The 72,089-nt window shown below is 38.5% G+C and overlaps 2 protein-coding genes across 2 annotated transcripts in view; both read left to right on the top strand.

The window, feature by feature from the left end:
- Positions 1 to 9,590, top strand: part of AQP1 (aquaporin 1 (Colton blood group)) — a 20,583-nt gene extending 10,993 nt beyond the window's left edge. Inside the window, exons 2-4 of the mRNA XM_062568750.1 lie at positions 5,569 to 5,733; positions 6,155 to 6,235; positions 7,735 to 9,590. Of these exons, the coding sequence (XP_062424734.1) occupies positions 5,569 to 5,733; positions 6,155 to 6,235; positions 7,735 to 7,914 (426 nt within the window). The 3' untranslated portion in view covers positions 7,915 to 9,590. The remainder of the gene's footprint in view (positions 1 to 5,568; positions 5,734 to 6,154; positions 6,236 to 7,734) is intronic.
- Positions 9,591 to 35,117: 25,527 nt separating this feature from the next.
- On the top strand, positions 35,118 to 59,228 carry GHRHR (growth hormone releasing hormone receptor). Its single transcript, XM_062567641.1, has 13 exons — positions 35,118 to 35,174; positions 41,453 to 41,555; positions 43,256 to 43,363; positions 44,589 to 44,689; positions 48,350 to 48,447; positions 50,196 to 50,328; positions 51,237 to 51,390; positions 52,423 to 52,483; positions 53,352 to 53,421; positions 54,993 to 55,084; positions 55,817 to 55,946; positions 56,892 to 56,933; positions 59,106 to 59,228. Exons 1-13 carry the CDS (start codon positions 35,118 to 35,120, stop codon positions 59,226 to 59,228), a joined length of 1,272 nt encoding a protein of 423 aa, XP_062423625.1.
- The last annotated feature ends 12,861 nt before the right edge of the window (positions 59,229 to 72,089 follow it).

Here is a 72,089-nt window from a genome sequence, read left to right as displayed (position 1 = left end):
TCATCCAGCACAACTTTCAGTGAAGTGTTTCATAAGATTGGAGAAAATTGACATTCCCCTACTGAATTTCCAGAGGCTGATCATTTTTCAGGAATAATGAGAAATTAATCCTTGCTTTATGAAAGTGAGCTGGACCCTAGAAGAGACAATCTATGGTTAAAAGTTTGCTGGATGACGTGGGGCATAGTATCATGTGATGAAACAATCTTGCATAACAAAGTGCCTTATCCATATAACGGGAAACAGGTTGGAACTTCATATGCTTTTATTCCTAATGGGAAAAAAATGAAGCCACTGGAGAAGTACGCAGTCGGGTTTACCTTGGGCCAGTTTAATTTCCTGTCCCCCTGTTTCTCTTTTGAAGGCAGACAGCTAATAAATATCTTGCTCTGAAAAAACAAGAGGAAAGAAAACATGCCATTATTTTGCCCACATTATTGCTTTAAGCTGTGGAAGTCAGTCAGCTAAGCATGGCAGTTAAGGGCACTTCAGAGAAAGAAGCTTTTGTAGTTTTATTCTCAGCTAAAGCAAAACTGTCTGATCTTGTAGAAAGATGGAAGCTATATGACCGCTATTCACTTCCTAAGGTGACAAAGTAGGTGCCCATCTCCGCTAGGTATTCTTGTGGTCATGACTGAGTAATGAATTTAAATTGAATTTTGCACTCAGAGTTAATGAGCTCCACCGTATGGGTCATATGGGGCATATGTCACCCATCTATGTAGAGCCTTCACAGTGGGTGATCCACCAACTGTGGATCCTCAATCTGAGAAAGCCAGTAGCTATTTCTGGACATCACTCAGCCAAGTCAGCAGTAGGGCTGAGGCAATTCTGTCTCAATCCTGCCCGCAAGGACCAAAGAACCAAAACCTCTCATGTGATCATTCAGGTTGTAAGGGACCTCAGGAGATCTCTAGTTCAACCTTCTGTTCAAAGCAGGGTCAATACTGAGTTCATCTGTGCTTCATCCCTAGCTCCAGAAATGCAGAACAGAGAGATTCAGAATGCCCCCAGTTACCACTTTCTCAGCTTCCAAACAGCTGTAGCGCAAGAGCTTTCTGAATGAGACACAATTTCTACGCATTTAGTGAGTTCCAGTGGCTTTTTTTGCCCCCTTAATTTGTCCAGAATCCCACTGAGCTCAATTAAAATATTATTGGTGGGATTCAGCTCACAGAATCAAATGTTTCCCTTGTGGTGTTTACACGTAAGCTTCTTCATGATGTCTGGGTGCTATTACAGTCAAAGCAGAATTAGTCAGTACATATAGTTCAGGCAAGAGAGTGATTCAACCAATCAAATATGTGTCTACATATAACTCTCAGATCTTGCCATTATTGAAGTGATGTAACTTATTTCTTGGGTACATTTCTGGTGTTGAGGGAGGCAAGCATGTCTTGCCAAAACCCTTGTCAACACAAAGGTGGGGAAGACTGAATTGTTTCTTATGGTAGGGGAAACTATGTTGGAGATGATTATAAGCCTGCATCTTTCATCTTAGTTCCTTAATGCAGATCTGGTTCTTTAAAGCATTGAATTTACTCTTGGGCCTCAAAAGTCTGAAGCATGAAAAGATCAGGGAGTGACTGTGCCATTCTCTGCCCTCTGAGACTTTTCTTGTTAACAAGCATCTTCAAAATGTAGCGTGTACGAGAGCTTTCGTACTGCGATGCAAAGAGGCCAGAGATTTCCCAATAGATAGATCAAGGAAAAAGGCAGTGCCAACCCTTGCCCCTGCCCACACACCTTACCATGACTGCTGTGAGCAGCCTGCGAATGCAGGGGAGATGGGCATCGCAATGTAGATACGGGTCAGTAGAGAAGGATTCGCTCACTCCAGCGCTACAGTAGACATGATTGTGTCTTATGTTTCAAGACAGTATTCTATCTATTTAAGGACCAGTGATACGGTCACTTACATTCTGAATATTCTCAACATAGGATGCTAGATTTGAAGACCATATTTATCTTTGTGCATATTCTGATAGCCTTGTGAAGTCTCTGCAGTGTCTAGTACTTTCTGCTACTGGATTCAGATTAAACTTTAGAGAACCTGAGTTATATCTAAGGCTCAAGATTCTGGAGTCAGCTATTACACAAAAATTCAAACTTTCCCTTAAAAAAGTAAATAAAACATGAAAATACCAGCTCCTGTTGGTTATGCCTACCTGGTTCTCTAAAGAGCTTAAAACAATAGTTTTGAAAGGTGCTAAGTGTTTTATGTAATATTAAAGATTAGCTGGGTAGTCCTTGCAACTCCATAGAGACCAAGGATTATACACAACTAAATATATACATTTTAACTTGATACCTCTCCTTGGTTATTGCAAATCCTGTGATATGCACCTTTCTGCTACCCATGTTCTGCTTTGGTTGGGACATGGTTAGTGTGGTGAAAAGTCATACTTTTCTGTGATCTTGAATGGGCCAGGCTGCTACCTACAGCTGTGACAAATAGGTAAGTAACCAGAGTCTGTGATAATATACTTACACATTGCAGATCAGCAGACCACAGTAAACCAGGTCATCCAATGTTTGCCTTGGTTTGCAGTGTTTTGGAACATGGCCCAGAGTTCTTGCTCTCTCAGTGGAATCTGATGTCCCTGGCAGGCTGTGTAGAATTACACGTTAGAGGAAAGCAAAAGGTTTCCTATGATATTTCCAGGCTTTCTTTGATTCTGCAGAGGCCATCAATAACAGTGTTGATTATCAGGGAGTATGACCTCAAGTCACGTCAAACATACAATGTCTTTTCCTGGAGGGAAAGGAAGAATACGATTTCCCTCTTTCAAAGATAAGGATCATCACAGTTTTTGAAAGTGTCATTTTGTTTTTATTATCTTTTTTTTTTCTTTTGTAGAAATCCCTCAAAGTGAAGGGAAAGACTAAAGGTAGCTCTGTGTTTAACGATTTCATGTGTCAAGGCCTTTTCAAATAACTAACATGAAAACGTCAGACTTTGGAGCTAGTTTCTCTGGGGATTATCAATCACATTATGATAGAAGAAAATTTGTTTCTGTACTCATGTTCAGATATCTATATATTGCTCATATATTTAGAAATACATCTGCCTTTTAGGTTTGATCATTTGGCCTTCCAAACATGAGACAAAACTTTCTAGAGCATCAATAGCCCACACTCCTAAAGTGTGATAATATTGCTTTTAATATCAGTGGGATGCATTTGATGCATATGTTATTAATTCATGAATCCTTCTGTCTCTGCAGGAAATAAAATGATTGCTTTTAAAAGGGAGTGGAAAAAGTAATAAAATCCTAATTTAATGGTATCTCAAGTGTTCAATATGGATTTTCAGAACATGTCATTTCCACTGACAGCTCTGACAGTGTATATTTATGTCAAGCTGGTAGTCCTCACATATAATTCTTACTCAGACTGGAGGTTTCAGTGGCTAACTTCAGTGTCTACTACCTGGATGCTGAAGGAACCAAAATGCTCATCATTTCAACTGGAATTACCTTCTATGGATAACTTGCTTTCAGCTCAAGGGTTGTCAATCCTGCGTTTTAAAGAGCAAGATATAAAAATGTTATTAATGCTTCAGACTGGTAGATCTTTGAAATCAATATATTTTCACTGTTTTTAATTAAGCTAAACAGATTTTTTTCCAGCAGAAGACTCAGTCCACTTATTTCAGTGTTTCTCTGGACAGAAGCTTAGTAATTTAATAGTATGATGCTTTGTAACAGAGGTGAAACAAGAAAAGTGAGTTGCAAAGGTGGAAAGTGAAAAAAATCAGCTAAACATCCTTAAGTTATTCAAAGATTAATTTTAGAGGAAATAGGCTTCAAAACTGTCAGAACAGATTTCAAGCTTTATTTCCTGTAGTTTCCTTGGTCCGGATAGGTCGCAGTAACATCTAACTATTTTTTTGTCATGTATGACCTTGCAATTTTTAGTGCAGCAGCTATGACAGATGAGATAACTCACTAATAACACCATCCTTGAATGTAATTTTTGTAAAATTTGCCTTCTTCTCACTTACTCTGAGTCAGCCTCAATTCTCAGTAATTTTGGCTTGTGTTCAATCTCATGTTTTATCCAACCCTGAATATAATGAAGTTGCTTCTCCTTGCACTGAGTTTTCCACTCAGATATATATCTGCTCCTTTTCACTCAGACACCAGTGAATATAGCACTTAGAAGCAGAATTCAAGTCCTGTTATAACACTGAAATGGTCGAGTTGCTTGGTAAGCACAAGTTAGTAACAGTGTTCCTGAGACACAGCAGAATTTCTGTTGTATAACGTTCATATAGTAGAATAAATGCCATTTCAATATGTTCTATAGTACTTACGTATATAAGAAACTCCACTTTTTAGTCATTAATAACAAAACCAGAATATCTACATCTGCCAGTGCAAGTCCTTCTGCAGAACCTGCTTTATTTCATTAAGAAATAGAAATACTTCCCTCATTAATGCTTTAGGATTCCTGTCTTGTGGATGTTTTTTTCTTGTTCAGTTCAGTTCATTTCCCAAGGAAATTGGGTCATATCCAGCTCAAATCTGAGACACCTAAAATTTGTGGTCTAGATATGAACTAAATGCCCTTCTTATGGCCACATGAGATCTAGTCAATCTCCACTGAAAGGCAAAGAGCTAATCAGTTCACTCTCAAATGATCGCCTACATTTGATTACCTGAATGGCTCTCTTAGCTCCAGTTACTGTATTGTTTAGATCTCCAAATTTAGAGAAATACTCCCTAAACATTGGCATCTAGAGTTATTTTAGACATGGTTTCTGGTCTTCTCTAGGTCTTGTGTCACATGTAGCAGCCTCATATGAGTGCCTCAATACATCATGACATCTCAAATGGTGCTAGATGCATGATTTCAGGTAATTGAATCATATTGTAGGTGTCTTAATATTTAAGACAAAATCTACTCATGGGGCCTGCACGTTGCAGGACATTTCCCAAATGTAATCCTTACTTTGAAGAACCTGTGTTTAATTAAAGGAAAAAAAAAAAGAAAAAAAGATGATGGTGGGAGAAGAGAAGATTAATGTGATTTGCACATAGCAGAGGCACATTCAAGCTGCCCAGTGCTATGCTCCTTTCCTGCTCTCTATTTATCCCTTCCTTCGTCTGCCCCTAGTTTGCTTGGCAGTTGTTAAAGTAATGTTGAGCAACGTTTAATCTGACCACAGCAGTCTTATTCTAAGAAGTAGTGAATAGACATCTTAAGGACAATTTACTTCCAGAAGGAAACTCTGCTGGAGGCAAATCTCTGGTTCTTTTGTCACTCACATGTACACTGGTTACACTCTCATTGTGCCTCATGGTTCAACATTCATGTTGGCTGGACACAGCTACCATGTTACATCAGCAAAATCTGGATCCATCAGCACTTGTGTACAACAAAGAGTGTTTCAGCTGATTTCTCATCCCTTTCTCTTTTTATTAAGTAAAAGCAACCTGAGGACACAAAATGCCTGATTGTGTATGTCAGGTGCATCTCCTATTGAGACACCAGACCCCATGCGGTGTAATCATGCTTGACTAAAGGCAGGTAGGAATATCAGGTAACATTTTTCTTCTTCAGCTTTCAGATGGAATCAATGCAGGCCAAGGATTAGGTATTGAAATCATTGCAACCCTCCAGCTGGTGTTGTGCGTCCTTGCCACCACAGATCGGAGAAGGAATGATGTCTCAGGATCAGCACCTCTGGCCATTGGACTCTCTGTTGCCTTGGGACACCTTCTTGCTGTAAGTTTTCCCTCTCACAGTTGATATCTGCAATGTTGCACCTTGGGAGGGGTCAGTGAAGGCAGCTAGATGATGGGCAGATCATAGTTTCTTTCTTCTCCCTCTCCTTTGGACACTGACCTTGTTTCTGTGACTTGCATAGCCCAGCTCCCTCGGGCCATGCAACCAGGCTATAACTGATGAGGCTGCACAGATGGGACAGGCTGTTGCTGCAGTTAAACCTCTTTATTTATTAGGAAAGGACTGGCACCTTGCAAAAAGTCTTTTATCCTTTTTCTGAGGAGAACCAGGTGGGATGAGCAAAGGTGTTCTGTCCACCCGAACTGTGCTGTAGGCTGCCATGAACGCTATGCTGTCCTGTGTAACACACATGCCACATCTGCATCGATATCTTACTACTGGTTCTCTCTCCACCTCCTAGATTGATTACACCGGGTGTGGAATTAACCCAGCAAGATCTTTTGGCTCAGCACTGATTGCCAACAATTTTGAAAATCACTGGGTAAGTTGAAGAAGCTGGTTTAGATTATTAGACAACCTGCATATATGCAATCACAAGATCAGAAATATTTAAATTCACATGCTTTATTGCAGCAATGTTTTAACGAGTTGCCGTTTGTATTATATTTAACAAAAATAATTGTCTTTCCAAAAATAAGTCTCCTTCTAGTCCTGATTAAACTCAGGAGGTCACAAAGTCTTCAGGATGATAGTGTATGTTCCAAATAGTGCAGCTGGTTTTATTTGGTTATTTTTCTTTACATTTAATTATTTTAATTATTTGAAACTTTAAAGCCTCATTGCACAGAATCCTGTTCTGGGTATTTATAATTTAAATTGAGTTTGTAAATTGCTACTGCTTAGTCTGGTAAATTATATTTTAGGAAGGCTCTTAAGCAAGTTTACAAAATGAAATGGATCATGAAATATTTGGAAGCTAATAAAATATTCATCTGCTTAAAGATAAGCATCTGCTTATGTGCTTTCATGGATAATGCACTGGACATCCTACAGATTTTAAATTTATTCTCTATGGTCAAAATGAGGAATTTCATGAAAATGTTACTTATTTCACTAAAACTCAGAAAACTAGGCTAAAGCTCGTATGAAAGTCTTAAACGAGCGCATGTTCTTCAGTATTTAAAATGTAGCTTGTTCTAACTCTCCTACTCATGATTTTTCAGCCATTTGCATAAATGTTCATGGAAATTCAGTGATAGTATAATTGGACTGTGCAAATTTTGGATACACATTTCAATCTAAAGGGTAAAATATAAAAAGAGATGTCATTTATCTCCCACTTAAAAACTCCTGTTGAGTTACTGAGATAATATAGCTAAGTTAGTATTTTCAGAAGTGTGTAGAAAAATTGGTTGGCTTTTGGGGGACAGAGAAAGAAATCAGGAGAGATAGTAATTCATATTAAAACAATAACACTGCCAGGAAAAAAAAAGAAAGTAAAAATATTTCAGACTCAGGGTCTCTTTAACCATACAGGTCCCTCAAAATCATGTTCTCTTTAATAATATCAGTCTATACATTTATTACCTCTCCCTCCAAACTTTGCTTGCCTTATGCAGTTAGGCTGGCACAGTAGCTAATAGTTAATTATGCCCCTAGTTTGTCCTCACAAAGCATTACTTTCCAACTCCCCCAAGTATCCCTGCAAGTCAGTGGGGGAAAGAAATTTAATACACTCAGTTGTTCTGAGTATGCCTAAAATTTAGCTTGAGTAACAGAGATGTTTTACCAGGAGATGCCTAATTTTAACTATCCAAACTTGACAAAGTAGTCACAACTATTCAACTCTGAGTGTGTTACCAACATTTAGTGAGAAATTCTGGCTTCTTGCCTATGCAATTAAATAAATATTCAATTAATGCCCTAATGGTTTAAAAGCTTTCACTGTACATTTTATGCAGAAAACCTTCAGAGGTTTTCAGAACAGCTTCAAATCCACTAATACCTGAAGTACTAACTGGGCTTGGCAATGTGTTTCAGATCTTCTGGGTTGGCCCAATTATTGGAGGAGCAAGTGCTGCCCTCATTTACGACTTCATCCTGGCTCCCAGAAGCAGTGACCTAACCGACCGCGTGAAGGTGTGGACCAGCGGCCAAGTAGAGGAGTATGATCTGGAAGGAGATGATATGAACTCCAGGGTTGAAATGAAGCCAAAATAAAGAAGGACAAAGAGGGGAAAAAGCACATTGATTTCTGAAGATTTTATCAGTGTTATAGACTCTCTGTAAACCATCAAGCAGTACTTTATTTTTTAATTCAATATGGTTTTCCATTTTTTTGCCCCCAATCTTTATAGCATTTTTATATCTGGGGTTTTTCCATTACAAAGTCTTCAGGCCAAGAAGTCGTCAGACACTTGTGCCTAAGCTAAATAAATGGGATTAAAATGTAACACTTCCCTTACCATCACTAAGTTTTCTGGTGTGTGTAGTGTGGGTTGTTCTTCAGCACATCACTCAGTAACGACTCAGTTCAGATGACTGGTCTGTTTGCTGAAGGAATAGATACCTAGGACAAAGAGCTACCTGTACCAATAATGGAGGTTTTATAACCTATACTGGAAGAAGAATTTTTACAAAAAGTACAAGGTGATATCAAAAGTTAGCAGCTTATGCGAAAAATTATCTCAAACTATTGCCCCAAAACATTTTTGCAAAAGAAAAGCCACTAAAAAAAAAAAAAAAAGTTATGTTGAATCAATCCTAGTTTTCAGTATTATTGATAATCTCCAAGAAAGAGACCAGAAATTTGTTAAGCAGGACAAAAATCTCCAAGATCCCAGAATCCCTTCCAATCTTTCATTGTCCTTGAACCTGCATGCAGCCCATTACGAGGATAGGGAATAAGCAACAACAGCAAAAAGATAAGTGAATTCCTGGGAAGTAATAACTAGAAGTCAATTTGGAGAACAGTGATAACAACGGCAACAAGAACAACATGCTGCCAACATGTAAACAGGATCTGATTGTTCCTGTGCCTCCTCTGCCTTTGTTCGTCTTACATAATTTAACTCAGTCTTTTAAAACACGCCAGGAAGAAAAAGGCCCCTTTCTTCCTGACCCCATTTTAATAACTAGTACTATGAAATTCAGGGACAACGACTAGATATACATGAGCATGCTTTCTAATGAGGGACAAATAAATACTTGTGTGTAAGTCCATTTGGGGGTTGTTTTTTTTTTTTTTATATATATATATATATATAATTGTTTATATGTATGTTTTCTACAGAAAGCCTAGTATACTGTTTTATAAGAAAATGAGAGCAGAAGATAAGTGGGAAGAATTACAGAAGTGCTTAGCAAAATAAATGACACTGGAAATGTAAAGAAAACTAACAATTCTAAACAACGTGGACAGCTATTTTCTGTTGTCGTTTTTGTGTGTTTGCTACTTTCGATTTCCTGAGTAACCCATAGGAGTAGCTGGTCTTTTATACTAACTATAGAATATAGCTAAAGCAGATAGGTGCTGATACACTTATTCTGCTGTAAACAGTTTTACATAAGAAATAAGTCCTGGAGAAACCTATGTGAAAAGCTATATATACACTTCCCGTTCAGACAAGGGATGGTTTGACGGATATCTCCTGTCAGGGAAACGGTGCGGACGTGGGAACCCAGAGAAGTTCAGGTGGGTTAGATCATTTCATGAAGTTGAGTGGTGTATGACGAAAACAAAGAAATTCGAAACACCAGCAAATCAAAATAGAATACGTTATTTTTTCTTACCTACATTTGGTATATTATCCCATGTATTGTTTATGTAAATATGGCATGATTGGATTTTGGAGCGATTAAAAAATAAACAAAATCAGTTGTGCTAACACATGAAATGCTCACAATGCTTGATTTTTAACCTATCTTGCAGCGTAATGCAATTTCATTTTCTGTAGCATCCTCATAGTGCCCACTCATAAAATAGGATTGAAAATATTTCTGCTTTTCATAGAATCATAGAATAGAATTTTCTACTCTTAACTGCTTCTTTCATTTGATGCTATTTTTGGGGGAAAGTAAAGGTTCTTTAATAGTTTACAGTAAACCAAATAGGGCCCTCACTTGAAGGCAAGGTCTATCTAAAATGAACTTAGAGATAGAGCAGCATACCAGGACCTGGTTCTGGCTTTACAGAATCTTCTTTCTGCTTTATTTGCTGGTATCCCAGTGCACTAAATGACTCAAAATTATCCCTTTTCCTAACCCTTTTTCACCACAGATTTTATCATCCAGAACAGCTGGACAAATCACTGAAAGTAAAAAGTTTGCTCCAGTAAGATGGAGCTAAATTAACGCTTACAGTGATGGAGAAGCTGTGAGATTCACAGGCCTACTTCCAATGCAGAGCAATATCTTCAGCTATTTTCTACCCCTCAAAGTCCAAAACTTTCTGAGACAAGCAATACAGCCTTTCTGTTTGGTGTGTGATGGGTCTGTCTCATGTTAGCTTATCTAGTTGCTGCTTATGATCATCCCAGTAATAAATGAAATAAAAGGAAAGATGTGCAACAATTGTTTCATTAGTGAAGAAAAAAAAACAGGTCAAAATAAATAATGTGCTATTTGTTGGTGTATTTATTCACAGTGATAACATTTAAACTTGCTGAAAGCTTCTGGTAATGGTCCTTAGAAATTAAACAAAAAACATCACAGCAAACTTCCAGGCTTAAATCCCTCTGCTCCTCTTTCTTTTATGAGAAGGAAAAGCTTAATGATGTGTTTAAAGTACTTAGTAGTACTTTAGTAGTGCACTTTAGTGTAGTACTTAGATCCTGAACTGAGAAAAGCAGTTCCTAAATAACATAAGGCCATAGATACTAATAGTTTCCCCGTGCTTGGCATAAATAGTTTTGCTTTGTGCAAAAACACTTAAAAGTTATCGGCGTTCCATTAAAATACTTGGAGGGTACCCAGCAAAGGAATCAAAAGCATGAAGCAGCAGGCATCAAGTCCCACTAACAAATGTCAAGTGGACAAATGAGGTTACTAAGAATCTCTGCAAACTCTCCCTGAATCGAAGAGGAAGCCTTAAACGGACTTGTTTGAAACAGCTCCCCTGATGTATGTACTAATAGTTCCTGACCTTTGGACAAATAGACCATATCTGTGCCCTGGTGTTTCCTGGGGATGAACCTGCAAATTTCTCACATGTTCTAACCGGAAAACATAATAAAGGGCTGATGCTTCCACAGACTAGCTGGGGACCACCTGCCGTGGTCCCTGGATCCACCCTGTCGGGAGGGCTGCGGCATATGAGATGGTCACGCAGAGTGGCTGCACGGATGCTGGTGGATGAAAGAGTGTGAGAGACTATTCCCCACCACGGGAACGTGGTTGTCTATTCCCTTCCCTTGGTGGAGCGCTCCCTGGAAAGCTTCTGGGCCATCCCAGTTAGCTTTCTCCCAAACATTTCCTGGGCAAAGCTGAGCAATGTGAAGGTGATTCACTCGGCACCGCTTGCTCTGAGGGCCAGCTGGGACAGAGGACATCAGCAGCACAGATATACCCATGCGGTCCTTTAGGGAACTGACAAAACACTGTCTGCTTATTCCGTGCACCAGCACAAGATAATTTAGAAGAAGTCGAAGCAAGATGCTTTGAATTATTTCCTGGAGAAACCCCTGCCTCTCCACTGAATTGATAGACAATCGAGGAAGCTAAGGGTCCCAACTTTATCTTTACTTCTATCTTTAGAAGTAAATACTTGCCCCACCTCCTTCCCCCTTCCCCCATTGTAACTGAGGCAGTTTAATTTTAGATTTTACATTGCTCAACTTCACGTGGAATTTTAACACATGCAGGGAAAGAAAAGCGATTCAAACATAACATAATGACAGCCAATAAACCAGGAAGCTTCCATTGTCCTTCTATATCCACCAGCTGCACCAGCCACAATTCACAGCTTAATGTTTTTAAAAATTAAAATAACACAATAATACTAATAAAGTGTTTCTCATAGTATTTCAGCATTTTCCTTTCTTGCACCCAGATGAAGTTGGGACGTGCCAAGAGTCACACAATAAAATCATACTAAAAGCATGGTTGTTATGGTTCAGTTGAAGTCTGGGTTCTAGTAAAAACATCTCTCAAGAACTGGTATGAGTTTCATTTTACTCAAGCCTGATATCCTTGTAAGGATATTTTTTTCTCATATATAATTTTTCTGAAATAATAGAAAAAAAATTGCCCAGAATTCCTTTTAGGCACAAATATATTATTTAATAGATTTTTCAATGTTGAACTGTAAAATCAAACCCCTGCTTTAACAAGTTCATCAATGCATAAACATTAATTGTCTTTATGATCACATCACCTCACATTCCTGAACTCATCTACCACGTTTGGCATATAGGATTTGTGAGAGGGTTTACTACAACCAATCGATAACTCCCACTGTCTTTGAAGTTTGGACTGTGGCACTACTGGGGTTCCCACTCCTTCTCTAGGAACAAAATTTCTGTTCGTCTCAGGAAATCATACCCGGAAGAGTGTAAGATGAGCATAAACAAGTGTAAATAAGTGTAAGATGTGCGTAAACAGATCCCGTACCGCTTCATGAAAATGAGGCAAAGTAATGAGTTTTTTCAGTGTTCTAGTACTTAGTAGTTAATCATCTAGTCAAAACTATATTTCTGTGTATCTTTGTTTTCACTGGTTCTGCTATCATATTATTTCCCAGAAATTGTTTATCATCCTCTCACATAGACATAAAGCAAATATTATTTTCAAAACACTTATACAATATAAGAAAATTAATAAATGTCCCTATATTTTGAAACCCCCCATGGTGATTACTGTGAAACATGGACAAATTTATGGTTAGTTTCATCTGAGACAAATTAGAATATGCTTGGAAGTGGTCTGACTAGTCCTTGGGTACGTAAACTTCCAGGTAATAATGGGAATGGACACCTCAACCAGAATATACTCTGTGGGGGGTTGTGTTCCTAGCTGGTTTGTCTTGGTACATGCCTGTGCCTGATCAGTTCTCCATTTCTGTGTCTTTGCCTTTAAAAAAATATTATTAGGGACCTATGCTCCTGACAATTCCACGTAGCCTTGGATGTCTGCCCTGTTCTCCCATCCCCTGTATAAACTATCATTTGCAGGAAGAGATGGGCAGGTAATAGAGGAATTTGTTCACTTTTCACTTTAGTTAAACTATACCCTACAGGCCTTGAGTCATGCCTCTTTGAATGAATCCTCACCTCTTCAACCATTTCAGTCTGTGTGTTATGAGGTTTAGAGATTTCAATAAAAAAAGATCTCCAGAAACTTAACGTGCTCCACTTTTTAGATCTCCTGAACTTCCTGATTTGTCATGCTCTAAAATTTGCCATGAATTGCCCTCATTGTGCCATTTCCTCTTTTCTGTTTCTATTCTCGTCTCAGGGCAGGAATTAAGAAGCTTGCGAAAAATTATCAAGGTAATGATATTGCTTGCCCATTTCTGGTAACATTCATAGGGGCCTTGTTTCCACTTTCTCTTTTCCTTAACACTTTCTTTCCAAAGTCCTGAGAAAGACCACTATCATTTAAAGGTGGTCCCGCCATTTAACTTCTCCTCCCTTTAGGTTGTGATAAGTTTCTAAAGGGTGTGTCCTTACTTCTGGACAAAAACCTGGAGGGATTGGGCATTAATCCATTTTTTTGCCATTGAAAACAAGCAAAACAATGTTCTCTGGTGCTTGGGAGCCAAACAGCAATTCTTGGCAAAGAAGTGCAATTGCTGGAAACAGTAATAATTTTTTTCCTGAAAAGTAAATGAAGCACTTGCAGGTAGCACTCTGGCCAAAAGGCGGATGTGGCTATAAAAAGGACAAGCTGCAGTACATGCTTGCCTTCCCTTGGGATCTCCAGGTTTTCCTTGTTGCACTATTTCACATTATTGCTTAATCGGGAGGAATCTGGTATGAATTAAAAGATAGAAGGGGGAAGTGACAGATCTGCCTGATTTTATATCCTATCAGTGTTATAGGGGGAAAGAGGTCACTTGTACTGTGACTGTATTTTCTGACCTGCAGTCAGAGCTGATTTTCTCCAAAAAACCCTCAGCATTGTTCTAGGAATGAAAGAAGAGCTAATTTATGTTTCTAGCTGCCCTTAGGATGTTCTGCACTGTCACAGTAGCATAAAACATCTTTTGTGATATTGGGGAACAGACACTCATGCTATCATGTCTGCTATGAAGGATCTACTCTCAACTTTGGCTGATTGTTAGCCAGTTTTGGGGATCTAATCTTAGGCACTTATTTTAATCTGGGGGACTCTGAAAGAACTATGATGTATTTGACATTTTATGTCTGTTCCAGAGCAGCACTAACATGACTGCTGAGGGTGGAGAAGGCTGGAAAGTCCTGCCAGTGTGATTGCCCAGTGGGCCTTATTCCTTATTTCTTGATAATCCATGTCAGCCCATTTCTGCTGACCTTCCAAATGTCTTCCTTTGCATAGGTTATTGATGAAGGAGGCATGAACTGACAGAAATTTATTTGCCACAGATGGGTTTTTGGCCTCTAGGGTAAATTTTGTTTTCATTCTTGCCATTGCTAAGGCTGGCAGATTTATACCTTTCTGCATTATCTTTTGTCTATTTAATATAGAGGGAATGTTTTATGAATCTGGGTTCACGCCTCCATTTACATGGTTTGTAGGTAAAAGACATGAAGGAATGTGAAAGCTGCAATTAATTCACCATTGTGAATCACTCCTTCAGGCTCTTCTAGCATACTGCGCGCTCCAATGCAATTTTAGTGGCCATCAGCAGAACTGAACATTCGTTTGCCAATATCTTTCTTGCACTGGGGAGAAAAGCTGGGGACACTATGCCAGATTGTCCCCAGATTGTTCATGACCTCATGATTGTTTCATGACCTCATGAAAGTTAGTAGAGGAGAATCATTATATCACTGCGTTTGTGTCTTCTTGAAAAGCAGATATCTTAAAATTGACCAGACAAGTCACAGCCTTAGTTCTCTTCACTAATAAAAGAAGCTGAGGGTGGCCAGCTCCACTATAGAGATTGTCACCACAGATTTCTAAAATTAGATGAAATAAACCCCGTTCTTAACTCTACGCTTCATACTGAGTGGCATCCAGTGCACAGCATTAGGTGCTTCTACTCTTCACTGGCAGAGCAGGATACACTAGTCTGAAAAAAGCCTTTCTAGGCCCAGACCGTCCTTGACACAATACCGTCGCCAGTGTATTGTTTCCCACCTCAGGACTGCCCCAAATCCTCTTTTACTGAGAGAAGTCTGCATCTGTTCTTTTAGGCAGCATTAGCTATGGGTAAACAGCAATTAGCTTTTGGGCAACTGAAATCAAGTGAGGTGAACATCAGCCTTGGCGAGAGGATTGGTCCTGCTGGTGTGGGTCAAGTATGATCTGGGAATGTTGTTTTTTCAGAGGACTTAGAGAAATAACTAGTTTCTGGCTGCTGACTGAGCTTCAGCTGGAGTAAATCTGTAGATTTGTTCAGAACTTGAACTTTAGGCTTTGAGGGACCTTAAAGACAAATTAGACTCTCTGTAGATATTTAAGTGATTTAGGCACTTCAGACATGCACGCTGAGTTATGTTTATATTCCCTTTCAAGTACTTTGGCTTGTCACATGAGGACTTTTCACATGACTTCTCAAGCACTTTGGATTTTTGTTGCATCTGACCTTCTATCAAAACATTCAGCGTGGTTAATTATTATATTAGGGTTTTCACGGTGTGAACAATAACCTCTTTCTTCCCTTAAAGGATTGTTTGTCCAGTTAGTCAGTTTTGTCCAATATTGTTAAGGAGCCTTGACTTTGGCTTCTCGACAAATAATAGCTGTTTCCTGAGCCCATTCAAACATTGAAATCATTGTTAATTTTTAATAATGGCCTTAGAAAACTATGGGGTTTCACCAATACACATTTATTCCAAATATAAATCAGGGCACTCAGGTTTAAATGGTGCCTGGTCCCATGGGTCTGGCTTTGTAAATCTGCTTGAATTTTTTTACATGCATAAAGAAAATGGAATAGAGATAGAAGAGTTGCAAGGTCTGCAAGATGTAAGTAATTGACACACTCTGGAACGAGTGATAGCTGAAGTATGGAAAACACAGTATGATTACACCCTGATGTTTACAAAGTGCACTTTGTGCCACACTGTGCCAAGCCAGATTATCAGAGTGGTGTACAACTTTCATATGACTCAGTAAAAAGCATGTATGTGTAGGTGTGTAAACTTTTGTGCATGTGGTTATACACATGGAAAAGTATGTATGTGTGCTAGAGTTATATAAAATTACTAATGAATCTGTGGGGAACACTATTTTACAACTCCTGTTCTGCTAGAGAAAAGCTAACAGTCCTTAGGTGAGTTTTGACAAAGTCTCAGAATGCAGTTGATACTATATTCATAGGGATAATTTGGACAGATCTGTTTTAGTGCCTCTTTTATTTTCACGGTGGAAGGAAACATCATCATTCATATTGTATTCTGCAAATGTTTCTTATCAGTTTGTTATTTGTTTATTTTAATATTTGAGACGTAGTGGTGTTCAGTCGTTCTAGAGAATGTATTTTGACTCCCAAACTAAGCCATCTAAATTAAGTGTATTCATGGTAGGAAGCCAAACGTAGGTAATTTTTAAGCTCCCATTAAAGCCAATGGGAGCCAATTTCACTACTTAATACAGCTAGTGAAACCTGAAGATGACAACATTAGTATTAGCTGTATAACTGTGGAATTCACTGGCAATACTGACTAGGCCTTGATTGACTAATAGGAGCTTAGACACCTGTCTCTCATGTAAGTATTCATCCCAGGACAGTTTATAGCCTGCCAGGCTATAGGAGAAACCTTGAACGTGGGTACCTAAAGTGACATTTCTAACAAGAAGATGAGGGAAATTTGGGGGTAGACAATTTTCTTGTCTGTTTCTATGGTCTTCAACACCTACCTAAAACCAAGAAATCCTTTCTTTGAAGCAGTGCAGAAGTTTCAGCTTCTAAGAATCAACATTTTTCTGCATTTCCCTTTCCCAGGTTTGGCTAGTACTTTCTTTAGTTGACCTAATTGCTGCCTATTGGACACGTATTGCAGAGTGAAGGCTCCCAGCCTCTCTGGAGTTGACAGTTCATGGGAATGGATCTTCCTAAACATCTACGTTTGTACAAGATCAGTCCTGTCTACTGTTCTGCTGAAGGTTTGTTCCTTAGGAGCCCAGTGATGTTAACAGGAGGCCTTGCTGCTTTGTGCAATTCTGTTTAAGGCAATCCCTAGAGGAGTAGCAGTTAAAGAAAACTGTCTGCAACCTGGGGTTTTTAAAATAGAAGCAGATGGCTGGAACTCTGCAGCCAGCTGGGCTGCAGTTAGTAAAAGCTCAAGAAAGATTTTGAGGTCAGCCGTGCACTGTGGGAACAGACAGGCTATGGTGTGTTTGAACTGGAGATTGAAAAATGAGCCACAGCGGGAGCCGCTCTTTGATTCCTTCAGACAGTTTTAGAAAGGTCACTCTGCTTTATTCCCTCCAGCTGAATGGCTCAGACCTGGGAATGAGTTCGCTGAGCTACAAAGAGCATCCCTGGTCAAAATGCTGTCTCCCTTTCACGTCTCTCCTTGTCTCCACACTCCAGAACATTTCCATCTTCTTTGATTTCAGACCTTCTTCGTTAGTATTCATCCCAAGATGATTTCTCTCTCTTAATTATACTAGAATATGTCACTGGGCCAGTCTCAATTTTGTTAAGTTAGCCCTGATGAGGGTGGATTTCACATCTTTGTCATTACCTTACTAGGAATCTATTCTCTCTGCTGACATTTGCTCTGCAGCATTTTTTTTCCCCATTTCCCACTGTAGCATGTGTTCTGCATCCATCACCACATGACACAACCAGGAATTGGGCTGCTCCTTACAGTGCCTCTGGCATCTCCTGTATCTCAGGACACAGTTCTCTCTCTGACACTTTCGTAACTTTTTGGACTTACTCCATCCTTCAAACACTTTCTTGGTACCAAATTCTCTTATCCTTCTTGCTCCCCCTTTTTAATTCCACTTTCTCTCAGATCATTGTTAAACACAGTAATACCTATTTGGCAAATGACACAAGTATATAGTTGGACTTAAGCCTTGATTACTGAAAAGAGACATTCGGGAGCTAGGAAAATTTAGAAGTCAAGTCTTAGGGTAAAAATAAAGGGAAGGATGAGGATGATTAGCACGTCAAGAGACTTGGGCTGAAATACAACTAGTCTCCATGGAACAGTCTGGTTAAGATAAGGCTGTTGGTCAGCAACCTGACTTTGACATACATACAGATTTTCTTTCTCCTTTTCCCCAAGTTCTTATTTTCAGTGTTTGTTGATTTGCCAGATGCAAGGCAGTTCCAGGTTCCTGACTTCAAGCTCCCACTAATCACCCCCACGAGTTACAGGAAGCAATATCAGGGCTTTAAGAGTCCTTAGGGAATGAAAAGTTGGACTTAACAGGGGAGACTGGCAGCAGATAGAAAGGGAGGAGTCTAAATTTGGATTCTGTGGAGGTGTGAAAGAGTAACATCTGGAATGAACTGGGGTGGAAGGCAGTGCAAATAGTTGTCTTGAGTCCAGTTTGGCCCTGTTAGGCTGATTTGTTCTTTGACACAAATAACATATGCCCTTCTTTAAGTCCTCTGAGGAATATCAGCTATTATGACATAAATGGAAGATGCTTTGACCTTATATTTTTCCCTTGATGATATCTCGAGACTATGGTATAACTATGTGGTATAATATGAATATTTCATTGAGAAAATGTCCTCATACTCCATGAAAAAAGGAATTATTTTGGCCTCTGAAGGGCTGTCTAGTCATTAAAGGTACAAGATATGAGAAAGAGAGTGAGAAGAAATAGCTGAAGGAGGAGGACGGGGAACAGACAGTCCTCTTTGGAGGTAGGAAATAAATTTATGAAGTTCATCTGTTGACTCTTAGTATGTTCCAGAAAACATACATGATACATATGAATATGTGTATCTGCTTACTGGGTTTTGATTTGCTGTAAACAGTTTTGAATGGTGCTGTATCACCATTTATCTTTTTTTTTTTTATACAAGATACATTTATCTTGTATCAGGTTCTCCTCTCAATTCCCTTGCTGAAGTTCCTATAGCATTCAGAGAAGGGTATCTTCGACCAGGACCATATGTGAAAAAGCCTTTAGTTTGTTTCTATTATGCTATATTACTTGATTTTCTTTATGTTTTCTTTTGTCACATAAGAAAACAGTTTTCTTTAAATATATCAGTTTTGAGAAAGGAGCTCTATAGAACTTTCTGTACCTAGTTTTCTTTCTCAGTTTTTATTTTGAGAGTTTATATAGCAGACTTTGCCTTGGATGGAGACTTGGCGCTTCCTCACAACTGGTTAAAAATATCTGGATGTTCTGTTTCATTCCTTGTGCTCACCCATGCCTCTCATTAGAAAGTGAAATGCCTTTGAAAATCAGGCTGGTAAAAAAATGGGGACACAGCACAAGCTTAACTAAGTGAGGACAGAGCTCACACCTTGCCCAGCAACTAGCAAACATTGGTGAAGTTGTAAGGACGAAGCCCACGTGAGTGATACTTTTGCCGATATATTTCTGCAGCATGTTTTTGTTGAATGAGGGCACTGAGAAAACGAAGGCCTCGGTGTGCCAGGGCTGGACCTGAAGCCTGCTGGCACTTTGTAGACTTGCTGATGCAATCTGTGAGCAGCAAAAAAGTGTAACATATGGGAGCTACATTATTCAGTATGTTGGTTGCTGGTGTTACAACATTGGGCAACTCACTGCCTCGTCTGAGCTAAAAGGGGTGCGAGAAATCTAAAACCAGTATTTACTCCAGCAAAAGCAACCTGTAACCTTTTTCTCCTTGAATTTGGTCATTTCAGGGCCTAGTAAGCCTGGTACTTAAAAACGTACAGTCTTTGATTGAACTAGGGCCAAAAGAAATGATGATGACTAGACTGCACTGCAGTTGTGTCTGAAAGGTTGACAATGGTTGAGGTGGGAGAGGGAGGCTGGAAGAATGAGACCAACAGGGAGGTATTGCTGCCTACACAGATAAGTCATTTGATTTGAACCTTCGCCAGGCAAAGGCTTACTATAGTGGAAAGTGCATTGTATTCCGACTTCACAGCTGCTGTGTGTTGGAGTCGTATGAGACAATTGTTCTCCCTCAATGTCTGTTTTTATTACATTTGATTCATTTGGAAGTTTCTTGCAAAGCATTTTTTTTTTTTTTAGGAAGGGATAGAAGAACCAAACATACTCTGACTCAAGAGAAGAGAAATACCCTTTTAAGATAACCAAAAAGCAGCCTGATGAGATTTATTTCATTTGGGAAAAGATGAGTAGGCTTTGCTAAGGTGAGGGTAAATTGCCACGTTTTAGTCCCAAGTGCATCCAACACTGTAAGGTTTCTCCCAGAAACTGTCCCATCCCTCCCCGACTTTTATTGAGGGTGAAGGATAATTCTTCATCTCCTAGTGTGACAGAGAGACTCTTGGGTTGCAGGTCTCCCTCCAGCCTCCTCCCTCTCCTAAAGCTGGCTCCAATGAGGTGCAGAGGTCCTTTGACTACTTGACAAGATGTTTTCAGTGCCATCCAAGTGCAATTCTCGGTTCAGCCCTCCTCTCTCGGAGAGGGAACGGCAGCCAACCTACCTCTTTACAAAAGTCTCTCTTTGTTGTCCCTTTGGCATCCGGAGACACATAGTGTTGCTAATCAGTCTGAAGGCCTGTGTTCTTCAAAAATTAGGTCCTGCAAACAAGCAGAATGAGGAGACAGCGAGACTCAAGCGGCTTGCCAGATTATTCAAATAGAGGCAATGTACAGTGTGCTTTATCCAGCCATACCCACAAAAAATTGGAGAACAAACTGTCTACCCTCAATAAATACACCCAGAAGAGAAGGGGGTGGAAAGGAGTTTTTCTGATATCACCAGGGCTGTGGACAAATAAAAGGGGGGAAAAAAACAATTTTTAAAATTTTATTTAAAAATTTGGAGCAACTTTTTTATGTGGACTCATTTAATGCCAGTCTCTGAAAGGCTGTCATTGCCTCACAACCACCAAGAGTAGAGACTAGTGTTTCAAACTGGACAGAGGTGTCGTCTGCCTCTCCCCAAAATTCACTGCTTCTGCACATTTTCTGGAAATTTCCTCTCTGTCATACCTTGGCGTTTGAAATGGTGTGCGGATACGTGTGTGTGTGTGAGTGTGTGTGCATGTGTACATAGGAGAGTTTGCATGTGTACATGTCTATAAATATCATTTCCTATCCAGAGACTGGAGTGCAGAGTGCCAGCTTGGTGTCAAGCCAATATTGTTGTGTTCTGGGAAAACGCGCAACGAGAAGCCGTATTTTGGTTTTGATAAGAGTTCAGTTTAATCACGACAGAAGCCAAGTCATCCCAAATTAAAGCTTAATGCAGGCTATGATACCAGTGAAGTTGCAGCACATAGTTTTCAAAGAACATGAGCTAATGTCTAGAAAACATAATGGAGGAAAGGCCCCGTGTTTTGCCTCTGGCCTCGTTCACCATCTCCATTTCTGGTCTTAGGCAAGTGGCATGAGGCAATATTTGCTATCTTGGAGAATAAAGAAGTAAAATCCAAATAAGAGCTGCTAAACAAAAACTAAGAATGTTTGCAAAGTTTCAGAGCACTCTAATGTCAAACTGTAATGTGTGCCTAAATATGGACTAACACCCAAGTTTCTTTTTCAAAGTCACCAGACTGAATTAGGAACTCAAATATCATATTATTTTTCTGGGACATCTCCTAATTCACTCAGATACTTTTGAAAACCTTGCCTGTGATATGTCACTGCTTCAGTTTCCCTCCCTTAGTTTCCCTGGCTTCACAAAGGCTCCGTGAGGTTTAAGTACCTGTGGACTTGCAAATACTCTGAGAGATAGTTGTCAGTTCTCAGTCCACCGTTTTCATTTTTAGTTTAGCAAGCGAGTTTTTATTATTATGGAGAAGTATAGCAAAGGCCAGGATGAAATCTTAGCAAGATCTATATCATATAACATAACATGCACCTCACTAAAAGGATATTCTAATGTCAAACGTAATCTGAATTTTCTTCTTTTTCTTCTGTTTTGTGAAGAACTCTTTCTTTTTTCTTTTCTTCTCTCTTTTTTTTTTTTTTTTTTTTGTACTCCAGATATCTTGTCCAGATATCTTATAAATTTTTTTCTTGTTACTCAGAAAAGTGTTCTCTGTAGTGGCTGCAACTGAAACACACCACGAGGTTGTTTGTGAGTATCAGCTCTTCTCTTGCTAGCTAGCATCTAAGAATTAAAAGAGAAGAAACAGTAAAATGTCGCTTTAAAGAAATATGAAGTTCAGATACTCTATTTTCCTTGTCCAAAACTGAAAGGAAGGCAAAGAAATAAAGGTCAATAAACATATTTTATTTTAGTATTTACAATATCTGACTTTCTCTGATAAGACTATGATCAGGTACTTACCTCCTCTTTGCATCTTCTGATTTTTTTTTTTTTTTTTTTTTTTTTTGGTAGCTCTCTAACTTTCATAATAATGATAGTGTTCCAGAGCAGGTGAAGATATTGCTTGCATTGTTTTGTTTTTTTACAGAGATAGTTTTCAACTCACTTGTGTCCTTTTACACCTAAGCTGGCAGTTCTCTGAACCCACTGAAAGTTTAAAATAAATGGTTTTGCATAAACAACTCTCTCCCATCCTTTACAGCTGTTTCTCTACACCCTTTTGGAAATTATTGCTCAATCCCTTGTCTTTGGTTGCAAGTCTTTCTATTTGCCTGAGTCAAGTGGAATGAACTTCTGACCGTTTCAAACGCCTAAGAGACAGATCTGGTAAGCGATTTAGGCACAAAGGTACATGTTCTTGTGAAAATGGCAGGGCTGCAGATTTACCACTTGACAACTAGCAATTGCCCATGCATGTACTTAGTGTGAAGAAGATGAACACATCAAGAAGTCAGTTACTCTGCATTTATAGATGGCAGGAAAACACCTACAAGGTTGTATCTTGCACAAAAGTTCATCATAGATGACAAGCAGATCTCAACTGGCCTCTGAAGTCTCCTTTACTCAATAGACCAGTGCTTAGTATGACAAACTCAAGTTTCAGTGTCATCTCTGCTTGAAAGCCATTGGACTATAGTTCATTAGTGAAAATTCACTAATTGCTAAGATGGTGGTATTCTGAGAACAGAAAGAGAAATCTCTCTCTCAGTGTAGCCTGGTGGAGCAAATCTACTTTGCCAAACTAGTTAATATACATTGAATATGTGACTTGAACTAAGGTGGAGAGCTTATGAAGGCACGCCAGGGCAGCGGGGTTTCATACTGCTTCCAGTCCAAACTGTCATCACCCGCTCAAAGAGCAGGAAATGCACTATAACAGAACAGAGGGTCAGTGATGTGGTCTAAGAGTCATTTCTATCCTTTTCTTACTGATGAGGAAATATGAAAGCACTGGAGAATGAGGAGAAACCAGGCTCCAGTAATTTGTGTAGTTTGTCAGGGCAGCAGCTGAATGCTTGGTCCTTGCTTTCTTTTTCAGTATATTAGATTCCAAAAGAGTAAAACAAATCTATTTATAGTAAGTGAAAAACAGACTTGAAGAAAAAAATCACAATATATTTTTCAAATGTTCTCTGGAAGAAGGTCCATAAACAAACAAACAAAAAATAATCCCCCAAACAAGTTCTCTTCTTCATCTAGAAATATTTCAAAGCACTTTCAAAATTTATTTTGTGCATTGTATAGTTCAGATATGACGTCCTTCTCTGCTGATACTCAGAGTTTCCATAAAACATGTGTGATCAGTGGCAAACAGAGATCCCACAACCGTGGTGAGATGCCTACTGTTAACACTGAAGTCTACACATCTGGAAGGGATCATAGCAATTCAGACATTCAAGTCTGTCATACAGGCCAAGCCAATCCTGACACTTCACCCTTTTTTACCCCATCCAAACTTCAAATTATTTAGTCACTATAGCTGTGAAAATTAAAGAATATTACACACAATTCTTGTGTAGGGACAAGGTATCAATGACATTTTCATCATTTGGAACTTCACAGGAAATGAGATACACATAGTGCTATTAACAAAAACGGATAATCAGTCAGGAAGGAAGATTTCTATTTCTTCCTTGCTATTTGCTTAAAGGGGAAATGTGTGTTTCTTTGCACACATCGTTACGAAGGAACACATCTCACTGCAGCTGGATGTTACTCCAAGTGATGTGTACTGCCACTATACAATGAATGCTGAACCTAAATTACAACTTATTAATGATCGTTGCACCTCATTACAATGTTGTCCAAGGTGCAGATAAATACCAGAGTTTTTGAGCATCCTCTCTCCTCCTTGAAGAATGTGTCAGAGGAGAATCATTACTGCCATCCCTATATCTCACAGCATCAACTTCCCAGCAACGGACTAGATTTATAATTGATTTCCTGCCTTTGACAGGAGTTCTTCAATAAGGTTACAGTTCTGCTTTGTTTGCAGTTTATTTCTTCCTGTACAAGTTTCTGCCTCCACCCTAGAATGGACTTGGTGTTTTGCTCGTACAAGGGTATCCTGACATAGCGAGGTGGGAATCGGAGAGGGAAATTACTACACTTCCCCCTTTCTGATCAGAGAACAAATGAGAATTTTTATGTCTTTTTCTATTTCAGAGGTCAGTTGGTCATATTGTCCATTCCCAGTGCCTATCTCCTCCCTCCCCTTTTGTTATTATGAGGAACACAGCAGGGAAAACCACAAAACAAGATAACGACCTCAGTCTAATTCCCCGTAGGTTGTTGATCAGATAGAAAAAAAAAAACAGTGGTACAATCCCTTTTTTTTGGATAAAGATTGAAATCCTTCTAGACACCTCATTGATCTCAAAATCCCAAAGTTCTGCAAAAACTGGACATTCCAGTGAGCAGAAGTGGTCAGGAAGCTGCAGAGAAGCTAAGCAGGCGGGCTGGAGTCAGTTGAAAGCAAGGATGCTACAGGTATGACCAGCTTGTCTGCAAATCTATTGAGCACAAACCCCGGATGTGTTAGGAAATGCAGAGAGAGAAACACTTGTAGATGGAGGACAGAAGTGTTCGCTTTTCTCCTTCCCAGTCTCTTCATCCAGGCTTTGCCTGGAGGAGCTAAGTTACATTCCAAGTCTGTGCTGGCGTTGTTACTGCAGAGTACAAGACATTAAAAGAAATTTTAAAAAATTGAAGCTCTATGTCACTTTATTTCCTCTTTTTGGAGGATATATTCTCATTGTATTTTTTGAGATACCTCAGCAACAGCAGATTCAAATTCAGTGAGTTTCTATGAATGAAGGCACCGATGTGCAGTACAGCCTGAATTCTTGTATGAACTCCTGCATTTTCCTTGGGTAGAGTTGTAGCTGCAGTTTATACTGTGGAAAAAAAAAAAAAAAAAAAGTGTTAAATGTGCTCTGTTGTGACTGACTGTCTTTAGCCAGCCTTTGAATGAAGCTTTGTGGCCATTTTGGTCATATTTGTTCTTAATGGAAGAGCTGCCTTTGACATGACATTGTTTTTGACCAGAAGTTGCTTTGCAGAGCTTTTTTCTGTCTCTGATGTAGTAAAAATGAAGGGAACATTTGTTACAATGTGATTGTAAACATTGCACGTTTGCCATTAAATAAGAGAAAGGAACCAGAGGGAGCTCAGACAAAGCTGCTAGAATAAAGAAGCTGGACAAATAAGACCTCTGAGAGAAGGCTTAAAGAACTGAGCATGTGATTCTGGAGAGATGATAATTATCTGGGAACGGCTAAAAGAGATTACAAAAAGAGACGAGCATCACTTGTTCCCTCCCGTCATTACGGGCAGAAGAAATGCATTTACAAGACAGCAGGGAGGGATTAGATCAAATATTAGGAAAAACTTCCTAATTATGAGAAAAAGTAGGCTGTGGAATTAGCTGCCAGGGGAGGATGTGAATCACTATCAGTTTAAATCTTTGTAGCTAAGCACTCGTCTATCACAGAGGAATGAAACCAGCACTGCCGTATTGTTAGGAGAGGGATTAAGTTGCCTGATTACATTAGTTACTGCTGTGGCTGGAATGAGACTTGCAGAACTGGTGGCTGTTGTGGGCAATCCAAATGAATCCTATTTTTTTATGCCCTGTGTCTACGAGGGGCTGTCTAATACAACAGCCCCTACTTATTGGTTTTCATCCTGTTTAACTGTCATGGAGAGACATCAAAACGTATAATGGAGCAGGCAGAGAATATGAATTGTGGTAAGTTCAGTAAAACTCCAAAACCTATTTTTACTGTAGTCAGCTAGGAAAGATTTATGCTCTTGTAATGAAGAGAGCTGCAAATGCACATAGTGAATCTAAGTAACAGTGGAGGGAATTGCAGTGATGAGGTGCCACTTCCCCATTTATCAGTGGTTACCACCCAATATTGTCTGAATGGGCACAGTTTGGCACGATCTCAAGAGAGGAGACGTGTAAGATGGTGAAACATCAGGATCACCTTGGCTGATGCAGTGATGTGCTGGGATATGTGGATTCAGTTGTGGGACAACTTCTTTTTGAGGAGATGTGACAATACAGTTTTATGGGAAAGACACAGGACTCAGATTTTGTCCACATGTGAACATCTTGGGCTAGTTTCACCATTATCACAAATCTGATCAATAACTCTTCCTTTCTTCTCTGTTGGAAGCATGGATGGTGTTTCCTTACTCAGAGCTTTTGTCCAGGAATGTATATACTTCTGGGAGGTACCAGAAGCTCTGTGGAATAAGCAAAAAGAACTATATTGATAAATTTGGATTTTTGAAAGGTAGTGCTAAGGAGTGGGAGAATTGGAGAGAATTTATAGAAAAAAAGGGATTTCTAACATATAAAATCCCTGAATCTGTGTAAAGTTCAAGATAAGTGAGGGAGCTATTCAGAGCTCAACCTCGCTTAGATCATAGGTTTTTTTGCACTCTCTGATCTGATGGTCCTGCATTCATGAAAAAGAAAAAAACCTAGAGTGATTAAAACAGATTTTTTGTTTACTGGGCTAATTTCATCTGTGATCTGTCTACCAAGCAATAAAGATGATTTCAGGAATCTAAACATGAATAGTCTGAGCAAAGTCAGTGACCAGGTAAAAATAGGCTGTACAGAGGCTCCGAAGAAATAATCATTTTATAAAAGAAGAAAAAGAATAATTATATTTTTAAACGTAGATTTAATTGCCAAAAATCGTGCTGGAGAAGAGGAACAACAGTCTTTAGTAGTGATTACAGGATGACAATGAAATAACTGTCCACCTGCTTAAATAAAAACAAATGTTTCTTAGTCAGTGCTTTTTGCTTACTGCTTGGCACCAGTTTATGAGTGTGGCAAGCAAAACTATAGCTCACTACTGGCCTATTCTGTACATATATGAATGCAACTAATAACTGTTTCTGTGGGGCTTTTTCATTTATTCTTAACATCCTACTGCAATAAATTATTCTCCACGTTGTTTGTGACTGTGCTAATTATTATCCTATTCTCTTTTAGCCTCTGGCATTCAGCAGCTAATAGATCATATGCTACACACTCTTCTGTCATTTTTTGGTATTAACATTAATTCAGGTAGCCTAATGCTGTTAACACATTTCCTAAAAGTATCTTGAGTCTGTAGAAAATGTTCTTATGTCATTATTTTCCACATTTTTGATGAACAATTTATATAAAGAATCAATATACCATTTACAATAACATAGGAATTTCTTTGTGCTGATGTGACACTGATATCATTGCTACATTTTTCATGATCACTGTTATTTCCACAGTAAAATTGGAAACAGAGGCACAGAGAATGGTGATAGTCACTCGAGTTCGCAGTGTGAGTCATTGCCACTGCTCAGATCAGGCTGGGGAGCAAGTTAGCTGGCATATAGACCTGAGCTTTCACAAGATGCTTCAGAATGCAGAAAAGTCACACTACCATGGCCAAAACGCAGAACTTCCCTAAAGACAGCATCATCTTCCATCTCCATCAGCACTACAGTCCCACCAAGCTTGCAAACCAAGGTTCTTTACATGCCTTCACTCCACCAAAGAAATCAGACGAATCCATATGGGATGAGAACTACTCATGAGAGGGAGCAGCTGAGAGAAGGATACCAACCTTCAGACTGTAGTGTGCGAAATTCACAGGGGTTTGCTCCTTAACTAAGAATATGAGTGACATTCTTGCTCCCCTGACTAATACTTTTTCCAGGAACTGCTCCATTAATTTAAAACGGTAGCTTCAGTTTTGTATCTCATTTTTGTTCCTCCCTTCAATGAAGACACTTTCTTCATTTGTTTTATCCTGCCTTTACTGATTTCACTGTGGGAAAGATTTTTTTCCTGACATCCCATCCAAAACTTTCCTCTGGCAGCTTTAGCCATTCTCCTAGTGACAAAATGATTCCTGTCCAAGTCCTTTTTATAATATAGGACTTGTCATGTGTCCCTTTCATATTCTCTTCTTTTGACAAAATGGTTCCTTTCTTTCCGACCTTTCTCTTTACACCACAATTTCCCGGCCTCTTATCAAACCCTCTGCTTTCTCCTAGGTTCACTCCAGTAGATCTCAATCTTTCACGAGAGACAATTCAAAAAAGCTGATCATAGCCTTCGAGCTCTGCCCGTGTGACCGTCCAGCAGTGTCAAGCATTGCTTCAGGAAGGTAATAAGTGACTCTTATTTGTACACCCCCCAAATTTACCTGTCCCCAAAACTGTGACTTGTATCCACTTGTTACCTTGACCCTCAGATGCTTTCCTGGAGAGCAGGAGGCAGATTTCTTTCTTTCTCTGATGTAAGGCACTAACTGAATACAATGCAGGGACCATCTTTAGATCTTGCAAGATCTTTATAAACAACTGATTAGACAAAAGGTGAAAGAGTCATTTTAGGCCACATAGTAATCATGTTTCTGTACAGATGGAAAAAAATAATTGATATATTTTTTGTTAGAAATTACTTTGCTTTTTTTCTGGGCCAACATTTCACTTGAAAATGAAATAAAATTTCTTCAGTTGAAAAGTTTCAAAGCCTTTATTATTGATTCAAGATGACAACTAGTTTTGGAAATGAATGTTTAATTCCACTCATCTATTGAGGTCAAGCCCAAACCACAGAAATCAAGGGAGACCAGTAAACAATTGAAGATTGAAGATATCTGATGGACTATATTTGATATATTCTGATGGACTAAACTTGAAAATGATCTTTATAGAACTGATAAGAAATAAAGAGATGTTTTAAAGAACATTTTAATTAACATTTTTTCATAAAAAAAAATTAGGTTAAATTTTAAATTTGGCTATTGGCAATTTCTGTGGTGCAAAGGGCAACAAATGCTAGACATTAGACAGTAGTTAATCAGTGGAAAAGTTAACCAAATAATATTTCAAAAACGTTTCAAAAGAGGACTTTTGTAAACTACCTGCCAGAATAATAAAAACCTTCTTGTTACTTAACTATATGAAAATTAGCAGTTGTGTCATTGAATTGCAGCCTGAACTTTTCAAAACAAGCAGATGAAAGGGAAACATTTTTACATATAAATAAAGAAATCAAGTAAAATTTAATTAGGTTAACTTTTGGCATACCAAAGACAAAAGCAATAAATCATAGAATCAGTGAAGTTGGAAGGGACCTCTGGAGATCATCTAGTCCAACAGCAGGGTCACCTAGAGCGTGTTAGACAGGGTTGCATCCAGGCGGACCTTGAAGATCTCCACAGAAGGAGACTCCACAACCTCTCTGGGCAACCTGGTCCAGTGCTCCGTCACTCTCACAGGGAAGAAATTCCCCCTCATGGTCAGGCGGAACTTCCTGTGCTTCAATTTCTGCCCATTGCCTCTTGTCCTGAGTGTATGTACATGACTCTTCCATTTTAACTCATAGTTTTTCAATAACCAAACTGTCGTTTGAAAAAGCTAAGTAGCCTATCATCGGGATCATTCATGCATGTCACGTGTATGGGTTTGTGTTTTCCTATTTCTGCCTGAAAACACCTTCATTTTCCCCTTCCTTAAGATAGGTTTTAAATACAGGACTGAAATGCCAAAATGCATGTCTGAAAACATCACCTGATATACCCTAGGTGGCCGCAAGACATGATTTTGGGTTTGTTTCAGCAGCTTTCATCTTCTCTTAAAATCTGCCGTGGGCTCTTCTACTAGGGCTGTCTTTCCTGTTACCCTGGCAGCATTTACGAGATGCAGTTAGGGGGACCAGGGAGCAGATTCGCTTATTCCTAGTCTGGATCAGCTCTGGGCTCCAGCTCCCTGTCATGCCCACAAATAGCTCTGGTGAGGAGTAGGCTGCCCAGAGAAAGTCGTAAGGGGAGAGGAAGAGGCACTGAAGCTAGCATTGTGGTCAAAAAAAAAAAAAAAAAAAAAAAAAAAAAAAAGCTGCATATGAATCCATAGCCCTATTGCCAAGCTGGAAAACTTATCCCAGTGGAAACAAAATCAAGCACATCGACTTGTACAAACCCCTAGTACAGAAGTGCTTAGACAAGTTTAACTCGATTTAACTTGATCACAAGTCAATGCTGCACACTGTGCATTTTTTAGAAACAATTTCTATTAAACAGCTTTTATATTTATCAAAATCCATCTGCTCATTTCATAAATGGTACAAGTAAAATGATCACTATTTTTCACTGTGGTGCTAAGAAAAAATAATAGTGCATAATTTTGACTTTGCATATTTTCGATCTTTAATATTTCAGTGATAATGCAAGACCCTATTTCTAAAAAATTTTGTCACTCTGGATTGTCTAAAGTTCCCTGGTTTCAAACATTCCCTTTTTCCTCAGAAACTAAACATTTAGCTGTCACGTCTGCACAACAAAATTGCCTATTCTTGGAGTTGTGGTTAAATGATTTAGGGCCAACCTTCCTCCCCCACTCCTCCCACACCTTCCCTCTGAATTTCAATAGTTTTAAAGAATTGTCATGGCAATAAGAGCCCCTGGAGACAATCTAGAGGACTGAAATTTCCCAATTATTCCACAATATATTTGCTTTCAGTATTGCAACTTCACCATGATGATGGGTGCCTGTCCTTGGTAAACCTCAAAAAAAAAAAAATCAGTCCTGCTCCATTTTCACTTAGTTTTGTCCTTTTTGATGTGACTCCATTCAGGATAAAATATTGATTGTAGCCTTTTTCTCAATGCTAAATTCTGATACTTTTTCCTGGTTATGATCCCTGGGAGATATGAAACTGTAGCAATGTCATTTCAAAAATCTTGACAACTTAGGTCACATTGTTTACTTTTGTCTTTGGAAGCTCCCTATTTTCTAAATGTCAATAAAATCAGTGGTTGTTACTGCCTTCTTTAGGTAAAATGGTAAGATCATGAAATATTTGATTGTATTATTAAGGATTCTTTCAACTTTACAATATCATGAGACAGTTTAACCTCATTAATTGCTTCATAAATACTGGGACGTATTGAACTGTTTCATTCCAGCAGTGAAATGTAGCCGCTTCTCAAACACGTTGAGCTCAGAGGCTGAACTATGTCTGGCCTTGCATGTTGGTGGAAGAGACAGTTCAGTTTCCCAAGTAAACTGCTGTAGTACCATGGTCAAGGGGTTCAGGATGCATGAGGCAAATGAGGTGTGTATTAGTGAGTACTGAGTCCTCAAGGCTAGGAAGAAACAAAGATAGCCTAAAGTAATTATACCTTTGCTCTTACTAGCTCAGGAAATTCAACTACTCTGTCCAGTGAGGTCATCTGGCTTTGGTAGATTACTTTAACTTTCTTTCACTGTCTCACAACCTCCAGCAACAAAACAGGGTGAACTGGCTCCTAACAAACCATGCACATTTCCATAGACATTTTTTCAAAAATGATTTAAATAAAATAAAGAGCCACATTTCACTTATATTGGATCAATTTCTGTGTAACTTTCCTTGTGATCATAGGAGGTCTTGCAGAAAGAGTGCAGAGAGAAAGTGGCAGAAAACAAGTGTTTTAAAGCAGTTTGGTTAGATTATTCTGTGTGTTGGGTGAAGACTGCAGAAATAGGGGTGTGAAGGATGAAACTGCCATGAAAGCAGATAAGATACTTTACAAATTAAGCAAGTTGGTAGCACAAGCTCATCTAAACCATTCTGCAAAGAGCAGCGACTGAATCCTGGAGAGAACTGCAAATGTCAGACTCTCGCCTTCGGAGAACATATGCGGAGAAGCACATTTTCTTCACTGCAGCTCTGCCATCTTAAAGGCAACCTGCCAAAACTGGAAAGAACTTGGCAGAGACGATGCATTCACTAAGGAGTACGTTGCTCACGGAGGTCAAAACAATGAGTGGAGAGAAAGTATAATAATTACTAATATGATGGTTGCCTCTACTCAGGAGAAATGTGCGAGTGGAACTGCAAGGGTTGTGATAATGAAGACTGAAGAGCTTGGATAGAGCAGATAGAAAGTGATAACTTGTCTGCGTCTGTGGTTTAGTATCTTTCAGATGCTCGTTTTGGTGAAACTAAGAAGCTCCAAGTTACGTAAGCTATAGAGGAAACTTTTTTTTTCACCGTTGATGACAAAATAGTCATTTTTAAAGAAAAAAAAAAAGATGCATAAGCCCATTATTTTCTTTCAGGCGTACCCTTTTCCTTAATCAAAAACAGCTGGAAATTTGCACTGACTAATTGCAGTAGGAAGGAACTCATTTTCCTGGAATGTCTGTGTTGCAGAAATTGATGGAATAAAACTGAAAAGACACAAAACTCAGGTTTTCCAAAATGATCAGTGATCATCAGTGTTTCAGTGTGGTAGATTTCAGCATTAAACTCCCATATACCAATGTTCACTGTTTGCCCCTGAAAATTAAAGTCTTTGAAATGTTTACATCAGACCCTCTATGTGCTCTGGTACATCGGAAAGCAGTAAGCAATGCCTCCCGTTTTTTTTTTTTTTTTTTTTTTTTTCTTTTTTTTAATTAGTCATGACTTCAACAGCAATGAATAAACATTTATAAATGATTCACATGTGGTGACTGAAATGGAAAATTCTAATATGAACACCAAAAATTTACTCTTCAGCAATCTGTTTTACTAACATATGGACCATGAAAAGTACAACCCTGTGAAATGTTGAGGTGTTACTGGTATGAAACACCACTGTTTATGATGCTTTTTCAAGCACTAGCCCAAATGGGTGTGAAGCGCGTGAGTTCTAGCTCAGTTGTGGTGTAGCCTGAGTATATTACAGAAAACGTGATGGATGCTCAGCCAAGATTTTTTCTTTATTCTAGAATCTGTGGAGAGGAAAGGAGAGATAATGTGTCGGGATGCTGCAACATTGAGTCTTCCCTGACATGGGCTTGTGATCTCAGCACCAGTCACTTCAGTTATATGGAATTTTTAAGGAATATAATGATACTCAGTATTGATAAGACAGGTTGAACTCTAGTAGTCCTACTACTAAAAATATTTTGAGTAGTGCAAACGTTCATATTGCCTAATTGAACCTTCTCAGATGGTAGTTTGAAGTAATCAGCAAAACACTCATGCAAGTACTAACAGTACTGACATTATTTTGAAACCGTGTGGCACACTGAACTAGAGCCCTGTAGATGTGGGTTCTCTTACAAGTTTTTCTTATAGCTTTGCCAGCTGAAAAAGCAAATTTAACTCTATATTCTGTAATTTTTCTGTGCTATGTCTCTGCTGGAAAATGTTTCAGCTTTCAAGATTCCCTAGCTTCTGAAATGAGACTAGGGAAAATAAGGGAGTTTGACAGAAATAATTATAAGTGTTCATTTAAGAAGTTCTGGAGTTTCATCCTCTACAGCAAGAGTTCTAGAGAACTCTTGTTGGCCAGAGCACTGATCTGATTTTGTTGAGTGAGCTCTGTGAAAATATGCCCAATTTAGGCAAGATATAAGGCTCAGCGGTTGGGGTGGGGAAGGCCACCCAGAAAAAATGACTGAAAAAGACAATCCCTATGCATACATTGAAAGGAGAGGTTGCCAGTTTCAGTCATCTAAAGACTCCTTCAGCACTGCATGTACTCAGTCCCTTCACAGCCCCAACCCAAAACCAAACTCTGAATACTTTGCCCCCCGCAGACTGTTCCAAATGGGGTCTTTCCCTGCCCTCCCTTTTGTAAATATAGCTTACCCTATAGGTGCTCCTCATGGCTGTGGTGACCCTAGGAGCTAGGAGGTCTCAGCATTCCCTCCCCAAGCCGTGTAGATAAGCAGTAAAGAGGCCACTTGATTGAACTGCAGAAAGATGAGCTGGGGAAGGCAGAGAAAATGGAGTGTCAAGGCAGGAGCAGGGATGTAGGATGGACTGTTGTGGGAATTCTGAGGAAGGACACAATATGGGGAGGGAATAGCGCAGATGAACTTTTAAAGGTATTTCATATCTTGTGTCTTTGATTTTGCAGTGTTAGCATTTGCTTGATGCTGTTATGGAACCTGGGGTTCCTCAAGGTAGTATATACTCATAGACAAAATTTTTCATATTTACAGCAGAGCTGGAATACAGCTCACCTCACGACATGTAGAAATGAGAAGTTTAACTCTGAGTGAGACTCTTGTCTGTCAGTGGGGAGAAATAGGTATTTCTGGAGTGATTGATCTGACTTATCTTAAACCTTATATTAGGATGAAATTAATCAGCTAAGTTTACCTTTTTCTTTCCTTTCACTGCAGAGGTATTTAACTGGCTCAGATTTAGATACCAAACTTTCAGAAGCCTGAAGTAAAGTGAGGCAAGTCCACCTTAAATTTGACCTTTAAATTGATGTGCAAAATGTACCAAACTATATTCGTGTTCACGTGCCTGTGTGCAGATTTGTTTTTTATTTCAAGACGTGTTAACATGGTCATTGTATTATGTATAAACACACTAACACAGAGGCAGATGGAAGCCAAAATAAGAAGTACATTTTATTAGAAGATAATCAATATTAAAAACACCTGCTAGGAGGGGGTTTGCTTCATGTCTACCATATTTTTTTAATGCAGTATAACCAACATTTAGAGCTGTTCATCCCTCCTAAAATTGTTTTGTGTCACAGAAATAAAAAAAAAAACAGGTGTCTCTCCAGAATGCCAAGAATTCCCATAATCTTGGGTACATCGCTCAACTCATCCATTCCCATCTTTGAGCATGCAGCAAGGTCAAAAGGATGTAAAGCAACAGCTTAGAGAGTTGTTAATATTTAGTTCCCACTTAACTGTACTGTTACGTCACTTCTGTGCAAAAAGATAAATGCTTCGGATCAGCAACTGAATAGAAGCAGAAGCTGAAAAGGAGGTGAAAGATGCTAAGAAAGGCTGAAGAGGCGAAGTCTGATACTTGCTTTGGAACATGAACTGTAGTGTCTTACACCACTGTGCCTTGTACATCCTGAGTCTTGCGGTGCTTGTAAGTAACTGTATGAAATAAATGTTTAATTTAGTGTTTTTCAATAATTGCACAATTTCTTCTTGGAGCAGATGGTCCGATAGAGCTCTGCTTCTTTGCATGACTATCTTTTCTCTTTATTTGCTTTGGATTCTTGTTAAACAAAGCAAGATGCTGTGTAAAGTGTGATCAGCAGCATAAGGGACACATGATGCAGGATCTGTGTACCACTGCATTTCATTGCTTTCATACCACACACTCACTAAGGAGAAACAAAATTATTGGCAGCAGACTATTTTTATGTAGGCTTTAAAAGACAATGACAAAGAAGAGCTGTTACAACAGAGCAATTGAGCTCAGAAAGAGTTTTCTTAAATTTTAGCAAATGAAGTCTTATTAGTTATCATTTCATCTGCCTTTTTGTTAACAATAATGTTACTTAGTATGTGAGCAGCCGAGATGCTACAGATGACAAATGAGTTGAGCCAGCAGAGATTTGTAAGCTAGAATTAGAAAAGTCTAGTAAGATTAAAGAAAAAAAAATCCCTAAAGGTCTTGCTGATATTTTACTTCAGGCAATGATGAGTGAACTAGAATTCAGGATCATATCAATGTCAGGAAAGGTGTGAGAAAAGTGAGGGAAGGGTAATTTCTTTGCCTTTGACAGCAATGACATTTTCAGCATCTTCCTTTTATGATCCTTGTGCTGTATCATTTCCTCTTCCCTGGGGATTATAACTCAGAGAATCTCTTCTCTGAAGGATCATTTTTGTGAGGGGCTGCACAGCAGCCAGTTCTTTGTGGTTCGAGAGAAACACAGAATTGTGAAATGACTGAAAATACTTTTTACTGGTGTGAGGCTATGGTTTCCTTTGCATTATCTCTGCAACAAACTCTGCTCCCCTGTAGCGTGATCACAGGAGTACCATTGCTTATGAGCAGAGCATCAGGATGCTGTGCGACTAGTTAATAGTATTACCGAAAATTTCTGTAACAGCCTGTCCCATTTACCACAGAGAGGTATTACGTTCTTCTGCAAAATCACACTGGTTGCAATGGGATCAAAACCCACATATTTATGTGTAATTGGATGATATATATCTCCTAGTGTGCATTTACATATTTTATTATGACAGAGGACAGGCAAACAACTGTTATTTTGACTAGAAAATGATGGAAAAAGCCATTTGTTTTCATTATTGGTATAACTTAATAGTATGCTTTCCCTGGAAGAGTTGAAGTCAACTTTTGGAAAGTTTTTAAGTGTTTAAGAGGTTGGCTTTCAGCTTGTATAAACTGAGCTTATTTGTTTATTTGTTGCTTTCATTGCTATTGTAGTTCCTACTGTAGTGTGAAAGGTGTGGAGATGTTGAGCTATTCTGATGTACATGAGAGAAAACAGAAGTAAAGCAACATTCAAGTAACAAGTTTTGCATGATGCTATGAAAACACCCATAATACTTAATTTGTTTTCTATCCAATGTGTGGTTTCCATGTTCATCTTAAGAGCATGATCTGACAGGGTCATTTTTATTTTTTATTTTTTTTTTTAATGACACGGGAAAGACTTTCAGCTGGGACCCTCTGACAAGATGAGAGATCTGTTTGATTTTCAGTGGTTATGCTAACCCACAACTCCATTTAATACAGTAATTAGTGGAGGCAGCAACCACAAATTTCTATTTGGAACGTTTCACTGCTTACTTCTTTTGCAGTTTCGGTCTTTCACATCAGCAAGAAGGTTTTCATATAACATAATTTTGGAAGATAGCCCCGAAGGAGTGGGGCAGCAGGGGCAACCCTGGGTGTCAGGTACTGCCATGGGCTCAGGGGGGCTGGTCAGGGCCATGCAGGCATATTAGTGCCTTCAGGGCCCTGACAGCAGCTCAGCTTGAGTGATCCTTCCTTCATTACATCAATTCCCCTTTCAGTTCTTTAATCTAGAAAAAGCTCTAATACTCACAGGATATTTTTAGCTTCCACGTTTTCCACTTGCTCCTTACTCTTTGTATCCATTAACTGAGGATGTTGGTTAAAGTGGACATGGATGAAAGGCTATCAGTGCTCTGCCTTGCCAGTGGGAACATCGTGAATATGTAGTTGACATTTCTACAGGCCAAAATCCTTAAAAGGGTGCCTAGTGTCCAGTGAGTTTGTTGCCCAGTTTGATGTGACCTGGTGGACTACTAAGGATGCTTTGAGAATGCAAACTGGTTGGAAAATCAGGGACCCTTAAAAGGCCTGCATTATCTCAGCAATAATGATAAATCAGTAAATAACATGGAAAAAAATGGCTTTTAAAAGACTCCAGAACTGTTATCCTTAAACTGGCATGGACTTGGAGCAATGAGTTGCAAAACTGTCGTCCATCTGTTGTCTCCTCCTTGAGTTCCTCTTCTTTTAAATCCTGTTAACAGTCACTGAAACTTGTCAGATAAGTTTCTCTCTTTTTTTTTTTTTTACTTGAAAGTCATATGTGTGGATGCAGAAGCATTTCAGATTGCGTGATTAAGAACCTACTTCCTAACTAAGCCTTGCTGAAATGCTTCTTCTCTTGAAAAATGGTAAATGAAAACTTGAATGAATGGAGCTTCTTTGACTTGCTAAGTAGTTGAACCTAGATTTGCTACATCCTAGACAATCATTTTAACCTTTAGCTTCTTAAAAATCTGTTGCTGTTCAACTGGCAACAGATTTTTAAAATGAGATATATATGTTCCATTCAGCTTTATGTATTGTAGCCACTTGCCTTCAAGAGAAGAATCTGGGTTTTGGACCAAAAATGGATGCAAGAGTTTTTGCAGGTCAATGAGTCAGTCATTTGAAGAGGGAGTATCTGTTTGCAAAATCTTCATCCTCCTCTTTCTATATCACAGATCATGTTCCCCTGGATTTCTTTCATACTGCAGCAAGGTCTACAGAATAGACATGCCTGCAGATCTCATCTGCTATCCACCAAGAGAAGCTGTTCTATACAATCTACCATCTTCAAGTATGTAAACAATCATGAAAAGTGCTAGAACCTCTACTTCATGTTTCCTCTACTAATTACCAGAATTAAGAAAAAAAAATCAACTTGGGGTTTCTCTTTTGCCTCATCTACCCAAAACAGGAAGCTGCCTAAGGTGCAAGAGCCCACATTCATCCACCATTTCACTGAAGAGTTTAAAGTAAGATGACAGTTATCCAAGGCTCACTCTCTGTTCTGCAGGGAGAGTAATCTCTCCTGAGGACAACTCAGCTCCTAGGTAATCTGAATCACCTTCTGGGAGAGGTGTGCAATGAAAAGACAGGAGACAATGGGCACAAACTGAAATACATAAAAGTTTGTTTAAACATAAGAAAAAGCTTTTTTAACTGTGAGGTGGTCAGACAATGGAAGAGGTTGCCCAGAGAGGCTGTGGAGCCTCCATCCTTGGAGATACTTGGACAAGGTTCTGAGTAACCTTTCCTAGCTGACACTGCTTTGAACAGGGTTTTGGACTAGATGATATCCAGAGATGCCTTTCAACCTCAGCCATTTGGTGACTCTGTGATTCTATGCCTGTCTCTATCTATGAAATACAGAGGGTGTTTCTACAGGAAGAAACCTAACATGGGTGAACCAGCAAATTAGCAGACTGAAAAAAATCTTTATGGAGCTTCATTTCTCTATGGATCCTAGAAGCCAGAAACGTCTGTCTTATTGCAAGGAAAAATATCTTTGCAGTGATGATCTGCACACAAGCCTGCGTACAGGCAGTGGTTGCAGAGGGATTCGTTTGAGTCAGTGCTGGAGCCAAGATCTGATTGAGTTATTTATAGTCTAGGGGATCCTAGTGAATGGAGCATAAGGCACAGTTCGCATTACCCAAAAGTAAATGTCTAAACTAAATTAAATGAACTGTGTACACAAATGCCAGTATCTCTCTATCAGGTTCATAGAAGGAGCCTACGATAAATAGATATGAACATCTGCATAGATGCAGAAACCAAGTAGAGTTGAGTTGCACACACACAAATTCATGTTTGTACAAAACAAACTCTTACACCTCTTTACCATAGTTTGGAGCCTCTAGAAGTGAGTAAAAGAGGAAGGAACAGACAATGATTTTAAGCAAGTAAATCTATGGGATGTGTTCAGAGTGTTTGGGAATCTGATTCTACATCTTTATAGAGACAGATGTTCTAGGGAGGTGGATATACCTAGAACAGAGCCTGAATGGGAGCGGGATAAATCTTTCCACTTTATTTTTCCTACATTCTGTCATAACAGTGTTTATTCAAGCAATAGTTAATACTGTCCTGAATATAAACTGTGAGAACATCTCTTAAGGTCAAGGCTTTTTAGAGAAGGAGGCAATAATTTAAATTCCTGACACTTGATCAGCCTCACCTTTTTCTTTGAGATGCCTGAGGTAAAATGTTCTTATGAGTTCGGAGATTTATAAAGAAAAAGAAAAAATATATATTCTGGACTAGTTAGCAAGCCAAACATTCTTTATTCTTACCATGAACATTTCAGTGAGCGAAGACAGTTTTCACAGGCAAAATACATCTAGTCACTTCTTTTTTGCCAAGAGAAATAATTTAGGACCATGCAAATGGGTACATTTCCTGTCTGCTGAGATTTTTCTGGGCATAGTTCACCAGACCAAGAGAATGCTGTAAAATAGTTTTTCAGTAAATGGACAACTGTTTTTTTTTTCCTAATGACTATTAAAGCTACTTTTTGCAACAGCTTCCATACACAAAGGGAAAATGAGGTTTTCAGCATAGATGACTTTCATTGTCTAGGGTGAGTGTCAGGAGAGGAAAATAGATAAATGTTGGTATGAGAAGAGATATCAGATGAACTGTCTACCAGTTTAACAGGAAAACCTAAAAGTGCAGTAGGTGGGAAGCAGAACAGCTCCTTGAAATACATACACTTGGGTAAATGCCATTTACAACCACCATGGTCCAGGCCCCAGAAGGGAAAGGGATGCACAGTGAATCCAGTGCTCTCTTAAAAAAGTAGGCTGGAAGCCTAGAGTTAGTCAACGAACAGTTCAAATGCTCTGCAGATCAGCATGGGATAAGGATGTTAACAGAGAGGGGAAACACCAGTTTGATAGAACCATTATGTTCTGCCCTCTGAACGACCTGAAAGCAAGCTATTTATTTCCCAGATTCCCTGAATATTAATTGTCCTTGTGCAGAACAAAACCGAGCCATATGCCAACCACCTGCTCACCACGCAGCTCTTATCCTGATTTTATTTCCTTGTGTGTGTGGTGCGTGCGTGTGTTTATATGTCTGTATACACACATACACAATGCACTGGCACCCATGGCCCGGGAGCAGAGCTGAGCTGCGAGTGTCACCGACTGCAGCCGGCCTGCCAGGACGGGAGACAACAGCTACGGCTGGGCAAAGCACGCAATGTTTTTTTGGGGGAAAAGGTGCGTGTGCTTTCCTACAGGGCACGCACGTGGCGGTCTGGATCCCTTCAAACTCTCTTGCAGTAAGCAGCTCGACTAAGCAACGAAAGTGAGAAAGCAGAAAAGAGGCTATTGTTAAAATTCTGGATGCCAATTTTTTGTATACCCCAAAGCAACGAATGCTGTTGGTCAGAGTTTTTCTCTAAACAACAGAATTTAACATCTTACCCTGTATATAGAAAGGCAGGTAGTAGAAGAGAGAATGGATTCATTCCTTCTGGAGTGAATGGTTGAAGGGCCCATTCAGAAGACAATTTTTGAAGCAAGCATACTTGGTTCTACATGTTTCACTGGAGGTTAGCAGGGGCATGTCTGTTCTGGAAAGCAGGAGGGCTTTGCAGCATGCCCACAGTGTTGGTTCCTTCACTTAAGAGGAGATGCTTCCAAGTACGCTCTGTTTCCTGGGCCCAGAAGAGATTAAAATAATGGTGTAAATAAGGCCTGCACCCAAACCTGGGCTCTAGGAAAGTCTTTGAAGCATTGCAATAAAATACAGCCAGAGAAATCTTGTGCACTTTCCAGTATGAAGCCTTAGCTCTATTCTCTAACAGCTGTACTGACTGAGGATCTGCTCTAATATAAATCAGCACCTCTCAGCTGCCTTTGGCAGGGCTCAGCTGGATTCACTAGCTGAAAACATTCAACGTTTTGTCAGGAGACAGTCAGTGTCTGTTAGCAGGCAGGGCTCTGTGGCACTTCCACTGCTAAATCCTAAGCCAGTGCTCTACAATTTTTATGCAGCCTTGTTAGCTGCATAAGCGTGGGTCTGGACTTAATGGCGCATGAGATCCTTCCCAACCCCTTATTCCTAATCATCTTAAACTCTTCTCGCTCTAGGTTGCTGGGAATGTTCACCCAGAATGTGATTTTATAACTGAGCTGAAGAAAAAGGAGGTTGAATGTCTGAAGGACTCAGAAGAGCGTGGAAATGCAACGCCAGGTATCTATGAGTGAAGGTTGAAAAGAGAGATGAAGAAGTGAGACTCTACTAGAGTCAGGACAGAGCATACCGGCAATGTGAACTCGTTCTCCTGCTATGTGATATGGAATGTACTCTGTGTATAAGTCAAACAGTTTGAATGTTTCATTCAATGTCCCACATCCCTGTGCTCTGGTCAGCTTTTCTTCTATTTCCCTTTCCCCCATTCCTTCTGTTTCTTTTTTTTTTTTTTTTTTTTTTTTCCCAGCCCTTTTTCATATTTGGATATGGACAGTCTATCTCTCTGAGTGCATCCTTATGCCCAGTCCCACTCTTTCCCCTATCCATCTGGTTCAGATAGCAGTGATGAAGCAGCTGTATCTATTGACTCATGCAGTTATTGCAGGTTAGATCTCTTCCCTGATTGCTTGATTTTGCATAGCGTACACAAGCCAAAGCCTAGGGTTTCTTACAAGACTGATTTTTGTTAATCAGTTCCTCCAAGTCATAACAAAGTCATCACTTGCTATCTTGTTTGATCTTATCAGAAGCTAGCAATGGGCTCCACGTTTTAGTTCTACTGTACCAAATATATGCTTTTAAAACATAAAGTTCAGTAAATAGGGATAGTTCAAACTGAAATGTTCACTGCGTGTCACCTGAGAAAAGGAGAATTTTACTCCTTATTGTGTGGAGAAGTCATTATTATAGCCAGTTAATCACAGAATCTGCTCTGTGAGAAAATTTGGCATCTTCAGAAAGACGAGGGTCTTAAATGCAGCGGTAAGTGTGCTGAAACTTTCCCCTTAATAAATGAGTTTGAAGAAGGATTGGCAGACAGAAGCTGAATCTGTTCAAACTCCCAGAAGGGAGTTTGACTGCAAAAGTTGCTGTATCTTACTGTTTTGTCCTGTCAAGGAATACAGCCTAAGGTATATTCCGGTGTGCAGGAAGAATCACTGACAGGTAGGAAAGTGGCTACGGGAAGGTGAATATACAGAGATGGAAGAATGTGCTTATTTTATTCCTTTACATTTAGGTGTCTACACCTAGGTGCCTGCATGTGATTAAGGTCTAAGTTTCTATCGTAGTTAACGGAGCTATATCAGTGCAGTCAGTGAAGCCTAAAGACATGGCCAGCCTCAAGCAGACACCTAGCTTGGAACAGCTGGATAAAGACCTTAGCTTGGATCTTAGTTGTAGATCAGGTGTGTGTTTTATTTTTTCTTTTATCTTCCATTCTTTCTTTCTTTTCTTTGTCCCACTTCTTTTCTGTCTTATAAAGACACTTAAAAACTGAATTGTTTGGTTTGGAAATTCTTAAAAAATATCTGTATTTGTTTATTAACTTACACCGAGTGTTGGATAACTTCAATAAATCCTTATGTGAAGGTGTGTTGATCACTAAAACTGGGATAACCTCCTAAAAAGTGCCATAACTTGGTCTTTCTTCCAGTTGCCCATTCTCTCACATTTCCAGAATACAGTTCATTTATTGCATTATCTCTAAAAAAAAAATCACCTTAGTCTAAGACAGGTCTAACTTAAGCAGAGTAAATAGTCCTCTGGAGGTGTTTATATATCATTATAGATTAAAAATTAAGCCTGCATCATTTTTATAAGAAATGTAACTGGTAGCGGGACAAAGTTAAAAAGAAAATTCTTTCATTTTGATCAAATTTAATTATGATTAAAAATATATTTTGCTTTCTATTTGCGAGGTTGCAAGAGAAGCTGGGACAAGCTACTGTGCTGGCCAGAAGCAGATGCTGGAGAGACACTTGCCTTACCCTGCCCAAACATCCTCTTTCACTTCATGAAGGAGCCAGGTGATGCACCAGCATGACTCTACTATTATTTTGTCCCAAGCCTGGGAAGCACACTTCTTTAAAAAAATGGCTCATTGAAATTCCTGCCCTGTGCTAAGATCAGAAAAAAAGATCTTTCATTACTGGAAAGATTTTCATAGAAGCTGAGAGCACTTGGCAGTTCTTCTTAGATCTTAAGCAGTATCCAGCTGGATATAATCCCATAGTCTGTGATGAGACCCTGAGCTGAAGAACACTGAAATCAATGGAGTGATTCTATGAGTGACTCCCATTAGTTTCCACAGTCTCTGGGATCAGCTTGTTGGGTAACTTTTCTACCAAGCTCATACAAGGGTTGTCTGGGTCAGAATTTAAGCATGGGCTTTTATGAGATTTATGCTCTGCTTAGTGTGGGATGAAATGAAAGGCTGAGGAATGAATAACGTGATTGTACTTTAAGATCAAGGTTGGTGGTACAAAATAAAATTTTGTCATTAAGTTAGTATGGGTATTGGATCAAATGCAAGACTGTGCAAGCTAATGCGGTTCAGTGTCTTTGTGGCTGCTTACTTTCTGGGTGACTTTGACCAGGAACAATTTGCAAGCCCATAAAGAGGAAATGATCTTCCAGGAAAGGTCTAAATTTGGCGGTTCTACAAGAAGAAGAAAAAAAAGGAAAACCTAACCTATGCCTCATCCAACACATGCTAGTTATAAATGAGGGATAAGGAAAATCCCTTTCATCTGTGCAGTTTCATTTCCTGCTCTGAGTTTCTCTTACTTATCCTTCATCTGACTCATAAATCTTTTTAAATATGGAAACGTGTTACCTTCACAGAAAAACTTATACCAGCCTTAATCTCCAAAGAAAGAGTAAGACTGTGGGGAGGTGCTGTGAGAGAATGGTGCATTAGATGGGTGAGTGCTGAATGAGGCAAAAGTCTGATGGAGCAGTGCTTCCCAATCTTTTTCAGCGGACCTCCTTGCCATTGCTGTGATTTCTTCCTTACCCCTTCCCACTTCTACTTTTTTCTCTGTTTCTCCCCTTGGTTTATATCCAGATCAAAATTAAAAGTTCTATACCTGAATATTTGTACGTAGGCATGCATACCAACTCTGTGAGATGCTAATGGAGATGGTCCTTTCATGCTAGCAAGATCTCTTGGTTTTTGTTTTCTGTGGTCTGTGGCTCTTCACCGATTAAAAAAAAAGAAAAAAAAGAAAAAAAAAAGTGCTTCTATTTCAGCTGGGCTGGTGAGAAGGAACTGCACAAAGAAAGGGTGGTCTGACCCATTCCCTTCCTACCATATTGCTTGTCCAGTTGAAGATGAGATTCCACTTGAAGAAGTAAGTTTGATTAAATAAATATTTGAGTGATGTACTAACATTATAGGATTCCTTTCTATTTCTGAAGACCCCTGGGGAAGGAAACTCAGCTGAACCTGAAATGTTCTTACCACATATGGAATGCAGTTCAAATTTTACTCTGGTCTCTGGAGAATTATTAAGGATATTTTATTATTCATGCTTAACAGTGTAATAAAGTCAGTTGCAAATTCCATAGACTTGTGAGGTTCTGTTGAACTTGTGCCAAGATATATCAGCTAAAGATGAGACCCACAGTCTTCATAAAATATGGATTAAGTTATTTAAGACCTGTCATTTGGAAGATTTTACAGCATCACAACAGTACAGTAAATATGTTGCTTTAGTATGAGTTTTTCAAATTCTGCAAAATCTTAGTTCTAGAGGGGATGTTGGTTTCTCATTCTGCCTTTCACAGTTTAACTTGATTCATCAAGGAAGCAGAAATAAAATACGTGCTCCAAAATCCAGATCTCTGTAATGCAGATCAGAAACAGACCTAGCAGTTCAGTTAAATTTGTGAACTCTGTGACATTTAAGCTTTATCTAGACAGAAAAGAATTAATGCTTGATCTGATGAGGATACCAATATACTGTATAGATATGCTTAGCTTGATATAACTACTCTTTCAGAGAAAAGAAACAAGTCTAAGTAATGAATATGATATCACTTAATGAAAAACTATCACAGTCCTGTTAGTGTTATATGAAATCTGTGTTGTGATTGAACTTACTGCTTATTAGCTACTTCTACTCTAGGCTTATTAACCTTCTACTCTACTACAACTCTAGGCTTATTAGCCTAGAGTAAACTAGGAATAACTCAGTGGAATGAATCAGAAAAATATCTACTAAAGTAAACAGATAGAAAGGAGATAGGAATTAACCCCTGCAGACTGAGTAGGATTTATGTCATCAAACTTAAGATGTTAAAAATTAGTTTTCTAGTCCAATACTAATTCTTTGCACTACCTCTATACAGAGTAGGCACCACACTTTTGACCTTATTAATAGGGCAAATGTCTTCTTTTTTGTCCAACATAGAGAAACTGAAAATAATATTCATACCATATTTGATATGATGACCACTGAGCTTGCTGCAGAGAGCTTAGTTCATATGGCACTGGAGATATTTGTCTTTCTGTCTTCCCACTGTTTTTTGTACTGGTTACTATTGTACTGTTTAACTCAAACTTCCTTTGCAGTCTCTGAGCCACAGTACCTGCTGCCTTCTGCAAATAAACACTGCTGAACTGTAACTCTTGATTTCCATCACCCCCCTTTATTTTATTGCTTCCTTGCAGTTCTGGTGTAAAAACAATCACAAATAAGTCTGCTGCATTTTTTTGGCAGTAATCCACATTTTGTGTCTAAGTGAACTCCTCAGCTACTTGTTTATCCACTTAAGGATTGGATTATTGCTTTGTGTGTTTTCATCTCTGATTTGTAAGTGGAGGTGGCAAACTAAGACGAACCTAGCACAGCTTTGGTATGCTTCTTATGAAGTGGTATCTTCTAAACTTCCTGCGTAGCTTTGAAGCTCTGATGCCTTGTTCCAGCTGTGGCTGGAATTTTGCATAGTCAGGTATATTGTAAATCATATACAATCTATGATTTGTCCATCAGTTAGAATAAATGCATCTTATTTTACTTCTTTTACTTATTTACTTGTACTTTCCACATTATTTAATTGTACCAACCTGAAAAAAAAAATGTTGTGTAGTCCAAAGCTAATCACCACAGAGTAGATATATATTAAAGCTTTAGTTTTGAGCACTGGGACAGGTTGCCCAGAGAGGTTGTGGAGTCTCCTTCTCTGGAGATATTCAAAACTCACCTGGATGTGATCCTGTCTGATGTGCTCTAGGTGCCCCTGCTTGAGTAGGGGGGTTGGACTAGAATTTTGCTGGCTATGTCCACACTTGTAAATAAAACAGACTAGAGACCTTTTTGTGTTGTCCCAGACAATATTGTCCCACTTTCCCAGTGGGGGCAGTGCTGGAACAGCCTGTGGCTTTTTTCTATTCTCAGTCGTGGCCAGGAAATATGAATTAGACTGGGCCAAAACTGATCTCCAGAGGTCCCTTCCAAACTCAACCATTCTGTGAAATCTCCATGTTGACCCAGCTTACTGTATTTGTGTTTACACTGAGGCATACTCTCAGGAAGCATGATCTGGATTCCTTTGGATAAAGCTAGTCTGGAAGGCAAGTGCAGGGTGTGCTTATTGTGAGCCAGCCAATAATAAAAGTTCAGCCTAAGGGATGAGACTGCAGGTAGTCTGAAATGCACATAATGTGGATGTTGAGTCCTCAGCATCAACAACTTCACTCCACTAAACCTCACCTATCAAGCTACACCACATACTGGGCTTGGCATAGTGATATATTCCTTTTTCTTGCTGATAAAAAGTGACAGGATTATCTTAGGATGAGAAGAGTTGCCTTCTGTGGGATGCGTTTTTACCTTCTGACAAAGAGCTTTCAAGAATTTTGCTGGCTATGTCCACACTTGTAAATAAAACAGACTAGAGACCTTTTTGTGTTGTCCCAGACAATATTGTCCCACTGTCCCAGTGGGGGCAGTGCTGGAACAGCCTGTGGCTTTTTTCTATTCTCAGTCATGGCCAGGAAATATGAATTAGACTGGGCCAAAATTGATCCAGGATTGCATTGACAATTTAACAGACAGTCCCGTGACCATGCTCGGATGCTGCCCTTTTTAGTACTTTAGATTCATCTGCTCAGACTTAGACTGATAACTTTTAGATACCTAGAATAAATGAAATAAATCCTAGACAATATCAGCCTTATAATGACTTAAGTCTCAAAGAATTAAACTTTAAAACAAGTCTCTGTCCTTCCCCACAGTGAACTGCATAGTTGTGTGGATGTTAGGATATAGAAACATTGAAACTGGACCTAAAGTGCAGACCATGTGAGATTAAAAGGAAAGATCTGGACCGTATTTTAATTTCAGATCTGCAGCCTATGCCTTATCCATTCTATTTTCTGCTTCCCTAGGTGATGTTTGAAGTCAGCTCATCCTCACTTAAGAAGCATGTGTGATTGACTATCTGATTGAGTAAAATTTGAGTTTGGGAATAAGGATGAAGGAAAAAAAAGGATAAACTTCAAAATAAAATAGAAAAATAATAGAAAGTGCAAAAGAATATGTGGCAAGGCTGTAAGTAAAGAAATAGATTGAAGGAAAGTCGAGAGACATAAGGAAAGATTGATGCAGCACTCTTTATTCATCACACAGACAGCTACCAAAAAGATTATCCTTCTAGTACTGCTGTGGAGAAAATGAAATGCCATGTTTATTAAAGTATATGAGTTTTTTTCCAACACCTTTGAGTGAGACGGACTTAGTTTTTTAGGATCTTATGAATGAGCTTGAAACCATCCTAAAACTTCTCAAACTGTGCTATGTCCATGCATCCATAGAATGGGTCTTCATAAAAAAAGTCATGAATGTTTGATTTCCATTGAATTTTGCTTTGGGATTAAAGGGGACAAAAAGGCAGTCAGGGATGTGAACAGACTGGAAGCACCAACTAAAGCAAAACTATAGGAATTTTTAAAACAGCTTTCATTTGGCTGCAGGTTATGTGACGATTCATTCTCTTTTTTTTTACAGCAATCCTACTTTTCTACTATAAAGATTATCTATACTGTAGGATACAGTATATCTATCACCTCACTTATTATTGCTGTGACAGTTCTTATTGCATTCAGGTATGTAGAGTTATCCTTTAACATTAACTCATTTAATAGTCCTTCGATCATGTCAGAAAACATTAGACATAAAAAAATAGTCCAGATAGAAATTCAGAAAAATGAAACCGATAGACAGGATTGGTTTAATAATATTAAATTGAGGCTAACCATGAAAGAAGATGATCAAAGAAAGTCAGAAATGAGAAGAATCAGAGCTGGGAAATAAACCAAGGCTGTCTACTGGCAGAAGTTAGCAACTCGCTTTGATCCTAAATAACGGGTAGGTATGTTTGTTTGCTTTAGCTGGAATGAAGGACACTTTCGGTAAGCTAAGTGTGCTTGTCTTGTACAGGCTCAGTTGATTTTATATTAATGAGAAGATAAAAGAAAAACTCCATTCTGCGTCAGTGTTCCTACAGTACTGTGTATATGAACACGGAAATATTTGTACCCTAGACAAGTTTTGAAAGTTTGGCTCTGAATTTGGCTAAGATGGTATGATTTCTTTCCTACTGAACTATCCACCTATGAGGCATTTTCAGGTAATAATTAGGGTATTTGGAGTAAAAACGGTTGTTTATTATCACTTTTACTGTATAGATCATGTTTGCTGTCATGTAGGGTTTGTTTTATTAATCTTTGTTTGTTCCATGTAATTGTTTATACCTTTGAGTAAAACTTGGAGGTTTATTATTATGTTGTGAAAATCAGGTTTCCCTGGGGAAAGTTTCTTGACCTCTGTGGTTCCTAGCTCATGCCTGGAAATCAACAGATACGCTCGTTGACAGCCACGCTGACCTTGTGAAAACAAAGCAAGTCAAAGAAGTGGAAAGAAACAATGAACACAAAGAAACTTATAATAGGGAGGAAAGAGTTATAGTTCAACAGCGGGGTTGGTATTTCAGTTCAGCAACAAAATTCTGTACACTGTAAACTGGCTTTAAGATTAGGTGACCCTGTTTTTACCGGAACTGGAGTGAATTCAGCTTTTAATAAGACTGGGTTATCATTTTAGCTAAGAGTTAGCTTTAAGGAAGACATAGAATTGAAGTTGCATAACTCCTCCAAAAATCTGTATTTATCAATAGAAAAATAGTCAGAAAAATTACTTTTAACTAACTAAAGGTAAGAATTTAAAATAGATGTGCTAACTTATTTTAAAGCAGTTATCTGCATTCATTTAATTCATAAAAGTAATTGTGATAAATTAAAGAAGTAGCCTTTAATTCTGGATCAAGCTGTCTATATAGTGATTTAATGTAATTTCAATTATACATGGGATTGTGCAGTGTAGACAATCTTGCTAAACGATTATTGCCTCATTCAATGAGAAAATTCTTTATGTAGTCTGAGATATCTCTGCTTTTCTTGTTCATGGGCGCTACTTAGCCACAGTCAAAACAGTATCAGGGAAGGACATTGCTCAAATACAGGTTTTCCTTGGCCCAAAAATGATGCTAACTGAAAACCAGCCCTGCTCAGGTACAGAAAACATGAACTAAAGCTGAGATTCTTGGAAACTGTGAGATTCTTGGAAACATTAAGGGAGCTTGGCACCATCTAAAGGAGAGAGGAGATTAAGAGGTAGGCTGTGGGTAAATTGCACTACATGATGAAGATTCCTATTGACTAGCAACGGATTAAAGTTTTCTTTCTATATGTACCTGGAGGCATCTGAGATGGAACAAGGCCTTCTCATATATTTGAATTAATGTCAGCATAAGTGAGTGAATTACTTCAGAAGAACTTTTCTTCTTTTTATCCAGGAGGCTTCACTGTCCCAGAAATTACATCCACATACATCTCTTTTTTACTTTTATCTTAAAAGCTATTGCCATTTTCATTAAGGATGCTGTACTTTTCCAAGAGGAAGATATTGACCATTGCAGCCTCTCTACAGTAAGCACCCGAAAAGCAGGATACAGTGGTACTTGGTATTTTTTTGCATGGTGTCAATATATGGTTTTGTTTTTCGTTATTACTTTTTCTTATATTTTAAATGTTAGTGTGGTATCCATCATTAATTAATTCTTTTATGCTTTATATTTTACCTTGATACACTTGGATTTCATGTCCTTCTATGTTTTGAATGCATCAGTTTGTAGTTCTCTAATACTCTAAATCTTTGTTATAGAAAAATAAAAGTGTTGTAATACTATTAACCTTCTATAACTTGAAGTTTAAAATTGAAGACATGTGAGTGGTTCATAACACATGCTTTTAAATATGTTTTTTTCTGGAGGTGTTGGACTCTATCTTCCGAGGGAAAGCTCTGAATTGTAGCCTACAGGACATACAAGGTTCTAGGCAACAACTTGGCTTTTTTTCAGTCCAGCCATAAAAACTAGCAATAAACCAACAGTTTTCAAAATCATGCTTCTGGGCTGATTCTTCTGCATTGCTCTTGGCCACACAAAATTTTAAAACTGAACTTAGGAGGAAAAGCAAAATATGATGTTTCCTTGAACATATTTTTATCCAAGGGATATCGAGAGTTGGTCTCTACTTGTATGATGTACATTGAAGGCCAGTGCATTTGTGAGAGAAATCACATGCTTGGAAGACTGAGCTATATTTCTAGCATGGAGCCGTAAAGCAAAGTCTGGTAGAGGTTGCGAGCTACTATCATAGCTAAAACTTTACTGTTCAGAAAGCTGTATTACAGTGGAAGATCTCTTTTTTAATGCATACGTAACTGTGAAATCTTACTCTATATCCCAGTCAGAATTACAGATGCTTAATTCATTTACAAATGAATCGCTTTTCCACATGTGTAATGTCAAAACTTTGCCTTTTTTATTCCCTAGACCAAATGCAAGATCTCAGTTGTTTTCTGTCACTACTTTATGATGACCAATTTCATGTGGTTGCTGGTAGAAGCTCTTTACCTAAACTGTCTACTACTATCATCCCTTTCTCACGGAAGAAGATATTTTTGGTGGCTTGTTCTGTTTGGCTGGGGTAAGTAAGGGTTTGAGTTGATGTTGAAAAGAGTAAGATATTCCAGAAGACTTTATCCATCTCACAAAAATACTGGAGGTGGGATCTAGTCTGTCTAATTGCTTTGCTTTTAATTTTACACATCTACTAGTGAGGAACAATCAAATGTTTTAGAAGTAAGGCAATAAATGCCATATGAAATGTTTGGAAAATTAAGTATATTTGAGGACCCACAGAGAGACATCCAGTCACTTCATTTAGAAACCTTCTTCTCGCCACTGAAAACACAGATGCCTCCAAGGAGCTCTCCTAACTACCTAAGCGAGGTGTATCTTTCTCTATGCAACTAACAAAAAAACCTAAGAGCTTCTGTTAATGTAGAATATTATGAGTCTTCTTCTAAGAATGGGTCCATCTTGAGGTGTAGCAGGTATCATCATAGGTCATGCATGGTCATTTTGTGAATAAAGCACTCACTCAGGAGCTCTATCCACTAGATAGTTAGATGTGAGACAACAATATCCCCAATCCTTTTTGTTGTAGTCTGCAATAAATGAATGGTTCAGACTTCAGTGGAGGCTTAAACATCAAAAATTAAGGAGCTGCCCCATAAACCTGCTGTGTAAAGGAAAAGCCAAAGGACTCAACCCAGGGGCAACACGGGCAGGTGAAGGTGCTTTCCTAGAGACTGGAAATCTGGCTTTCAGCCAATTCAGGAAAACAATCCTTGTGTCTTGCTGCCAAAGGTTAAGGTAGGCCTGACAGCTAAGCAGACTGAACCACCCTTTGTGTTTTAGGAAGATTTGTTGTTCAGGAAGGATAAAGATAAACTGGATCTCATTCTGTCTTTGTGAATTGCTAACATTTCTGTTGTTTGAGGATTTGGTAAATGCTACTCCCTAATATTTTGTCATGCTAAAAACACAACTTGTTACATAAATCCATGTTTGAATCTCCTGTTAGCATGCAGAGACTTCAGGTGAAATCACACTGATGAATACAGACAACTTTTTTTTTTTTTTTTTTTTTTTTTTCTGTCTTTTTGTCTGGCAGGTTTCCCAACGCTTTTCACTCTTATATGGATATTAGCAAAATTCTACTTTGAAGACACAGCGTAAGTCATCGTTTTGTACGCTATTCTATCTTCTTGCGTTGTAATTCTAAGACAATAGTCCATCCTTTTGCCACCTCTGGATCCCTGTTATGAAGTTCTGAGTTCTGAAGGCTTATTCTGCAAAAATATGAGTGATTAACCAAAAACAAGATGATGAAGGCTCATGTCATTTCAATGACATGTAAATAGTATTCATTACCCTCATTTCCTTTTCCTACATCACCCCTTAGATAAGTACCTGTGATGGGAGTTTTAAATTTCCATTTCACTACAGACGTAGTGAACAGGGATTATGACCTCCATTAGAGCGTATGATGGTGCAGATATAACTATGGAGGAGATTCTTCCCAGGAACCTGAGGCATTTATCTGTGCTGCAGGAAAACAAAGAAATTTTAGTGGGATAATCAGACTAAGAAAGCAAAATCTGAAGAACTTCTGGTATGAAATATTTTCTGATGCTTCTGAGGTCTGGAATGCTTACTATTTTTCACAAAGAAAATGTTTCCTGTCTTAAGTGACTTTGAAGAACAAAGCTATATTTTGGTATAATTCATGGCACCACTTAGTCAAATCTTTCATCAGAATTGTTGCATCCATGGCTGTCACTTAACATTTTGGAGTAATTTTATCTTTTTGGAAAGGGCAGGATAATCTATAAAGAATATGTCTTGTAAAAAGCTGAGTTTAAATATTTGGATGTATGAGATATGCTGCTATACTGGCCTGAACTGCTGCAAAAATATATATGGCACATTATTTGTGCAACAAAAATATACCCGTTCAAAATTCCACTGCCACTGCTATGAGGTGTCTTGATTGTAGTGGTTACCTATACCTCTTTTCTAATCTTTCTGTTATTTTCTCAGATGCTGGGATATTAACCAAGGTTCTCCTTACTGGTGGCTAATCAAAGGGCCTATTATAATTTCTGTTGGGGTACGTGGAATGCTTCTAAGCTTGTCAAAATTAATGAGGTGAAAAAAAAAAACTTTAAAAATCAAATCTAGTTGCTGCTTGCTGAAATATTGTTTGCAGTAAGAAAGGGGCATGGTGGAATTTCTACAGTAAAAATATTTTATCAATTGCCTACATCTTAATTAGGCCAAAAAGAGGGAGAAAACCAGGCCACAACCAAAAATCTTTCAAAGAAATCAGAGTTTTCATATAATTTTCAGTTCACGTGAAATTAGGTGGCTAAACCTTCCTTAAAGTAGTTGAAGAAGCAAGTTTTAGCCTAAGAGCATAGAATCAGCAAAAACTTTAAACCCAAGCTTTCAAGAGCTATAGGTTTATTCTTATAAACAATAACAATGATAGCTCTTGAGCTTGACATTTATTGAGTAAACTGGTGAACCTTAAATGATTAGGGTGTATGATTACTCCCATGTCATTAAACTCAAGTGATATGTGATAAAGCAGCTATTGGGTGGCCTTAAAGTGATCTGTTCAAAGATTAATTGGAGGACAGATGCATAAAATAAAGGGTGTAAGGGTGAAAAGTGTGAGTGAAGAATCTCCACTTAAAATCAGGTCACAGTTTGTTGTATTTCAGCATAGTACTACATTTCTGTCTCCTTTTAGTTTTTCCCCTACTGGTGCTCATCTGACACATATGTCTGAGGTCAAGAGATTCAGGGGATTGGGAAGATGATGCATTTTTCTGCTGGAAAGTAGTTGATGTGTGACTGAATGATTAAAAAAAAAAGATTGGACTTTTTGGTGAAATGGGGACACTATCACACCAAATTAAGCATTTGGGCACACCTGGTGAAGATGTATGCACAGCTGTTGTGTGCACACACACACACAAAGTGCTTGCGGAGAAATTCTCTGATTGTGGAAAGCTGATTTGTAGCGTTGTACCAAATTACAACCTCAGAAAATTTGCTTCGCAAGTTAGGATTGACCCTTACTAGCTTTGGAGTTAAACTTCTTAGTTCTCTAAAGAGTCAACAAAGAGAAATAGGCGCTTTTGGTGTATGATTCATCTGACTTATTTATAATAGATGTCTACACTGGGAGGAGATGACTCATCCCCACCCCACCCTAGACTCTATTGACTATGCAGGCTGGCTCTCCATTGACTGCAAAGGGAGAACAGGGTGATCAACTCAGATGCAGACATTTCATTGTAATTGTCTACACTGAGCCCTAGGAATAGTACTAATAATATCTAAAGCCAGAATTTATTGCAATAGCTGTCTTAAACCAGAAGAATGAAAATGGTATGAGCTACAAAGAAACTATGAATCATACAAGCTATTAACAAAAATAGTTCGCTTAGCAGAGTCAAATTCTCAAGTTTTCAAGTTCAGCTGTTTCTTTAAGGAGGAATGCAGTGTGTTAAGATGCTTGAATGCTTCTAACAGGAGTTCTGTTAATAATCTTACACTGGTCTCATTGAACCTGCACAAATTGCACAATAACTGAAATCAAAAAATTATTTTCATAGAAAAGACTCATTGGAAAAAATAACTGATTTTTTTTCCCAAAAACATTTTAAATAGGTCAGTTTCATCTTATTTATCAACATTATCAGAATTCTACTGAAAAAGCTAGACCCCAGACAAATCAACTTCAACAACTCTTCTCAGTACAGGTAACGTATTGAACACAAAAATGAGCAATGGTTTTATCCATAAAAGGTCATATCTTCTTTTCTAAATAGAGGAAAAACATGGTCATTGTTACAGACAGGCCCAGTTTGGCTAAGATTAAAATTCAGGAATTCCTGGCCTTATTCCATTCCTCCCAAAACCAGACAAAGCATGGGACTCATCTCACCTAATATTAACCCTCCAAACACGAAGTAGTTATACCAGTTTAATTATCTAACTTCCAACTACAACCAGTGGAGAGAGGAGAGAACCATTTGCTGAATTCATATAAGATCTCTGATTTAGGACAGGAAAAATTGCTCTCTAGAGGTGCCATTGTCTGTATGTTGACTACAAAGGGAGCCAGCATAGTTTTTCCTCTATATTTTGTTTTAATCGAATGCTCCAACTTTCAGTGGCTAAAATTAGGCAAGATGTATTCTCTGCTTGTGTTTTCCTGAACTGTAGTCTTAGTCAGAAAGAAAAAATGACAAAATAGCATAAGAAAAGACAGGAATGTGGTACTGCTGATTGGCAATAAGCAAAAGAAATCTATTTTCAACTATTTTCTTATGACATTTGTTGCTCAGTGTTGTAGTCCCAAGAGATATGAACTCCACATGTGGGCATTTAGATCATTTTTAAACTTCTGATGATCACTTCTGCATACTGCATGCCTTGGTCTTTATTCAGGAAACTAACATTACCTTATTTCTTTTTCTGTCCTACTTTAGACGTCTCTCAAGGTCAACTCTGCTTTTAATTCCGTTATTTGGAACCCATTATATTGTCTTCAACTTTCTTCCAGAATATGCCAGCCTGGGAGTCCGGCTTTATTTAGAGCTCTGTATTGGATCTTTTCAGGTAAATCCACTCCAGAGGCACCAGGTTTATTAGATTTTCTAATTTAATCCAGTTTCTATGTAACAGCTAGTAGTGCTACCAGTGGTAGTGCGCAGATCTTTCCCATCTTCTCTGAAAAGATTAATCTGCTTTGGGCTGACATTAAACCATCCAGGGTCAATCAAAGCTGGAACTTCAGACTCCATTCTAACTTTTTGGCAATAAATGAATAGAGAGGTGAACAAATTAACACAGAATAGATCCAGGAGCTGTGCCACATTATTCCTCTTGAGGATTTAACCCATCCTGTTTATCCTCCCATATTGATCAGTCCTGTCCAAATACACTTTGCAGAACCTACTCCTGAGTATCCACACTTGGATTTGTCATTCACTGAGTTAAGTAACAATGTAAAGAAAAAGTAAACTAAACGAAATGATGAGATGTTTAGCTAGTATCTGTCCACACAGGTCCACTGACTTGACAGGATTTTCCTGGCTTATTTCAGTTCAGGATGTTACCAAAAATATTCAGTAAGCCATATTTTTGATCTCGTCTGATATACTACAAAGACACAGAAATTGACTGAAAACCTGTATGAGCGCTGTGCACAGGATCTCCTTATGAGATATGTATATTTCCCTACTGATTTACACAGCCTAAAAAAATAGCTTGCAGTATGTTTGGCTGTAGAACCCACCACACTTTTGCCAGCATAACCCAAAGAGAAATCCATTTTCCAGTTTCTGCCCGTACCAGCTTTCATGAAAGGGCACTAATTAGTTGATGGCCTGGTTGTGCAGCTTTCCTGGAGATACATACCAAATTTTCCAATTTGTAACAATACTCTTATTTATAATGATACTTATTGTTTCACATAAACAGTAACACCATGAAGCTGGATGGTGCAAGTGGCTTTTTCAACAGTCAACTATTTTCTTTTTTCGCTTGTTTGTTCTTCTTCAGGGGTTTATTGTAGCAGTTCTCTACTGTTTCCTGAACCAAGAGGTAAGGGAATTCTTTACAATATTGCTTTGACTGGTAGACATATGGAGTTAATAATTAGTTTCATATAAGTGGATAATCAAATCTAGCTTCACAGAAAGGTCTGTTAACATGAGAATCAATGAAGTTGAATTTCATTACAATTATCTTCATGGGAATGAAGCCATCTAGTGGAGAAATGAACTGCTACTACTTTGCTCTCTAGTTCAACAAGCATTTTTATCCTTTCTGTGTGTTTTTGTCCTGCAGTGGTGCTTCGGAAACTCATGGTAGGTCCAGACTCCACAGTAAAAGCCCTGAACAAATGCATATCAGAGAGATTTTCAATTACCAAAGGGCTATGGTTAAACTGGAAATAATGTTTAACATATAATAATAACCCAATGTCAAAATATTCATCATATTCATTTTTTTTTTAACACAGTCATTATGCTTCACAGTATTTCTTCACATTGATATATTCTTTTCCAAATAGAATATGAAGATCTGAATTTTATTGTGCATGAGGCAGGGAATCATTCCACTTAGCTTTAGCATAACTATAAAGTCAGGGCAAATTATAAAGCATTATAATAAAGATGCATCTTGAGTGAATTTCAAAGATTGCTGCAATGACCATAAAGCCACAGATTAATTTATCCTCTGTATCTTAAAGTGGGATGAAACCCTGGAATTTCCTATCTCTTTTTGGCCTGTAAGGCAGCTGAAATGGCTGTTTTAGACTTTGACTGGGATTCAGTTTCAGACTAAACTACAAGTTACTGGTTTCCAACTGATACCTTGAAAAGGGGAGAGTGTCCTAATTCATATAAGCCATCCCACAGAGCATCTTCTAGAGCGTCAAAGGTATGTTTTGGAGGTGAATCCTGCTCCTAACCAACATAGCTGGTGACACTTTAAGAGCTATTCCACTGGCCAAGTGCAGATGCTTGCGTTAGTGTGAGCTGACCTGCTCTGTAGACTCCAAGGACTATATTGACTAGATACGCATTTCCAAGTTTAAAATTTAGTGGTGATTGATTGAACACAAGCAACATTATATAACACTCCACCAGCCTGTTAATAATCCTAATATTTTCTGGAGATAGGTAATATAGCTTTACGTCCAATTTGACACCCCAGAAATACAACCTTCCAAATTAGATATTTCATTCTTATTAAACATCTGGGAAGATAAATTTCTAATGAGAATTAAATGTGAAAGCAGGCTTTAGTGGCTGGTCTGGACCCAGCCACTGTGGACATGTGTGCATGGTTACTAACAACAGAAAGCAAATGTCTCTTGACTGTTGATGGCTTTCCCCTCCCAATCTTAAATAGGAAAGTAGTATTTATTATTTCTCAGCCACAAGTTGGTGAGTGCTGCAGATTATACGTTTCTAGAAACAGCTGGAAACAAGAAGACATCCCTTAGCAACCGGCAAAGAACGTGCAATGTGGAGAGGATGTGTTTAATTCTGTAGGCAGTGTTGGTGAGACTATTACTGGAAAATATTTCCAGTGGAATGTTTAAAAAAAAATGGAGAAGGTACTGAAAGAGCCCGAGAAAATGTTTTACAGTGCTAGAGTTAGAAAGCTCAAGTTGTTTCATTTCTCAGAAGAGGTTTAAGTAATTTGACTGTGTACAAATACATCATAGTATAAGTACTTTGATGTGGAGAAAGTTACTTAGTGCTAATGGGCTTTTTAATTCAGCAGAGGAAGGTGGACTGAGGATTACTGTGTGGAAATTGAAATCAGATAGCTTAAAAATGGAAGTGAGTCTTTTTCCTTTTTGCTGTGCCACAGCTCTAACAATAACCTTTGATTGCTGGGCCCAGAACCATTAAGTAGGACCACAGGACTGGGAGGACCCACCTAAAGTGAGTCGTTACTTCCTGAACATAAGAGCAGTGTTCATTTGCCCCTTTGAACAGTGGAGATCCAACTGAACTAGCCACACTAGGCTTTTTCATTGCTGCAGAGAAACAAGCATGCTAAGAAAAGCCAGACGAAAAATTCTCTGGAGGTTCCAACTTTTCTGTGTCAGCTAGAAAAGGAGTCCAGAGTGACTAGCTCAGACTGAGATGTCTCAGTTTTACCCATCTCTAGCCACCACTCACATCTTACCTCATCCATACCGGTCCTCCTCCCAACAGTAATTGACCATAAAATTTCATTTTCTTTCTTTCTGAGGTGCAAACGGAAATTGGCCGGAGATGGCACGGTAAGATGTACGGACTTATGCCTGTGTGGAGGAGGACAAGATGGACTACACCATCTAGTTCTGGAATGAAAATGAGTACATCTGTATGCTAAATACAGCTTCAGGATCTGGAGCCTGAAAGTGATTAGGGAAAAAACACTTACTGATTACAGCTTAAACTCTCTGAGCAACTTGGAGGAACATCTACTTCTGCAAAAGTTCTGCCCAGCAGACATCTCTCACGGGACAAGCATTCCAGTGTCCGATCAAACACTGACTGGCTGATTGAAATAACCCTCTCACAGATATACTATGCATCACAGCAACCACAAAAATCACCTCTTTTTGGTTCATTTTCTGTACTTTTTCACCAATGAATCATACAGAATAACGGATCTAGGGAGTGGACATCACTAGTAACCATTAGTGGCACCATAGATGATCAGCTCTGGAAATCAGTATTCCATCCCCATGAACTGGGACTTGAAGTCAGTTTGACTTGTTCAATACTTGTTCCTTGTTTTGATTCAATGGATTTATGAATAAGAAGCCAAATGTTGTGACAAACTACAGTATGATTTAAAAAAATTCTCTCCTTTTTTTCCTCTATTTTCTCTTTAGAAATGAGAAGATTCGAAGTTAAAGACAAAAATGAGCACACTCTCAGGCTCATGTTCATGTATTCTAGTAGCTTCAGTCTAAAAAGTTTCTGATAACTACATAGTAACAAGGTGAGGTGTTGGGAAGGACAGGTCTCCGTAAGATCATTATTAAGGATAACAACTCTTCACAAGTAAATTACTAAATGAAAAAATACTTATTGGTGTAATGGATATTGCTGCAAAGTAGTGGAAGAGAGAAACAGTAGTAGCAGAAACAAATCCATCAAGTAAGAAGGTGAGATATTTAAGAAATAAAGAGAGAATTAAGTGGTATAAGAAGAGCAAATCCATTAAGAAGAGCTAGAACAAATCAAGCAAATGCTTAAGCTGGGCAGCGTGATTCAGGCCTTGGAACAGAAAAAAGTTTGGAGTACTTCATTTTGCTGTCTGCACGAAGAGAGAACAAATGCTCTGTCCTGTTTCTGGAGTCAATGGGCAGCAGCAGCAACGAAGGTGCTGGAGGACCAACTCCCAGCTACGGAAGGGCCAGGTGACTGTCAGGAACACTACTAAGTATCTTTCCATATCTGGCTGTTTTTGCTGTCCAGTGCTGCAAAATATTCAGAATCTTGGAAATAATTTTGTATTCCCAATGTTTGTACCTGAGATTTTTTTCCCCCCCAAATAATTGTCACTGGTAGATTAACATCCTTGATGGAAGCATCAGGGCTTGGAAAGGAGCAAGGAAAGTCAAACTACTGAAGAGGGAGGGCCATGAGACTGAAAAGTTTTCACTATGCTCTTCTGGCCATTCTGGTGGGCTGCCAAGTCAGATTAAACAGTAGAAATAATAGAGGAAAGTGGAGCTGCCTTCCTTTTTCCTTTCTAGGAGTCAGAAAATTACAATTAACTTGAAGAAGTAGAATGTTATACTACCTAGTTTCGCATGTAAAAGCCAGCTGCCAGGCATAGATCTTCCTCTTTCCATGTAAAAGAACCGTTTTTCTCTTTATTTTTCCCCAGTCTGTGAAGAACATGCCAGTTCCTGAGGTCTGTCCTGAGGGTGGGGTAAGAGTCTGAGGGAGCAGGAGGAGGAGGTGTGCATCTCCAGTTCTGCAATGACCCCGTGGAGTTTGCATTGCGACATGGGGCCCGAGATGTTGTTTATACAGGTTTCCTTCCCTTTTCCAGAAGGATTCAAGGAGATTTTAGATGGAAGCTTATACACAATGCATGGTGATTTGTTTAAAGTAAGAGACTAACAAATAGGTGACCTTTCACAGCTTTCAGTGTTTCAACGTTTCAGTTTGTTAACAGCATCTAGTTAATGTGAAGAGCATCTAGTTAATGTGAAGAGTTGTGATCTGTGAGCATGACTGTCAAGGTAGCTGAGTGAGTCTTTTTTCCTGGAGGTGGAACTCTTTCTGCCTCGAAAAGATTGGCCAGAAAGGGAGCCCAGAGTGGCTAACTCAGCCTGAGAAGTCTAAATTTTACCCACTCTAGTCATTTGTGCTTGGGGATAAAATTTCCTTAGAGCTTCTGCATTTCCGTTGTTGTTGTATAAATAATTGTAAAATTGAAAATTTATCATGAAGACCACTGTGCTCCATAACTGGAAGATGGAAGAAGAGGAAATAAAAAACAGACAAGATGCTTTCTGCTGAACAGATCAGTCGTTGTCGGCTGAGCTGGTTTCTCAAAGTGTGATGCCGTTTTGCCCATCCCCATGTCTCAACCGGTGGAATAACATTATAACATGGGACATATTAGGACTCTTTAACTCTTACTGTATTATTTGGATTTTCTGGCTTGTAATTAGGTCCTACAGTTCTGAAATATGTATTTCCTTGTATTTTCTTCAATGTAAATTGATTACATGACCTTTTTATTGTGCAAGTGTTATCATGATAACTTTGAAATTAACAGAACACATTAATGACAGACATGAAAGCACATGAATATATGAACTTCTCAGGACTCTTGTTCTCTGCTTTCATTGCAGACTACATTAAAGGCTAGGCCCCAAAACCCTCAGAGTCAAGAATCCCAGAAGTCTTAGTAAAAAATTTCCATTGGCTTCAGATTGTAGTTTATAGGGACAATATTTGACTGCAATACAGTATCTGCAGAAGGCTGAAGTGTGAAAAAATATTTTCTGGTATAGACGTTATCATTCTATTTTCAGTCTAATATATATATGGCCATTTTTTTCCCCTATAAAAAGCCCTACCTTTTCACTTGTTCAAACCTTCTCCTTAATGTGCTTGTTATTAAGGCCGTGAGATCCATCTCCAGATTCAATTTTAAATTATTACAGAGAAAATTTTGGGTGCGAGAGTGACATCTAGTCTCACCTAAATTTAGCTACCAAAAATAAGTTATTTGTCCTATTCTAGTCCTCTCAGCCTTCCCTACCAAGAATCTTCAGAGAACACTTCATTCAATTCTGAAATAAATAGCTAATACAGCAGAAATACTCTCCTGAGCTTAAACTGGACACATAGATGGCTAAAATCAGATGAGGTGACTCCTACTATTTCTATGTTATAGGCAGACCTTGTTGGTCCCCAGAAGATTTTCCTGTAATTGCATCTTGCTGTGTTTCTTACAGCTGCCTCTCCATCATGTGCTGTTACCCATTTTTGGAGTGAGGGATGTATGGACAACTCGTTGACATTGACGCAATGTTTCTAGTGATTGTCTTTTCACCTTTGTGCTTCTTTCCAGACAAAGTCTCTCAAATGTAAAATCTGAAATTCAGAGTATTGATGAATCCTAAGGAAAAACTGGGTTAAGTAAAACACTGGTATGTGCTTTGCAAAAAAAGAACAATTCTTCAAAGACCTTAGAAAATGATATTCCTGAATTATACACACCACCTACAAAAATATTAGTAGATAAAACTGTGATTTTTGTCCTTGATTTGACACACTTTGCTTCCAGAGGAAAGAAGATCCATCTGCTAAAGGGAAGTAGATATGTTCCTGCTTCTGCTCCCATTATGTTTGCAGTAATAATGCCATTTCCCTTTGATTTCACATAGTGAGTTATGTCTAGCCTTGTAAGGTAATTTGCCAGTAGGAGAGCAGAGAGTTTGCCTTCATCTACACTTATTTGATGAAAGCAATTGTACTCCCTACCCATCATTCTTTAAGTAGACTATTACTATCCGTGATGAACTAGGATAGATTTTAGAGTTACATAACACTTTCAGTAAATTCAATGTTACACAGAATTTAAAAAATAAGCAATTTTTTTTTCTTTTTTCCCTCTTTTTTTTTTTTTAAAGGAAATGAATCACATGGAATTTAGATGATAATTATCCAGCCAAGCACTAACTTTGGAATCCGTGCAGACTTATTTCATAACATTAGGTTCTTGCCTGCCATATGCAAAATTTGATAAAATTGTTATAAAAAATGTGACGAACAGAAGCTCATTGACCTTTGAGGAAGAAATTATGCTAAGTATGATTTGCTTTCTCTTGGAGTAGGGCCAGAGCAAAGTAAAAATGATCTGTAGATATATAATCAGGTCCAGTGTATGCAAATTGCTGGATGGCTTACAGTGCTGTGATTAAAACTAGAGGTAAATCAGAATTTACAGGTGTGATGGCTGACCTGATCTAACTGCAGTCTGCAGGCAAAAATAAAGGTAGTGAGTGCTTTTCTGCCAACTTAAGCACAACTTAATGCTTCTTTTCTTGCCTTAAAGACACCTGCCAGCTTCCTAAAAATCAATATTTTTGACATCATGACCTCACCCATTTATTCCCTTGAATGGAAATCTCCCATTGTAGAATATCAGATTAGTTTCTTGTACATTACATATTCAGGCTGTACTTTCTGTTATTCTCTTGTATATCTTTTACGTTATTTTTTCATCTGGCTTAGTGTCTTTCTTACATTGCTTCCCAACACTGCAGAACCATTAATAACTTTAATATGAATCAATAGTCATAGCAAAGTCTCTCCTGCTACTATATGTATGTGTATATATATATATATATATGTATATATATACAAATATATATATATACATATATATATATATATACACATATATATATATACACACATATATATATATATATATATATCCCGTACACATATGAGCAGCTAGAGAGAGGCAAAAAGAAAAAAAAAGAAAGAAATTAGAAAACAAAACAGTGCATCATATTCTGAAATGCATCATAACATAATTTTAGCTTTGAGAGAACAAAGTGTCTCTTTTCAATGTTTTATTTGAATTATTTGAATTTCAATGCTTTATTTGAATTATGATTCAAAGTGTTAGACAACAAATGCTTGACACCTCCACCAAGAGATGTCCCACGCTCATAGGGACAGAGGTCAAAGCTTTGGTCTTACAATAGGATGTCACAGAGAAAATCAAATATAAAAGCACAGAAGTGTTTATCTACAATAGATTAGGCATAAAAAAGGGCCAGTGAAGCTGATTTGAGATGCTCACAGCGTGTTTTCTTTATAACGGCACAGTTCCCTGATGATCACGGAGAATTCCAAGAATCGAAACTCAGTGAGATCAGACGTGTAATCTACATCAGCTTTGATTACAAGAGAGCCAACTACATCTTCACAGTCACTATCCAGGTTGAATTCTGCTTTTGTGTTATCAAACTAAGATATTAACTTGCTTAAGGTGTCCTTAAAGTGAATGAGTTTGCAATTATTCCATATAGATAAAAGCTTTTAATCAGACCTCACCTACTCCAAAGCACTCCTGAAGAGAATGATAGTTTTTATTTGGTAAAAATGATTATATAGCATACTCTGATAAGTGTAGAGCTTTAAAAAATCACTTTATATAAATACTGTATTATTTCTTATGCTTGTCTAATATAGACATTACTTAATAACAAATAAAATACATAGTGTTCATACTTCACAGTAGTGCATTAAATGACTTGAAATGTTAATTTCTATTATACTTTGGTTCATATGCCATCAACTTTAATATAGATTAATATTTCATAATATGAGAAATGAAAATAAAAGGATTATTTTTAGTTTTATGCAGTGATAGGATTCTCCTGGCCTTTTGTGTGTGCTTTTATCAAACTAGACAAAGAATATCTCAAAGCTGCAGGAAGACATACTGTAAATCCATAATAGGGTAGTATACCCACAAATATCTGAAATAAATCTGTATTTCTTTATTTTCTCTATTACACTGACTTAACCCAACTCGCTGCTTTATCTGCACTATGGTCTGGGTCTGACACCTACAGAACAGTCTGGATGATGGTCAAGCTTCTTGCTCCAGCTTTAGCTTGGTTGGCTGTTCCTTCTGGTCAATCCAGTTCCAAATTGAAGGTCTACACGTACCCATTTCCTTTTCCCAGATTTTACTGGAATCAGACTGATCTCTCACTGGTTTTTTTTCAAGTTTAAAATATTAGCAAAATTATTTCTTTCTTCTAGTAGCTGCCTATTCTGCAGATGGAAAATATTCACTTAGCCAAATATCACCTTTTAATCCACCCTGGAGTAATCCTCTTCCTTTTCTCCAGTAAGAACGGACTAGCTCTTTAGGCTAGATTCCTCATGACTGGGACAAACAGCTAGAACCGCACCATTAAATTAGGAATGGGCTTTACCTCTAGCTACTGCAGCCATACTCAGGTTAGGGAGTGACCAGAGGGTGAGGTAGCACCTCTCCTGCACTGCCTAAGCACCACCTTTTCCTTAACTGCTAAGATTGTTTTCCAGCCAGATCATTTCCTTGGTCCAGCTGGCTATGTCTACACAAGTGCTGATGACACCACACAGAACATTATAGAAACATACTTTTGACAATAGCTTTAATTTCCATTGATTTAGTTTGGTTTCAGGATGAGCTGAATTATGTCTGTATTTTTTCAGATCCTACATTGCATGTAAAAGTCGTACCTTTCAGTTCCTGAAATTGAAATTCATATTCATTTCACTGATAATAGGAGTAGTTAATGTCATAAGAATTTTAAATTTGCCAAAGAATAGGAAATACTTTTATAAGCCTACAAGCTACCAGCTGAGTGGGCAAAGGAATCACATAGCTCAGTATAGGCTCATCGAGACTGTCTGTCCAAAAGTCTCTCTTTTAAGAAAAACCTTTTCAGAAATCCCAAGAATAAAAGTCGAATCTATTTTACTGTAGCTGGATGTTGGTTCAACTTTCATTACTTGGAATGAAACTGGATACAGTGAACTGGTATTTTTAGTAGAACTTTATATTGTCAGCGACTTCTGCCTGGCAGAACTGACAAGTCCCTTTGACAAGTCCCTTTGACAAGTCCCAGCCTAGTAAGATGCTGGGATGCTAGTAGGAAAGTATAGAGTTTACTTTCATCAATTCATCATGCAGGGTATTTTTTTTTTTTCAGGTTCCCCTCTCCACTATTCCTTTGGATAAATTTCTGAACTCCCCACTCAGAATGACTAACAATTTTAATGGGTCAGTTGAAAAAGTAAGGCATCACACGATGTGGGCATCAGAATCTAATTCTTAATTACTCTCTTCCAAATTTTCAGTCTTCATACAGACTTAACACTTAAAGCCAGATTCAGGAGAGATATCGCATGAAAATGGCTACTTGGACAAAACCAAGAAACCCAAGTTCAGGGTAGGAATATTGATTAAACCTCTGATACGTGCTAGAAGACTCAGAATAAGGTCTGCAGAGAAGATGGGAATAAAGTTATCCAAGTCCATTGCAGAAATGACATCCTTTGGAAAAAGGAAATTTGAAATAAACACTAAGAATGCTTACTTGTGACTGAAGTAAGAAGCAAGGAGGAGAGGGCTACAGGAACTCCATCATTTAAGGTTTTTGAGAAGAATTTGATCAAAAGTTTATGAAGTTTAGAGAGGGCTTATCTTTCCATGAGGGTGGAGGATGAAATGGATTGCTGTTTCTCAATCTATAATCAAAAATAACAATGCTGACCAGAAAGTCATAAAGTGATCTTTCAATCGCTTCCACCCTCTCTAGCAAAAGAAGTATGCTCCTGTTGCAAAATGTACAATCTAGAAAATGAGTTGCGGTGGGGGAAATTAAAGTACTATATGGTCACTCTAGAAATAGCCTAATTTTTATGTAGTTGATAATGAAAATCACTGTGTGATTTTTCCATAGAGGAGAGAAGAAGGAGTCAAACTGTTTCAGAAATACCAGACAAGATGATTTCAGCATCCTTTTAGCTCTTATTTTCTGTGACTGAGATGGGCTTCTCTCCACAGCTTTGTTGGTGTCTAGGCATCTTTTAGGCTCGTTTAGCTTCATAAGATTTTTTTCTCAAGTAGGCAGTTTATTTTACCTGCAGATTAGTTCTTGCTCTACAGGTGAATTTTATTATTATTCTTGTATGTATTTATATATCTATTTTAGTCTAGAGATACATCAGGACTCCACTAGGTGGCAGCTGGAGACCTTCACAGACCTCATACCGCTGACACCAGATTGTACTTTCCTTGGCTTCCCTTGACACAAATCAATTAAGATATTCCATTCAATGGATGAATTATTTCACTGCCTATCCAATGAGACTCCCAGCACTCGGTACAGCACCAGTGGACTTCACTATACCTCCTAGAGCTAGGACATTACTTTTTTTTCTTTCCCCTTTCTGCTTGACCTGGATCTCCAAAATGATCACAAAGCAGCCTGCAGCCCGGTGGACTGTCCTGTGCGAGTACAGCTCTACACAGTAGTCGTGTGTTTGCACTGGACATGTCTATGTACCACAAGCTCAAGGTGCCCTTGAGGCCCTTCAAGTCGAGAGCACCTTGGGTGAGGGCAATGCTATCGCTGTGGCTGCACAGAGCTCAGTTCAAGCTCTAAAATCCACCACCAAGGGAAAGCTTGAGCTAAGGGCTGAGCCAAGTGCAGTGCAACAGCACTTCAGCTTTTGTGGTGGTAGAAAGGTAGTTCAGGGATGTTCCCACGGTGTTTTAGTCACTTAGTTGTGACAGCAGTTAGTTTAGGTATTTGTCAAAAGGAGAGAAGGCAGGAATGACTGAAAAGTGAATTTTATGGCTAAATGAGCATTAATAGAATTATTTTCCATATGTGACCATCATGGATTATAGAGTTGTCATATTTTATGCAGGGAATTAAAAAGAATGCCATTCCAGTTCTGACTGAAAATGACTTTTTCACTTTACATACAGAAAAATTTGCAACAATAAAGGTATTGAAAACATTAACTTATTATTCATTTCATCACCAGCACTAAAAGGAATATTTTGGAAAAGTCAATGTTTTATTGGAAAATGAACATTTTCTACTGATTTTGCAATATCTGTATTTAATATTTCTGAAGAGTTCTAGCACTCTTGGACAAAATTCAGTCACAACTGAGGAAACCAGCTGGATCTATTCACATACTGCATGCTGCAAATGGGCTTAAGTTTCTTCCTGAGGCAATGCTTATATTAATTGAAAGCACATTTTTTTTTAATCTTTGTTGACATAAAATTGGCTCTAGTGTCATCCTAACAGATGTTTCATGGGGTTTACTTTTGTCAAAGATGATGGGTTTTTTTTTTCATCTAAGGGTGTGCCTACCATAGGAGCTGTGTGGTCTTACTAATGGGAGAATGAATCTTTTACCGTTAAAGATGTATTCCTAGTGGGAGCATCTGGTCACCTGCAAAGAGAAGGGACTCATTTGGCATTATTTAGTTGTCTAAAGTAGATGCCTAAGCCAAGCCAGAAACCCAGACTATGTTTATAGTCAAAGAAGAAAAATAGATCATTTTAAGATGTGATTTACCTGATCTGTTGTGGATACCTTGCTTTAGGATGACATGAATTGGACCATGGACTCCCTGACTAGATCTCCATGGCTTATAAAGGGGCTCCATCTAGATCATCTACAGATGTCTACATTCAGCCAGATGATCTCTCCCATCATGCTGTCCTACATACAGACAAGTGGCAGAAAGCTGTGAACATTGATCATGGTCACTGTAGCAAGACCATACAAAACTGTAGTGTTCAAGACTACCCTGGAGACACTTCCAAGCTGTTTCTCATCAGGCTTGGCTAGTTTTACTATAATCTTACTAGTTAAGTATTTTGTTTGTGTCCCAGGATTCCTTATGCAGTCACAAATCCTTTTGCTTTCCTGCACAAGGGTGTGTCAGGACCTTGCAGGAGATGTCAGGGCTATTATCCAGGAGACTTTTAGTGATCTGCTCAAGTGTGCAATCCCTGGACACATGCTAGTCCATTTACACTAGTGCAATTGCTCTGGTATTTTCCCTAGGTACACTTGCCTGTAATGGTATTTCTCAGAAAGTATAATTTCCGGCAGGCAACTTTTGCCAGGTGATTGCCCAACACTCTCTGTAGTCTGGTCCTGCTGCTGGAGGAGGTTTCTGGGCCCTGTTAAAAGTAATGCAATAGCCTAGCCTTGGAGATGAATGTCGACAGGTCTTGAGTCCAAGAATGAGCATTACAAGCAACATAAATACACCCTATATTTTTTATACCAGGATTTTTCTGTGTGAACTATCCAGAGAATCCCAGCGTTTATTTCAGTGCTTAAGCTAAGCAGATGCTTATCATCTTTGCTGGAGTGGAGCCTTAGGCAAGAATGTTTCTGGCATTTGCATGGGCATGGGACATAATACACTGAGGTACCTGTGTGCAAGCACGATCTATCCTCATCCCTCAGCTTTTAATGCATCTGTTTTCCTGAGTGCCTTTTCAGAAGCTTGGTAACAAAAGGAAAGTAGCTTTTAACTGCTGGTTGGATTTTAATCTAAGTCTCTCTGCTTTAAAAGCTTGGGGAAAAAATAGAGAGTAGCTTTTAATAAAGTAGCAACTATTGGAACACCAGTAATTTTCTTTCCTCCTAAGACATAATGGAGAATATAATTTAATTTGATTAATTCACAGATCACATTTAAAATGCTAGGTTCTCTCTCTCTTTTTTTCCCCCCATGTCTCTTTTTTTCTTTTCCCCATACTTTCCTTTTGGTGCTTGCATTTATAAGCTGTCTGAAAACAATTCAGATGCTTTTAGCAGGAAGCGGCTACTTCTGTACCCAGCAGGAACATTGCCAGAACATTGGTACCTCGACTTCTGGTATGTGATGGAGGGGAACATTTGGTGAGTCATGTAATGACACAGTGAGACAAAAGAAAGCTAAATTCCTCTAATTTTTCTACTCTTTTGCTTCACAGGTGACTACTCAGGATTTGTTCATGTACTACATTTCTAACGGTGCTGCACTTTCCTTTCTTTATATGCGTATATTTAAGCAATGAACTATTAAAATTACAAAAAGAAAAATGAAGTAATATGTTGGCATTCGAGCTAGCTGGATTTTTTTTTTTTTTTTGCTTGTTTTCAGAGAGCAGCAAGTGTGTCAAAAATCCTTTTTCAGTGAAAACAAGATATTTTGTATAGAGTATTGATTTTGAAGAAGGTTTTCAAGTTCATGCTGGAATGTTTGATCAGTCTGAAAAAGTGAAAGACAGACCTAAATCTCAGACCTTTTCAATACAATTTCATTCCATGAAATCATTTTGAAGGTTCTATTTTGAATCTTCCTTAGAGCTCCCACAAGCTATTGGGTAAATGCTTAATATTGCCTTTGTTTATGGCATAATGACAATACACAAAGACAGTCCATTAACCGTTTGAAACCATTTGAAACCATTAATCTACAGCTTAATTTCAGGGAGGAATGTTACACTCCTCATGTTCTATCCCTTCAGGGCAGAATGGGATTTTGTTTGTTTGTTTGTTTTATCTCCATTATATCACCTCCCATCTGGCTATGTATAAAAAAAAAAAAAAAAAAGCCACTATCAGGTAAAGATATTTCAAGAAATATATACACACACACACACAAACATACATTTTTTTTTTCTGGCCTTACCTTACTCAATACCTCTGCTGTTCTTCCTTATATAGAGATATTATCTTTCTGACAGCTCCACGTATTCCAGGTTAATGTATCCCTGCGTGTCTGTTTACCTGAACACTTATAAAATTGCTACAGAAATTGTAACCAGTGGAAACATTTTGATAATGAGATTGTTAGCAGAGGTAGGGACAGTGTGTGGCACCAGTAAGAGGAGACACAGCGAACAGAGAAATATAGTCTGATGAGAGATTCTTCTAAAAACCTGTCTCCTGCAAAAGGCTTTGGGGATCTGATGTGCTGAAAAGCTTTTTGATGATAAAACAGGGCTTTTAGCAGCAAAATTGGACAAACACCTGGTAGCTGATTTCCCATCGGGTGAAAACCTGTGCAGAGCGAATGGCAGCAGGGGGGTACTTGGCCCTTGTGGCTAGTCTGTGTTCTGCCACGAGTGAAGGAATTACAGGAATTCACATGTGCTGGATGAAAATAAAATGCGAGAGCCTGTTGCTAGGGGTGTGTGTAGCAGCCAGCCCAAATAACCTAACACGGATGTAATCCTGAATTAAATAGATGCTCAGTGAGAAACAGGTATCAGGCCCTGGCAGCAAGAGGGGAGGAAGGTGTTTTGGTGAGGGAGGCAGTTGGGTGGACTGTGCCTTGTTGACAGGTCAGAGCTCACACCACAAATAAGAAGATGGTTAGAGCTACCGAGATGCTTCCCTTCTGCAGGAGGCAGAGGCATCCAAGGAGGTTAGCCCAGTGTACTGGTCAAGGATGTTGTGAAGGGACTGCAAAGGCTCACCTGGCCCTTGGGAGGTTGTCCCTTGCTGCTCATCTTTGTGGGCTCCAATAAGACTGCTGTAGGCAAAATGTCTAACCAAAATATTGTTTTCAAAAAAAAAAAAAAAAAAAAAAAAAAGTGTTCCAAAAGGTTGGGTTTCATCTAATCAAAACCAAGGTGTGTATCATCTGCTTCCTTTGTAGTCAATAGACTAAACAGATTACCTCCTGAAGATGGTTCATTTTATCCTGAGAAAAGTATGTTAGATAAAGCGATGAACCATACTCCAGCCACGATATTACTCACCAGTGGATCTCAAGGGGTCCTTTCTGCAATTCAGATGTTTGACTTTTGGACATCTAACTTTAAATGCCTGCATTACAGCGGATGAATCCTAACTCAAGAATCAAAGTTAGCTACTCCCTCTACTGTCTGTATTTGTAAAAAATGGCTTTCTGACAAAAAGGCATGTGGGATAATGAGAATGAGACAGAAGGGTAAAGGAGAGACTGAAGGAGAAGTAGAGGCACTTTGTGAGTTGTTTCAGACACAGAAGGAGAAAAAAAAAACAGAAAAGAGCTGGTGGAAGATAAGTGGAGCTGGCCACAGGGCAGACAACCAAAAGGGATAGTTCCTGGACATTAGGTAAAAAGTCAGGGCAATTGCTCTGTAGTGGGGAAACAAAGTGAACTTGCTGAAAAAAGTCA

This window comes from Rhea pennata, chromosome 2, assembly GCF_028389875.1.
Source record: "Rhea pennata isolate bPtePen1 chromosome 2, bPtePen1.pri, whole genome shotgun sequence".
NCBI lineage: Eukaryota > Metazoa > Chordata > Aves > Rheiformes > Rheidae > Rhea > Rhea pennata.
The sequence above is the reverse complement of the archived record's forward strand: the minus strand, read 5'-3'. Positions and strand labels throughout refer to the sequence as shown.

What these genes read in the sequence shown, in the direction of transcription:
- GHRHR (XM_062567641.1), top strand. Translation starts at nt 35,118, where the DNA reads ATGAACTGTAGTGTCTTACACCACTGTGCCTTGTACATCCTGAGTCTT. An exon ending in TTCTACTTTGAAGACACAGC is followed by an intron (nt 52,484 to 53,351) that starts GTAAGTCATCGT and finishes TTATTTTCTCAG; the next exon opens with ATGCTGGGATATTAACCAAG. An exon ending in TCTGTATTGGATCTTTTCAG is followed by an intron (nt 55,947 to 56,891) that starts GTAAATCCACTC and finishes GTTCTTCTTCAG; the next exon opens with GGGTTTATTGTAGCAGTTCT.